Source organism: Lissotriton helveticus, chromosome 2_1, assembly GCF_964261635.1.
Source record: "Lissotriton helveticus chromosome 2_1, aLisHel1.1, whole genome shotgun sequence".
Classification (NCBI taxonomy): Eukaryota; Metazoa; Chordata; class Amphibia; order Caudata; family Salamandridae; genus Lissotriton; species Lissotriton helveticus.
This window is the reverse complement of record NC_136059.1, coordinates 1,904,904,471-1,904,976,559: the sequence shown is the minus strand read 5'-3', so window position 1 is coordinate 1,904,976,559 and position 72,089 is coordinate 1,904,904,471. Positions and strand designations below refer to the sequence as shown.

The following is a 72,089-nucleotide window of genomic DNA, read 5'->3' as shown; positions in this document are numbered from 1 at the left end:
GTTCTAACGATATTTCAGCTGCAGAACTTCCTTCTGGGTTCTATCCTGGAAACGCTGCAGGCTTTGTGGGTACTACTTACTACTCTGATACAAGCATGTGAATCTATGAAAGATGTAATACTGGAGAAGGAATTAGTTACTTACCTGTACACTATAGTTCTCCAGTATTATCTTTCATAGATTCACATGCGCCCGCCCGCCTCCCCGTTTCTCCGGCAGAACTTATTGTCTCGGTATTTATCCAGGTCTCTCACTTGGGGCCGGAAATCTGAGGCAGGAAGCTTCTGCTGGGGAGTGTGAGGGCAGGGCAGCAATGCTGATTGGCTGACTTTTGGACCAAACAATGAGGAGGTCTGGTTACCAAATACTACAGTCCCTATGGGCTTTTCTATGCAGTTTTTTCTTCTCTATGATGCTGCTTTTGTCATTCTGTTACCGTGAGACTCCCACCATGACGACGGGGAAGATACAAGCATGTGAATCTATGAAAGATAATACTGGAGAACTATAGTGTACAGGTAAGTAACTAATTCCTTGCGTGTCGTCTGCGTAGTTGATGACCGCAATGCCAAAGGACTTAATTAAACTGACCAGGGGACGGAGATACAGGTTGAATAAAATAGGGCTAATGGCCGACCCTTGTGGTACGCCCTGCCCCACCCGCCTGATGGCCGAGCGGTAGGGCGGACAGGCTACCACTTGGTGTCTGTTACCAAGGTAAGAGACCAACCAGTCAAGTGCCCGGCCGGATACCCCAATCTCCTCTAGTCTCCTGATCAGAATGGCATGGTTGACCGTGTTGAACGCGGCCGACAAGTCGAGCAGCACGAGAAAGGCTGCTCGACCAAGGTCGACACGCGAACGAAGGTCATCCAAAGCGGTCACCAATGCAGACTCAGTGCCGTGGGCTGGTCTGAAGCCAAACTGAGCCTCGTCCAAACAGATGTTAGTCTCTAAAAAGCTGGACAGATGTTTTGTCGCCAGTTTTTCCAAGATCTTGATTGGCAGAGGAAGCAAAGAAATAGGCCTGTAATTTGCTGAGCAGGTCGGGTCCAGTGTGTCCTTTTTCAGAAGAGGCGATACCACGGCCAGCTTCCAACAATCCGGGACTTGAGCCGTACTGAAAGATTGGCAGCAGATAGCGTGAAGAGGGGGGGAAAAGCTCTTCTTGAAACAATTTCCAGCATTTATATGGCAGCGGGTCAAGGGGGGATCCCGACGAGATCCCGTTCACCACGGTGCAAAAATCCTTAAAGGACGGGAGGGGAAAACTGTTCAGCCGAGCCTTCCTAGCATCCGACTCCAGCAGGATCTCAGAGGTGGTCCCTCCTGCCAGGTTAAACGTAGCATGAGGGGGCACCGAGGACAAAGGCCCTAAATTGCTCAGAATAAGGGTGATCTTGTCCTCAAAGGCCTTTGCCAGAGATTCACAGAGCAGTTGGGAGGCCGATATGTCTTTGGAGGCACATGCGGGCGGGATAAGTCCCTAACAATATATTTTTTTTAAAAGTTTTATTGAAAGAAACAGACATACGATAAACAATTAAACTTCACAAGGCAAGGAAGTAATAATACAGTGTCATGAGTTCGTGTGGGCGGAGCCCAAAGGTTAAACAAAGATAGTACAGTCGAATAAAACGGGGGTAGGGGCGGACAAGGAAACAAGCGACCTCAATACAATAGATGACGAGTGAATGCCAATTAGGGGGAAAGAGAAACGTCAATGGTCACATCATGTGGGGGAGTACATATATTACCACGGTAAGCATTCCACTGGGACCAAATTCTACCCCATTTCTTGGGCCGTCCCCGGGAAAGGTACACAGTCTTCTCCCGGAACATGCACCAGTCCATGTTGTCTTTCCACTTGGACAGGGTAGGTGATCTATGCGAGCCCCAGAGCTGGGCAATGTCCCTCTTCGCGACCATATTTCCAAGGGTTACCCATGTAATCTGAGCTGAGCTGTAGTCATTAGGCTCCCAGACATTCAGCAAACAGCGCCTGGCCTTGGGCAGCAGGGACACACCCGTGACACTTTTCATTACATCATGCACTCGAGACCAGAACCAGACCATCTCCGGGCATTCCCATAATATGTGGAAAAAAGAACCAGACATCCCACAGCCACGCTTACATAACCCGTCCAAAAAAAAAAACCATTCGAACCAGGCATGGCCCAGTAACATACACTCGGTGAAATATCTTTAGTTGGACGAACCGCAAACGAGCAGGAATGGCAACCTCCTTGGGAGAGGACAATGCAGATTGCCAGTCCTCATCGTCCAATTCCAGTCCGTCCGCACTCCACGCAGCCCGGAGGCGGACCAGCAAGTCAGCTCTAATATTAATGAGTTTCTTGTAAATGAGGGAGATCGTACTGTTGGGCACGTGACCATCCAAAATACGGTCCTCCAGAGGGGAAGACTCAGGAATATCGGCACCCGCTTCAAACACAGACAACAGAGCATGACGGATCTGGGCATACCTAAAGAATTCAGTATCACCAAGCTCATACTCCACACGCAGCACATCGAAGGTACCCTTTGACCATAAGTCGCCCACTCTGCTAATACCAATCATATCCCATTTATCAAAGCCTTTCGTTCTCCACAGATGGCCCAAGCATTCCGAATCATACAAAGGGGTGGCCTGAGTAAACCTGCCCCGCCAGCCCAAAGCCACATTTGCATCACGCCACACTCTCACAGCAATCTTGGTGGGACCGGTCAGTGCTCCGCGGAGACCACCAGAGTACAACGCTCTGCTAAAGGTCCCCCCTGGCAAAATAAACCTATCCATGGAGAATGCCGGGGCAGGGCCCGGTGCATGGGTCGCATGATTAATTGCACTTAACTGAGATGCCCAATAGTAATGCCTGATGTCCGGGAGGGCTATACCGCCATCGTACCATGGAAGAGTGAGCTTAGAAAGGGCGATACGGGCACGCCCACCCCAGACCAGTTGTCTCTGTAGGTTCTCCACTTCACGAAAATAGCCCGAAGCAATCAGGTCAAAAGAATTCTGGAGTGCATACAAAAAACGGGGCAGAGACATCATTTTGAAAAGCGCTGCTCTACCGAGGGGCGACAGCGGCAACCTACGCCAGCGAGCCACATCAAGCTTAAGCCGCTGAAGGGGGGGCAATAAATTAAGCTCATAACGCCTGGCGGGGTCCAAGTAAACATAGATCCCCAAGTACTTGAAACCAGTCTCCGTCACTTGAATTGGAAATCTACGCGGCAGTGGAGGGAGATCTCCAGCCAAAACGTAGACGCAGGATTTAGCCCAATTAATGACAAGACCGGAGTTCCTACCGAAGGAAGTAAGAACATCAAAAAGCACATTAACCCCTTCGACGCTCATGACGAGCTCAGCTCGTCATGGAATTCCCATTGATTTCAATGGAAATTCAATGGTCCTCCTAGCACACCCCTTAGCATCCAAGTGGTTAAGGGACTTTTTAGGGGAGGTGAGATATAGGAGGATGTCGTCCGCATATAGCGAGACTCGATCCTCAAAATTAGGGGACCATCGGATTCCCCGTATAGAAGGTTCCCAGCGGAGCCACTCCGCCAACGGTTCGAGAGCCAGAGCAAAAAGCAAAGGGGACAATGGACAACCCTGTCGGGTGCCCCGTCCAAGCGCAAAAACTCGAGACACTTGTCCATTAACAACCACCTGGGCCAGGGGATTCTCATAAAGAAGTTGCACCCAGGCTATGAAGCCTGGCCCAAACCCGAATTTCGAGAGGGCCGCCCAAAGGTAGGGCCACTCTATAGTATCGAAGGCCATGGTAGCGTCAAGAGAAGCCAAGATGGCCGGCTCAGTAAGCGTCTCAGCTCTCGCGAGAGCCCTGTGGAGTCTACGCAGATTCAAAGCTGTGTTGCGGTGTGGGATAAAACCGGATTGATCTGGATGGATCAGGTCCCCCATCACTGCTACTAAGCGATTAGCTAGCAATTTAGCCAAAATTTTGGGCTCGGCGTTGAGCAAAGAGATTGGTCTATACGAAGTACAGCGATCCCGAGGCTTGCCCTCCAGTCCCTAACAATCTTAAACAGGGCCTGAGATTTATTTGCCGCTGTCAATAAAGTTTCCTCCAGGAAGATGGCTTTGGCATGTTTAATCTGGATTTTATAGTTCTGTAGTGCCTGCTTAAAGAGAACCTTATCAGATTCAAGATACTGTCTCCTCCAGGTACGTTCTGCGCGCCTACACTGGAGTTTCACCTGAAGAAGCTCTTTAGTAAACCAAGGCATAGCCGGTCTAGCCCTATCTCTAATTTTCCGCAGCGGAATCAGTTCATCCAAAGATTTGGAAATGTTCTGACTGAGGATTACATAGCTCTCCTCCGCGGTGTTACCCAAGGAAAAACCATCAGCTAACAGGTTTGGCAGGCTCGACTGTTTGAGGAGCCGTGACCATTGCCTATCCAGCTTTGAAGCGGCTCCTGTCCTGCCGCTTTTCAAGGAATTAGCTGGTACTGACAGAGAAAAAAGGACAATTGAATGGTCAGTCCAGCATTGGGGGATGATGTCCCGTACCGACACCCGACTAACATCTGCCAGGATCAGATCAAGAACATGACCCTTTGAGTGAGTCGGGGAGAGTATCAACTGCTGAAGATGAATATTACAGCATGACTGAACCAGCTCTTTATAGGCTGAGTCCGTCGGCCCTCCTGGCCACAGATTGAGATCTCCCAGGACCAACAGCCGAGTGTGAGAGTTGGAGAGCTCGTAAATCAGATCTACCAACTCGGGTATAGCCAGTAAGGCATTGGCTGGGGGTCTGTAGCACAGTAGCCCAGAATAAAGTACACCTCCTTGTCCCTTTAAGGAGAAACCCATTGTTTCACATCCTTGTATTTCTCTTGTTTCTAGTTGGGAAATGTCCAAGCTTTCTCTGTAGATAAGGCCTATGCCCCCACCCCTGTTCTTAGCTCGGGGCTTGTGTCTGATTTTGTAGCCCGGAGGGCAGGCAAGACCCAGTTCTACCGTGCTATCTGGTCTAGTCCATGTCTCCGTCATGCAAAGCATATCTAAGTTATGCGACTCTATTAAGTAATCCAATTTCATCGTGATGTTTACTAAGGGATCTGACGTTAAGCAGCCTGCAGGACAGACTCTCTAGACGAGTAGCGGTGGTGTGAGACTGACAGCTCGGTATGGAAAGAGGGTCCATGCTTATGAGCTCGTCTCTCGAGTAGACAATAGGGGTTAACAGCTGAGAGGTAGCATTCCCGGCAGCCGGCGCGACCTGTGCGCGAACGGGCGCGAACGGGCTTACCTCCGGCGCGCCTACGTCGCTCCTGTTGCGCGCTTGGAGAGTGTCCATCCTTTATACCGTAGAACGTGGAAGGCCCGTGAGGGCAAGCCGCTGGCCCCTCCACCAAGATGGCGCCTAAACTGTGTCGCCTCCTGGAACCCCCACCCAATATGGCGGCGAAAATACAGTGCTGAGCAGCCCCAACCCACCCTGAGAGTCCCTCTGTCCCGCAAGTGCGGGTGAACCAACGATTATGATGCGGGCAAGCACTATCCGAGATGCCCAGTATTTCTAGTAAGGTGGTATAACCAAAGGCGTCTGCATCCAATATTCACGCAGCGCAGCGCGATATAGCGAGTGCCACAGCAAAGTTACACTAATGAATTAATTTTTTTAAAACATGCAAGTATAGATCAAAGGATAAAAGAATAAAACAGCGCGGTGTCATGGTCCTTGTTTTACTTAAGTTTATTGAAAGACTGTTTTCTTCTGCATAGGCCTCTAGGCAGTTCAGAAGATGTTGCAGGCCCACTGCCGTATAGCTGAGTAGAACAACGTTGTCCCCGAAAGTAAATTAGATATTGGGGAGCCCCCTAATCTGGGTGCGTGCGAATTGCAGTTATTGAGTGCCAGGGTTAGGTCTGCCATAAATAGGTTGAATAACATGGGGTCAGCACGCATCCCTGTTTAAGCCCTTTCGATGTTTTGATTTTTCTTGAGAGATGCGTCCCGGAGCCCGGTTTTACTTGTACCCAGGTGTCGGAGTGTAGGAGCATAATCATTGATAAGAGGTTGTTCGGGATGCCCCATCTAGCTAATTTAGACCATAGTTTGGGCCTCTCCACATTGTCAAATTTTTTTTTTTTTGTATGTTCTTATATAGCGCTCGAATCACCGGGGAGGCATCTCGGCGCTTGCCTTGGGAACCCGTCCTGGCTTTTCCCTGTGAGATATCCCCTACAGGGCATCCCCAAGGTGAAAGCCAGGCATCCCGCCGCGGGGGGGCCGTTGTGGAGATTAAGCAAGCTTAATGCCCAGAGTTGCAGAGTGAGAACCCATGATTAGGACAGGCACCGGAGCGCGAATTATCGAGTCCGTGGACATTTGAGCTCAAGAGCTCAAATGCTGCACTATAGTCAATACAGCAGACATGGAGCTGTGATTTCCTGATTTTTGCCATGTCCATTTGCAGTGACATTGCCATAATATTAGTTATTGTGCCGGAGCCTTTTCCGAAGCCTGTCTGGTTTGACGGGTTATTTTGTTGTTTTCTGACCAGGTTGACAGCTCCTCCTGCAATGTGCCTGCGAAGTATTTGGCTTCATTATCGATCAGGGCAACAAACCGATAATTGGCTGGTAAATTCTTGCTGTCTGTTTTATGGATAGGGACGATTATCAAGCCTTTCCATGAGTCTGGAATTATCCCCAGATGTCGTACTTCGAGAAATAGTGAATGGAGTATTTTTGCCCAGTCCTCTGGTTTTTCTTTATACACTGGTGGTGGGATACCGTTCGGCCCTGGCGCTCCCTCCTTTTTTCCCTTCTTAATCTGTTTTTTGATTAAGAGCTGTTCAGTTGCGGGAGAACATATGTCGCTGTGTAGTTTTCCTCCAGCAGGTTGAGATGTGCCAGTTGCCTTTGAGCAAACACCGGCTTCGGGGTTTACGGGAGAGCAGCTACCACTTTCCCTTCTCCAATCGGTGGTATCAACTGCATCCTTGGCTGTTTTGGTCTTCCCCGGCGTTAAATCAATGATTCTTTGGGTATTAAAGTGGGACTTTAGATAGCTAGCCCATGTTTCCTCTAGTATAAAGGAAGAGAGGCCCCATGTATTATCTTATTTACTGTTTTCAAGAATCTATCATTGGCATTCTGCTTGATGTTATGCAAGAGTTTAGCCCAGAGGTCCTGTTCGTTATTATTATTAATGTTCCATTTCAGCCTCTTTAGTTTGGTTCTCTGTTCCCGCACGTTAAAGATGAGTGAAATATTGCCTGGGTCGTGGCGTAGGGATCTTAAGCCGTTTATTGATTTTTTAAGTCCTTTTAGTTGTAATCTTTGCCTCGTAGATAGTGAATTCAGTTGTGACTGTACACAAGAGAACCTTGGTTTGATAACTGTTGCCTTTAGAGCTCTGAGAATGGTTGTAAAGCGTTCCCAGGAATTTATCTGGTTCTCGCCAGATGATTGACCCGATATAAGATTGATTGCTGTATCTGTCAAGGTCTTTATGGATTCTGTCGAAAACTTAATCCTCTTATAGTTGGTTGTGTAACTTGAGCCTAGTTGTAAAACGGGGACAATGCTGTGCGTAGCTGTACCTGCTAAGGTAACCTCCTGTGGTCGATGATCACTATCCCCTATATTGCCCATTTTGAAGCCTGTTACGCATTGCAACAGTGAACAGGAACTCAATTGCAAGCAAATCTGACGTATTCAGGTCGTTCAAGGTGGGAATTACCGAAGTAATTTTTGTATATTCCCACGATTCAACAGATCGTGACGGCCTTTCGTGATATACTCTGGTTTGAGAAATATATAGCTCTGGTGTGGCATCTGATCATGTGATGGTTGAGCTATGCCTTCCCAGTTCCTTGATTGATAGGCAGCAATATTTTGCTGTAAAGGCTGGTGAAGCACTTTATGATCTTGTTGCAAAGCTACACATAGATCATTGGGGTCATTTCTTGTTAAGGTTGTTGAAGTTGCAATTCCCGGAGGTGTCTGAGCTTGCCCAAGGAGAACAGACTGTGATAGTTGGTCGGGGGCTGTCCTCCTTTGGGATCCCTCCGGCAGGAGTGCCATTGCCCGGGATGTGCGGCTATTTCTCTCTGCTGATTAATTGTTTCCGGCTGGAGCAGATGTTATTCCCGGTTGGATCTGTTCGTGCCTAAGGAAAAGATGCTGGGTCAGCTGGTCGGGGGTTGACCTTACATGATTCCCCTCTGATACAGGTGCCGCTCTCTGGGCTATACCGGTCTTCTTCTCTCCCATTGCTTCACTGCCCACTGGGTAGATGGTAGTTTTTAGCCAAGTTGCCTGGCCGGTGCTCACATATGGAGACTCCTCGTCTTGGGGCATTAGTTCAAGATTCCTAGGCAAACCAGCGTGGCTATGTAGCTCGAATCTGGTGTTAAAAGTCTGATGGCCGAGGCCAGTTGTATTGGGTGTTTTTTCGTTTGCTGAGCTTGAGTTTATTTCTTCTGGCTTAGGAGGGTTTTCTTTTGATCCTGTTGGCTTGCCAACTGGGTGAAGGGATACTGCTGTGTGAGGGTGAAAACCTGTAAGGGACATTAATTCTTGCCTGTCCTCCTCTTTACAAGCTGCAATTAATTTTGGACACTGTTTGATGAAGATTGGGTAAGGCTGCGGTTGCTTTAGTGGCAGTGATTTCTGATTGCGACCTTTTCTTTTCATCTTGCGGCGTTGTTTTGCGTTCAATGTAGTTGCTCCCGTAGTTGCAGTTGCTACCTTTGGAAAGTCGCCGCTGCTATTCAGATTGGTTACCCTTTGCAGTGCACCAGTTGTGATTAGTTTGCTAGGTTGCTCAATTTTTGTTTCTGCTGTCGAGAATGCGCTGCTGTCATTAGTGGGGCAGTAGGTCCTGGCAATGCCGGATGTTTTTTCCTTCAGGTCATTGAGCATGGTAGAAAGCATTGCCAGGAGGGTTGATAGCTTAGCCACAGTTTCCTTGCACCCGCATTGGAGATATGATGCTGTTTGTGCCATTTTTATTAGTGAATTGAGATCGCCCAATTTTTCAACAATCCCTGAGGTAAACACTGCCAGTGTATTTAATAAAGTGAGCTGGATGTCCATCTTATCTGATTGATATTGTAGCGCCTCTACTGACAGTTGCATAGTTTTTAAGAGGGAGACCCAGACGCCTCCATCTTGCACATTTGGGTTCCCCCGCCCCTTAAAGCCCCCTTCCCTCGTCCCCCCCGGCGACTGAAGGTCTACTACTTGAATCTGTGGATGGTTCAGCTTCAGCTTATTCCCAAGCTCCCCTATGCAGATGATGCTGTCATTTTAGCAAAACCAGCAATCAGTCTGCCGAATTTCGTTGTGCGCCCTGCATCGCAAAATGCGATTCAGCGCGCGCTAAGAAATTCGTTTTATTTATTTAATTGTTTACTTACCTCCAATCATCCATATTCCGGTGTTTACTACCCCCCACCCCGCCCCTCCCTCGCCCCGCCTTTTCGCCATACGGAGTCCAAATAAAGACAGCGTATCTTGATAGGGCACAGATTAACCGCCGGCGAAAACTCCCTCAGTGAATTCCCCAGAGTAACTATGACGATGTTCTTCCTAGTCAAGAGATGCAATTCTAGCTACTTTTTTATATTAAATGCCCAAAACAGATTTTATCTAACTAGGCTCCATCTGGATACCATTCACTTTTTAGTCGCATACCCAGTGCAGGGTGGATACCTGGAAAACACCCCCATGCCCCTGTGATAATACCTTCAGACATTGCACTTTCTACTTTTCTGTGCTCTTTAAAAAACCATAAGTTCAACTTTTGTACTCCCTCTTTTGAGGTTGCGTAGTTTTAGCTTGCAGAAAGATGGTATTAAGTTTTGTTAATGGCCATTTTCAGTTCAAGTGTTTATGAGAAAGGTCACTGTTGCTTGTCTATAGGTTTCATGACGTCAGTCCCATTGATCGTGTCTGTTAATAGCCAAGGGGCGGTGACGGAAGAGAAGGGAAGGAGAATTACTGATGTAGAATAGCAAGCGAAGGACCCAGGCCGTTCGTGTGAATAACACTGATGAAACCGCAGGGCCTCTGTGCTTTTTCAAAGTGTATGGACCTGTGCGGTGAATATGTGGGGGTGAGGTTTAGTTTATCAGGAACCTCATGCAAATAGTCAAATAACAAGTCCCAACAATCAGCAATTGGGTACTTTCCGTGCCTTTGTAAAGCACAGAGGGGCATATTATCAAGCAGGGCGTTAAAATTATCGCAGTTTTAGCGGCAGAAAACTGCCGCTAAAGCAGCGATAATGGGCTTGATAAAATGGCCTTATGAATTCCAATAGAAACCCATGTTCTGGTGTATACAACCATGAGAGGTATGCAAGTAAATTGTGTGCAAGTCAATGATGTCCAAGTTTTTTAAGAAAAAAAATCAAGTAAAAGATGCATAACCTAGGTGATATACACAGGGGATATTTGTCAACCACGGGCCTGCAAAGGAAATGACTGCATTTGAGGGATATGCAGCTAAGCTGAACATAAATTAAATATATGCAAAGAACAGGTATTGATGAAATCAGAAAGAATGCGCAAGTGATAGATAAAGAAGAAGTGTATGCAGTTAAAGGTACAAACATGAGAGATGCCAAAATTAAACATAAATGAGAGGCATGAAATTGAAAAGTAGATACGTTAGCTGTGTAACTGAAAGGCAGTGGAGTTGAGAAATAAGCAAATCAGAGATGCACATAAGAAATGTATTCAAACTGTAGATTTACATCTGAAGGATAAACTTCAGCACAAATGAGAGCCTACCTACGAAAAACGATATAGAGCTTCGTAGGATGGGCCTGTCGCCAGCCCTCTATTGAGATTTAATACTGCTGGATATCTATTGCTTTGTAAAACTAGCAACAATGCATGTTTTTTTCTGAAGTTGCCTTCGTTTTCAGCAGTCTGTTCTGAAACAAGCATTTCATCTATAGGAATGCAAAAGGGTGGGGCCTGTAAAGTTTAATTAAAAAGACAAACATGGGGGTGTGGCTAGACAATCCCCAAGATGGCCGTACTCTCTTAGAGCTCCGATCGCAGCTTGAATAATATGTCCCACATATCCGGTACAGTTATCCAGTGAGCCCGCAAAGTGCATGGACTAGACTCCCCTTATGCCCAGGAGTTTCCCGATCCATCGGGAGGAAAAATCTGATAACCCCGACCGGAGTTATCGGCTCCGGCACAACTTGCTGAGAGAAGGCGGGTTTCATCCGGTGTGCTGCCCGGCGTTCAGCGACAACACTCCGGGGTTGCAGAGACAGACCCGCAGGCCCAGACGGTGAATTGAGCCCACCCCAGACCCAACACATTTCTTGACCCCCGGCCAGACTCCGGCTGCCTCCTACTGTTGGGTCCTGGTGGACTCCACGTGGCATACGATTGCTGCGTGGCACTGAGTGGGCTGTGGTGCGCGCGGCTCCTCTGGAGTGTTCTGCTGGTGGCCTGATCGCTATCTCCCGATGGTGAGTGGAGGGGTGCGAGACTTCCTTTACCCCCTCACCCGAGGGTAATATCCAGTGGTTGTGTGCGCACCTGGTGGAATCTGCTGGTGCTGCGGGCAGGGCTAGCGCCATATCGAGATGCCTCACCCCTCCCCCATAACGACGGGTGACCTAGGACAGCGCCTTCCCGCGGCACCTCGGAAGATGTGTGCATTGGATTTTTTGCTGATGGGCCCCCATACTGTCTTGTAGCGATTAAACGCCTCTGTGGGAAAGGGCATTGACTACATTAATACGAATTGCCTTGTATTGGCCCCACACCCTGGTGGCATCGTGCACTAGTGGTGTAGAGACTAATCACAGTGGCTGGCAGTTGTATTGATGAAATAGTGAGTCCTTGTGACCCTTGTTGCTGCGAACTAAATAAAGAACTTTGGGGTAAGGTGTGCGACATCTGTACTTTCTCCGGACTCCTGGTGGAGACGGACCTGACTGTCTTTGCCCCATTACTCCACACACCTGTCGTCTGCGCTGGTTTCTCAACATAATACGAGGGCTCCCAGCAGACCCATCAGTTAAAGCTGGTGAAGATCTCTCATACTAAGTCGGATGCCACGGGAGAAGGACACAACCACCCGGAAGCGAAGCAGCACAGTGATGAGGGGGCCCGACCTGGTGGACATTATTATGGAGGCAATCCAGGGAGTCCGAACAGCGCTGTAGCATAAGATCGATGCAGTCACATCTGAAGTCACCCTTATCTGTGCTGACCGCCGTAACATTGGAGACAGAGTTAAGACGACTGAGGACTCTGTTACCACACTTCAGGCCTCCACAAAGTTACTCGAAACGTTGGTAAAGTGACTATTGGATCAAACGTCGGACCTTGAGGTGAAATTGGAGGATTATGAAAGGCGTGCACGCAGATATAACCTGCGAATTTTGGGGGTACCCGCGAGGGAAGAGGGGTAAACCACTGATCTTTTTGTAGAGGACTTAATTCAAAAACACCTGCAGCCCCAGTCTCTCTCACAATTTTTCTCAGTAGAGTGTGCTCATAGGGTGCGTGGAGGCCCCCCGAAACCGGGCTTCCCTCCGCACCCCATCCTGGCGAGGATTTTCAATTTCCACGACAGGGAAATCATTCTACAGATGGGAAGGATGGCCCCACCGCTTAAATTTGAAAACTCCACCATTACTTTCTTCCCTGACTTTACCCATATGGTACAGCTAAAAAGGAGATCCTTTCTGGAAGTAAAACGCGCCCTCAGAAGTCAGAACCTGCAGTACGCAATGCTCTTTCCAGATCAATTGTGAGTGCAGGCGGAGGGGAAATCCTGTTTTTGTCAGACCCCAGAGGAGTCCTGTGACTGGCTGGAAGGCTTGTGCAATGTGGCTGGTGGAGGAGGCTCCCCCCCCCCAACCGGCAGCAACAAGACGTCCGTCCTGGGAAGGGTGATCGAGATGAAGACGATTGACATCTGAAGGACAGGGCTTTGTGGCTGTGATTTTTTTATTTCTTGAAAATGTGTTTATTGAGTTTATCAAATCAAGTGAAATACATATCTTCTCAACATAGGCATTAGTCATGCTATTTCACAAAAATGAAAATAGAGACGGAAACTGAAACGAACAACATATACCAGTCCAGGCATCTCTACACACACTCAACTTACATGCTTCATAAAAAGGCTATAGCTGTACAATATAATCATTAAGTAATCATGGGTATATTCTGGGCGTCACGCCTTGTCACACAGTACATTCTTGGAGCAGCGAAAAAGACTCAACCAATGGCATAAGAGACATGAACTATCTCACCTTTCCCTCTTTCGGGGGCGCTACTACTCCCACAGAGCCAACTAATTTACATCAGGAAGGAAACAGCTTCCCGCATAGCACGGGCACTATAAGGTATACGAATTTCAAGTGACACCTGTGATTGTGTTATCTGCGGGGGAGCCCGCTGTGGCGTGCGACCATTGCAGAAATGTTTTTCGTCCTTGGAGTCAATGGCATGAGTTCTCAATAAACTCCCAGTTGAGTATGCCCATAAGTGACGTCGGCCAGCCATGCGCTGAATTTGGGTACCCTGCTCCTACCCCATCGAATAGCAATTTGTCTGCGGGCATATAATAACAGGATGGCATGTAATTTACGTTTTTGGGGCACAGTGTCCCACACCAGGCCGAGGAGGCCCAATTCTGGCTGTAACTTGATCTCTCTTTCTGGGGTTAAGCCACATCGCCCACCACTCTGTGTTGACTACCACTGCTGGTTGGTTCCATAAGAGCGGGGGTGACTATACTGTGTACTGTATTGTTTGAGATCTGTATCCCCTTTTTTTTTCCTGTTACATTTTGCAGGTTCCTGCACTATGCCTTTTGCTCCTGGGGTTCGGTTGAACCGGGCCTATCACCTGTGGCCGAGTGGGCTTCTGGTTAGCTGGTACTCACAATTCTCAAGATAGGGCTCACATAATAGTTCTCATTGGGAAATGTACTCATGCTCTTGGGTAGTTGGGCTTGGTAGCCTTCTCCCTTATTTAGTATGTTCGTGTTGGGTTCACAGGCACTCTGCAAAATTGGGGGGTGGGCAGTTTTAAGTCCATGTTGCAGGGAGGCAGGGTGGGGGTGGGTTCCAGGGTGTTTCAACAGGGTTTGTTTTTTATATCCTTATATGTGCGTTCAGTGCAGTAAAATGGTTGGTACTTTCCTTAACGCATTCAGGGTCGCCAGCAGTACAAATGTCAGTTTCCTATTGTCCACATGTGCATTGTCTCAAGTGCTAGCATACATCGGGGGTTGTGTGATAGGCCGTCATTATCTTGTCGTTGTTACCCCTCAAGAGGAGGGGCTCCTGGCCCCCAGTGTGAATGGGTGCTGATTGTGTTGAAGCTCCATCGTTGAGCCCCCTTAAATTAATTTCTTGGAATGTGAACGGTTTGGGTGATCGTATCAAGTGGGGTATAGTACTGCAATTTTTGAAGAGCCACACCCCATATCTTGTATTATTCCAAGAAACACACATCCAGGGAGTTTCAAACTGTGCTCTTAACAGATGGGCTATGAGTTAGTGGCGCATGCCGGGTACGCTAGAGGGTCCAGAGGTGTGGTTATCTTGCTACGTAACTTCCTCCCTTTCCAAATACAAAAAGTCACACAGGATCCACTGAGGAGATTTGTAACAGCTTCGGGGCAATGGGAGGGTCGGTCCCTTAATGTGACCTCCCTATAGTGCCCCCGAGACTTCATTCTCCTAAATTACAAGACTTGTGCCCACACCTATTAAGTTTGCCAGAGGGAGACGTAATGATTGGGGGCGACTGTAACACAGATTTAAATGGTGAGCTTGACCTTATGCCTCCTAAACGGGGGGAACCAGCTGGTATACTCGTGGCAGACTTTCTGGGGGCGCTAGGCCTTCTAGATGTTTGGATGACTGTAACCCCACGCACGGACACTACACATTTCACTCACGGGTACATGGAAGTCTCTCCCGCATACATTACCTTTTTGAAAAGGCATCACAGATGCCCATGTTTGTGGATATCTCCTTTCTTCCCAAGGGCATCTCAGATCATTCTCTGATTTTGGTGCATTATGTGGGGGGCTCCGATCTCGTCACACCATGAGATTTAATCCCTGGTATCTTCGAGTGCCGTAAATATGAGACAAACAATTGGAAGCCACCAATAATTACTTTGATGACCGCGACAGATCATTTGACTCAAACGTAACACTCTGGGAGTGGTGTAAGACTGTAATCCGGGGTTGCGAGGTCGCGGCGATAGCCGGCCATAAAATAGAAAAAATGTAACCAGTTGGAGGAGGTGGAGAGGGAGATTGTCCATCTCGACAGTGGCCTGATAATCTTGGGCACATCGGATACCGCGCACAGACTGGCTATTAAACAAAAAGAGTATAGGGATATTGCAGGGGAGGCGGCGAGGGCCCAATACCGGGCTACGCAACACCGGGTCTATGGCTAAAACGTGGGTTGCTCAACTCATAGATCATCAGGGTACAGTAATATATGACAGAGCTGGGATTGCGGAAGCATTCACTGGTTACTTCGAGCAGGTTTATACCACCACACATTCCCCCACTCAGATGGAGGTGGCGGAACTGTTGGCCACTCTGCACTTGCCTGTCTTGGAACCTTAGGATGTCATGGATCTTGATGCTGCCTTGACGAGTGAAGAGATGTCGAAAGTGATTGGCTCCTTGCAGTACGGTAAAGCTATGGGCCCTAGTGGCCTTCCCATTGACCTTTACAAATTTAATGCTCCCACAATTGCCCCATTTATGTGCGAATGTATGAGGAGAGTGTGATGAAAGGTGTGTTACCAGAGACATAGCATCTTGCAACTATCGAGGTAATACATATAAAGGGTAAACCCCCTGAGCAGTGTAGCTCTTATAGACCCATCTCCCCTCTGGACCCGGAGGTCAAAATTCTAGCTAAACTCCTGGCTCGGCGTCTCTCGACCCACCTTCACAAGCTGGGATCAATCCGGCTTTAGGCCAGCTCGAAACACTGTGCTGAATCTCCGTTGCTTGTTCGGAGGTCTGGGGCGGGCCTCCACTATATAGGAGGACTCCGTAATCATGTCGCTTGACACCAAAATGGCTTTTGATATGATCAAATTACCCTTTTTGTTTTCCTCGCTCGAACAATATGGTTTCGGCCCTCGTTTTTTTCCTGGATACGTCTTTTGCACTCACAGCTCCTAGCTCGTGTCGCAGTAAATGGCGGCTGGAAAAAGGCACATGACAGGGTTGCCCCCTGTCGCCACTGCTTTTCGCTTTGGCCCTCGGACCACTGGCTATTTGGATTAGGGGGGATCCCCTTATTAGGGGTCTCAATTGGTCAGTAGACTGGAAAGATACGATCTCCCTTCACACTGATGATATCTTGCTTTATCTAGCAAAACCCCCCCTTCTCCATCCACAGGGTACTACATATTTTTACTCTTTTCCAAAAGTTTTCCGGTATACTATCAACTGGGATAAATCCTTGATCTATGTATTGAGTGGAGGCCCTCCGCTGCGCCCCATTGGCTGGGAAGCAAAGATAGTTATGGATGGTTTCCAGTATTTAGGTATATATCTTGCCCGATCCCTCCATCTTTTATGACCAGAACCTTTTGCCTCGCCTTCGCCGACTTGAGGCGGATGTGCAACATTGGAAAACACTGCCTCTTACGCTGCTAGGTAAAGCTGCTCTTTATAAAATGATGGCACTGTCGCGCTTTCTATATGTCCTACAAAATACCCCACACTTGGTTCCACCTCACTATTTCCAATGTATTGACTCTGAGGTTCGTGCCCTGCTTTGGAACTGCGGTGCTCCCCGTATTGCTCTAACCAAGCTTACAAAAAGCTGGTATGATGGCTCCATTAAATCTTACTATTGGGCCTCCCAACTTGTGGTGCTGAATCACTGGACGCATCAACCTATTGCAGATCCATCTACAGGATGGATAGGCATGATATGCTTCCAGGCACCTATCTTAGGGCACTATATGGTGGTGCGAAACACGTGCCCGGATTCACTCCAACCTCCACCACGGTTACTCTATGGAATAGGGCAACAGCCGCTCTTGGATGGAAAGATAAGATCACACAGGTTACTCTGCTTCTTGACTCTTGCCGACAGGGAATGTTGTCTAAGGAACCCTGTTTTGATAAGTGGGACTTAATAGGCTTATCTAAGGTCGGAGACATGTGGAAGGCAGAAGGGGTGGCTACATTTACTGACTTGCAAAGAAATTATTAGCTGCAGGGAGGGAAGACATTTCGTTATCTTCAAGCCTGCAATGCTCTCTGCAGAGCGATCCCTAAAGGGGCGGACTTTCAGGTCTCCGCACCCCTGGAGGCCAGACTCTTGGACGACTATCTCCAGGAATAGGCTATCTCATTAACCTACCATAAATTCCTGACTAATGTACCAGACACCCAGGAGAAACTTTGTTAAAAATGGATGACAGACATAGGATATATAGACGCCGCCGAATGGCGGGAGGACCTCGTCTCTCCTCGCGAGGTGGCAATCCGCGCCTGCTTCAAACGCATTCAACTTAAACTACTCCATCGTGTATACTATGCTAGTTCGTCTCTGGTCAAGATGGGAATAATGGACTCCCCGACTTGCCCTCCAGGGTGCAGACATGTTGGTACCTACTTACATCAGTGGTGGGAATGTCTGGTCCTTCTGGGGTAATGGGATAAGGTTATATCAGACATGTCCCGGATAAGCAGGGTATCTATTGATGTCTCCCCTCAGCTTTGTCTTTTAAACTGGGAGGCCACTGACTTATCCCGAGCAAGGAGGTTGTGGGTTTCTTTGGGATGTATGGTTGCAAAACGAAATATAGCAAAAACTTGGAAGGGGTGAGCTCCACTAGGGCACGCTGAATGGGAGTCCGATATGGACTGGTGTATGCAGGCAGAGAGAGTAATTTACGAAAGTAGGGGTTGCCCGCATAAATGGACAAGAATTTGGTGCCTATGAAATGAAAGTAGGGGCTTGCTTTGCAACCCCTTCCCTGGTTCCCCCTCAGCGATGTTGGATAACTTAGATATTTGATGGGTAGATACTGAGGGAACAACAAAATATGTAATTGTACCAGTGATCTAATGATATTCTATACCTTGATTGTACTGCTTCATCATTGCCCCCTGGAAAGTTTGATTATTGCATCGTCCTGCACTTGCCTTATTTGTTTGTTTGTTTGTTTTTCATTAATTAAAAAGATGTTTAAAGAAAAAAGAAGACAAACATGGGAGCTGCGTCAGCAGCAGGGAGTTAGGGGATGGGGGCTGTAAACACAACCAAGATGCCTTTTGTTGCGGACTGTTTACAGATCAGAAGATAACAGCTTGCTAATGTTCCAAAAAGATAACTGAGGCAGGAATCCTTTGAAAATACAAATTAAAACATATCCACACAGAAAAACAAATTAATTGTCTTCCTTGACTGCCCCTCGCGGCTCAGCCATGCAAGACCTTTGGTGGCAGCCAGCAAATTGCTTCTTTGAGACAACAGGAAGAGCCGGTGTCTGCATGGGTCATGTCCTAGGACTGGGGAACTCTGAGCAGTAAGGATAACTTCTCACAGAGATCCCATTTCTGATATATACCTAGAAGAGAGAGGTTTCATTCAGCACCTATTCTCAGCATTATCAAGAGAGGGAAGCATCGAGGGACTGACGCTTCCTCCCGTGGGCATAACGCGCGTGGCAGTGGATAAATTAAAGTGTAGGTTTGGAGCGCTCTTCATACACAAAACACGTTCACTGGTGAAGTACCTTTTTCAGTGACATAGATGAAATGAAAGTGTGGAAGTGGAGGGCTCCTTATACACAAAACATGTTTATTGGAGAAGTACACTTTTAAGTGACATTGATTCACCAAACCAAGTCTCAGAGTATTTAAAAATATACTAAAATGGGGAGACACTTGCTGTTTGCTGGCCGGAGGCAGGAGAGCCCTCTGCGTGTTGTTCTGCCCTCAAAGACTGCTCCCTCTTTCCTGGAGACCTCGCGGTACCCGCTGCGCGGGTCCCGATTCGCCCGTGTGCCTGGGCGGCTGCTTTGCTTTCCGGAGGAATCACTTTCTGGATTGGAGGCGGACAACAGGGCTGCGAGCGCCAGGTGAGGTACAGGGACTCCATTGCCCAGGAGTCCCTGCGCTGTCATCACCTGCACCTGGTCGCTCTCCCTGTTTGTCCCGCCCCTGAGCGCCGAGTCAAAGGTGCCTGCGGATCACCGTCCTGTGGGAGACACTTGCTGTTTGCTGGCCGGAGGCAGGAGAGCCCTCTGCGTGTTGTTCTGCCCTCAAAGACGGCTCCCTCTTTCCTGGAGACCTCGCGGTACCCGCTGCGCGGGTCCCGCTTCGCCCGTGTGCCTGGGCGGCTGCTTCGCTTTCCGGTGGAATCACTCTCTGGATTGGAGGCGGACAACAGGGCTGCGAGCTCCAGGTGAGGTACAGGGACTCCATTGCCCAGGAGTCCCTGCGCTGTCATCACCTGCACCTGGTCGCTCTCCCTGTTTGTCCCGCCCCTGAGCGCCGAGTCAAAGGTGCCTGCGGATCACCGTCCTGTGGGAGACACTTGCTGTTTGCTGGCCGGAGGCGGGAGAGCCCTCTACGTGTTGTTCTGCCCTCAAAGACTGCTCCCTCTTTCCTGGAGACCTCGCGGTACCCGCTGCGCGGGTCCCGCTTCGCCCGTGTGCCTGGGCGGCTGCTTTGCTTTCCAGTGGAATCACTCTCTGGATTGGAGGCGGACAACAGGGCTGCGAGCGCCAGGTGAGGTACAGGGACTCCATTGCCCAGGAGTCCCTGCGCTGTCATCACCTGCACCTGGTCGCTCTCCCTGTTTGTCCCGCCCCTGAGCGCCGAGTCAAATGTGCCTGCGGATCACCGTCCTGTGGGAGACACTTGCTGTTTGCTGGCCGGAGGCGGGAGAGCCCTCTGCGTGTTGTTCTGCCCTCAAAGACTGCTCCCTCTTTCCTGGAGACCTCGCGGTACCCGCTGCGCGGGTCCCGCTTCGCCCGTGTGCCTGGGCGGCTGCTTTGCTTTCCGGTGGAATCACTCTCTGGATTGGAGGCGGACAACAGGGCTGCGAGCGCCAGGTGAGGTACAGGGACTCCATTGCCCAGGAGTCCCTGCGCTGTCATCACCTGCATCTGGTCGCTCTCCCTGTTTGTCCCACCCCTGAGCGCCGAGTCAAAGGTGCCTGCGGATCACCGTCCTGTGGGAGACACTTGCTGTTTGCTGGCCGGAGGCGGGAGAGCCCTCTGCGTGTTGTTCTGCCCTCAAAGACTGCTCCCTCTTTCCTGGAGACCTCGCGGTACCCGCTGCGCCGGTCCCGCTTCGCCCGTGTGCCTGGGCGGCTGCTTTGCTTTCCGGTGGAATCACTCTCTGGATTGGAGGCGGACAACAGGGCTGCGAGCGCCAGGTGAGGTACAGGGACTCCATTGCCCAGGAGTCCCTGCGCTGTCATCACCTGCACCTGGTCGCTCTCCCTGTTTGTCCCGCCCCTGAGCGCCGAGTCAAAGGTGCCTGCGAATCACCGTCCTGTGGGAGACACTTGCTGTTTGCTGGCCGGAGGCGGGAGAGCCCTCTACGTGTTGTTCTGCCCTCAAAGACTGCTCCCTCTTTCCTGGAGACCTCGCGGTACCCGCTTCGCGGGTCCCGCTTCGCCCGTGTGCCTGGGCGGCTGCTTTGCTTTCCGGTGGAATCACTCTCTGGATTGGAGGCGGACAACAGGGCTGCGAGCGCCAGGTGAGGTACAGGGACTCCATTGCCCAGGAGTCCCTGCGCTGTCATCACCTGCACCTGGTCGCTCTCCCTGTTTGTCCCGCCCCTGAGCGCCGAGTCAAATGTGCCTGCGGATCACCGTCCTGTGGGAGACACTTGCTGTTTGCTGGCCGGAGGCGGGAGAGCCCTCTGCGTGTTGTTCTGCCCTCAAAGACTGCTCCCTCTTTCCTGGAGACCTCGCGGTACCCGCTGCGCGGGTCCCGCTTCGCCCGTGTGCCTGGGCGGCTGCTTTGCTTTCCGGTGGAATCACTCTCTGGATTGGAGGCGGACAACAGGGCTGCGAGCGCCAGGTGAGGTACAGGGACTCCATTGCCCAGGAGTCCCTGCGCTGTCATCACCTGCACCTGGTCGCTCTCCCTGTTTGTCCCACCCCTGAGCGCCGAGTCAAAGGTGCCTGCGGATCACCGTCCTGTGGGAGACACTTGCTGTTTGCTGGCCGGAGGCGGGAGAGCCCTCTGCATGTTGTTCTGCCCTCAAAGACTGCTCCCTCTTTCCTGGAGACCTCGCGGTACCCGCTGCGCGGGTCCCGCTTCGCCCGTGTGCCTGGGCGGCTGCTTTGCTTTCCGGTGGAATCACTCTCTGGATTGGAGGCGGACAACAGGGCTGCGAGCGCCAGGTGAGGTACAGGGACTCCATTGCCCAGGAGTCCCTGTGTAGTCATCACCTGCACCTGGTCGCTCTCCCTGTTTGTCCCGCCCCTGAGCGCCGAGTCAAAGGTGCCTGCGGATCACCGTCCTGTGGGAGACACTTGCTATTTGCTGGCCGGAGGCGGGAGAGCCCTCTGCGTGTTGTTCTGCCCTCAAAGACTGCTCCCTCTTTCCTGGAGACCTCGCGGTACCCGCTGCGCGGGTCCCGCTTCGCCCGTGTGCCTGGGCGGCTGCTTTGCTTTCCGGTGGAATCACTCTCTGGATTGGAGGCGGACAACAGGGCTGCGAGCGCCAGGTGAGGTACAGGGACTCCATTGCCCAGGAGTCCCTGCGCTGTCATCACCTGCACCTGGTCGCTCTCCCTGTTTGTCCCGCCCCTGAGCACCTCCTCCCCATAATAGGAGTGGTAGGAGCCGCTGCGCGGGAGCGCGCCCGGGAGAAGCCCGGGACAAGGGCGGGACCGTCTAAGGCCGTCATAGGCCGGAGTAGGCCGGGCTGGGCCTACCCTCTTGATTTGGTTATTAGAACCCTGGTCCAATTTGCTGTCATAGCCCCTCACTGACTACTATTAAACAACTGTTGATATGCCGTCCCCGGTAAGGGAGGGTACCCCTGTGAAGCAGGGAGGAGCAAAAAATAGGACCGTAGAGAATTATTTCCCCCGGGCTGTGGGGGAGGGGGACAAGGAGAGTACCTTAACTCGGCTAAGGGCAGAGCGGAGACGCTCTATAGATAATTTGAAAAACAGACCCCTTGGAGAATATCCAACCACGCCTAGTGAGGAGTCGACCTTAACAGATGATGTCCCATTCCTGTTGAGGGATGGTACGATCTCACCATCTGTTCCACCCACGAGTCTAACTCCAGCCACCAGCCCAAGCCCTAGTAGGGTGACTATTGATCTAGTCTCTCAACCACCCCCAGCTTTGGAAGCTAGGAAAGCTAAATCTAAGCCAGCCAACGTACAAGGAGCACAAGTAGTACATGGCCCCCCCCCAAACAAACGTAGGAGAAAGTCGAAGGGTGCCCAGGGCAAAAATAAACCCAAAATCTCTCATTCTGATTTTGGGAAGTCATTAAACCCTTAATACCGACTGTGAGGATAGTGGATGAATTACACCCCAAACTTACTGTACAGGAAGGCTTGGCCCCTGCTCTGATAAATGACCCAGGAAACAATATTGCTAATGTCCCCCTTTCGGTTGCCCCACTTGGCAACCTGGAATTCCTGCTTAGGTCATTATTATTACCAATTAGTGAGAGTATTAAAAAGGTCGAGATCAGACTTACCATCCTGGAGGCTACATTAAGTAGCATTAAAATCTCGGCTGGCCATCAAGGAAGATCACCGGAGCTCATTCCCACTCCACTGGCCCCCCACCAACCCCCAAGTAGTGCAATGAGCCCAGCCCCCCTACAGGTCGCGAATGCTGCGGCCCCTCCACAACCCTCGAGGACTAATCACGCATTAACTAAGCCCTTTAACTCTAATAGGCCCATTCCCCCTGTAGACCCTGTCCCCCTGGCACAGCCCGTAGACAATACTACACTGCCTCCCCTAATGCAGCTTCCACCTAGATCACGTAGACCGAATTTACCCCCGGAGTCAAATGATTTTACTGTAGTTATGGCGGGCGTCCCTCCACTTGAAGTAGGTGAACCTGAGGACTTTTGTTCCCTAAAAAGCAGGGTAATCAAGTGGCTTAACACAAACAGACCCCTCCCGGTACACCTAAATAACGAAATTATAATGGTCAGAAGGGTGCCATGGGTGGGGAGAACATATAAATCTATAATAGGGGATTGCATATTGGTGAGCTTCAGGGATGCCGGTACTGTCTCTCACATATGCCAAGGAAAGAATAGATCTAGGGACTCTACCATTCAAACCCTCCATGTGTCTTTCTTCTCTCCCCCTATCCCCGCTTCTGTGCAGCCGTTACAAACCTATGACAACTGGGAGAGGGTTGGTCGGAGGGGGAGACATCACGAATTTAACCCCAGGCCACTGTTTGGCCGCCCAGTGCCATCCTTTCATTCTTTTAACCGGTTTAACTGTCTGAATGGCCTCGAGGGGGTGGATTGACAAACGGATAATGTTCCCCGGGGAGACGGAGAAAAAGTAGCTCTGGCAGTGGAGATGGAGGAGCATAGTCCCCTGGCACAACAAATCCCATCGAGTTGTGTCGGGAAGTCTGTGCTAGATGGACCTAGGGCTGTAGATATTGAATATACAGGAGGGGGACATGGGCTGGACTCGCATGAGTTAGAGTGGGAGCCACAAACGAGGCCTCATGGGGGACTAGAACAGAGTGGCGAGGCACTGAGACTGATCTCTTGGAATATAGCAGGTCTGGCAGGCAAATTTAATAACAAAGAGTGGCTGGATTACATTAGAAAATTCCACGTAATCTGCGTGCAGGAGACATGGGCCCCGGTGAATAATTATCACTTACAGGGGTACAAGTGTTTCTTTGTACCCGCGCAAAAATCCAGATCAGGGAGAGCCATGGGTGGACTATCTATTTATATAGATCTAGACCTGCCGGGTAGCTGGTCTTCCCCAGATTGGAACTCCCACGGGATCCAGGCAGTTCGGTTCCTCGGGAAGGGGCTAAGATTTACTGTTTTTAACTTCTATAATAACGAGATAGCGGGAAACCACACCACATTAGCAGCTGAGCTGGATTATAGGTTGGGTCAGGAATTAACAGTCCAAAAAAAGGGGCAATCACACGCGCTGCTAGTCATGGGGGATTTCAACTGCCATCTCTGTCCGGCACTGGTCCGAACAAACACAGACTGGTCCCAATGTCCCATGGAGAAGGGGCCGCATTTTTCCCATACGCCGACAGGGTCAGCTTTTAGTACGCTCCGGCTCAAGCATGATCTTGAGCATACTATTAACATTATAGGCACACAGAAGGATGGCACACTCCCACCTACATTTAAGGGTAGGGGATGTACCACCATCATAGACTATATCTTGGCCTCAAGATCCCTGCTAAATAAGATAATTAGTGTAGGGATAGAATGGAGCAGTTTTAGCGACCATAACCCACTTGTTTTGGAACTAATGTATAGGGCGGGCGCTAGAACTAGAGATCACCGCACAATTACGGAGAGGGTAACTGATCAAGGCAGGAGACTAAAATGGTCCAAAATAGATGGTGAAAAGTTTTACAAAGCCCTGGTAGTCAAGGGCAAATCTGCCATCAATGACTGTCTAGACACAGAAGTCCACGGTTTAAGGTTACTGGAAGCATTCGGTGAGATTGCTAACCTGATCGATGGCCTACTTAAAACCAGTGCGCCCACAAGGAACCACGATAACCCTCGGTGGTTTGATAAAGACTGCTCCAAAGCACTGAGGGAGCTGAAAAGCTGCCTTAAATCTAAACCAAGGGAGCTTCAAAAAATCAAGGTGTGTAGGGAAAAATACAAAAAAGAGACCAAGAGGAGGAAACTTGCCTTGCAGGCAGAAGCATGGGCAGAATTAAGAGAAGTAGGGGAAAGAAAGGATCTAGTGGGCTTCTGGAGAATTATTAACAAACCGACCTTCCAGGAAAACGATACCCCTGAGATAGGGTCCAACATCCTCCCAGAACAGTGGGTTACTCATTATAGGGGTCTATATAACCATGAGCAGGGTACCCCCGTGTAGAGTTATCTGTAATCCCAACTCAGGCTTCATTGGTTGTATTTACCATTAAGGAGATTACTGCTGGGATAGAAGGTCTGACTAAAAACAAAGCCCTGGGCCCCGATGGAATTCCTCCCGACCTGTTTTTGAGCAACATAGAACTATGGGCCCCTTTAATGACCAGGGTCATAAATACTGCAATCACTTGTGGTCTCCCACCGTCCTGGTCCAAAGCGATCATTGTGCCGAATTTCAAGAAGGGCAACAGGGACGACCCTAAGTGCTATCGCCCCATCTCCCTGATTGATGTATCGGCAAAACTTTTGGGCAGGGCGATCCTCAACAGACTAACTGAGTGGACCGATGAAAATAACATCTTCTCGGACACCCAATACGGATTCAGGACAGGGAGGTCCACTAGCGATCAATGCCTGAACTTGTATATGCTGACTGCCAAATATACCCTGGCCAGTGATGAATCGATCTACATGGGATTTATGGATTTGGCAGCAGCATTTGACCACGTCAATAGGGAGAAACTGTGGGACATGATGTCAAGCATGGGGATTGAGAGCGGTTTAATTGATATCCTAAGGGAACTGCATAGTGACACCACGGCTAAGGTTCGATTTAACAGGGAGGGGGGATTGACCGACTCTTTTCCCTGTATGAGTGGAGTCCGACAAGGCTGCTTTCTCGCCCCTTTTTTGTTCTCCCTTTACATTAACAATTTGGAGCAGTTTCTGTTGGGTCTTAAGGCAGACTCTCCAAGGGTGGGGCCGCGTCATATTCCTGTTCTGCTTTACGCAGATGACGCGGTCCTGATTGCACGCACACCTAGGAGCTTACAAATCCTGATTGATGGATTTGTTAAATTCATGGGTGCCCTAGATCTCTCTGTTAATCTGGGTAAATCGTATGTGCTCCTGGCTGGCAAAAAAACTTCCTCTAAATTTACCTACACAATAGGCAGTCACACAGTAGAAGAGGTTAAAACATTTTCCTATCTTGGTGTAACCTTTGATGGCGCCTTACAGTTTAATTCCCTGGTGGAGGAGCGCTGTAGTAAAATGATTGCCTCTAACGGGGCAATAGCTAGCTACGGCAGGAGACTAGGCAGATGGAGCCCGGAACAGGTGATGAATTTGTACAGCTCCGTATCATGCTCCAAAGTAATTTACGGGGCAGAAGTCTGGGGCTTTGCGAACATCACAAGAATCCAACGGGAAGAAAACAAATATTTGAAATCCATCTTGAGGGTACCCCCAAGTACTGCTGGAATTGTAGCACATAGGGAACTAGGGAGGCCATACCTAGATGACCTGGTAAAACTTAGGCCAATTGTGGCCTGGTTAAAAATCTGGGCTAATCCTGATGCGTCTCTTAGCAGAGAAATCCTATTGGACTGTTTAGAGAGGGATAAATGTGTGCGCATTCCCTGGCTCAATTTTGTTAAGACTACCCTGGAGGAACTAGGCTTTGGGAATCTCTTCACTAACCCTGCAATAATTGTAGCCCAGCATAAGATGCAAGTAAGGAAAACCTTTCTAGAGTGGAATAGCCAACGTAGAGCTGAGGCTGAAGGGATTAAACAGACAGTGAGGGCCCACAACTTGGTGAAGAGCGTGGAGGGTATGGAGCCTTATCTATACCTTATGCATAATGCACAGGATAGATTCCTGATGTGCCGTTTCAGACTGAATTTACTCCCATTTATGTTGGCATCACCAGCAGGATTTACACCTTCAATTGAGCAGAAGGGACCCTGCGGCTGCGACAACAGGTCTCCGCAGGACTCCCTTCATTTTGTTTTACTCTGTCCTTTTTTTACAATGCCCAGGCGTAGATTTCTTGTAAATATTTTAAAAAAAGCTAAACAGGAACATGCCAGGGAGGCACTAGTCTTTTTACAAAAAGCTTCGGACCCCTTAACCCTGTGTTGTATAATGAACTTTATTAAGGTAGCGGTCCGCTTAAGGCTAACCAGGGGAGACGAATGAAATGTCTTTGATTCTATATTTTTAAAATTGTTATATTTTTTTCTGTCGGTGTTTCATGTTCACACTAATATTTTGTATAAGGATCTTGGAAATGTTTAATGACTTTTTATTCATGTGTATATATGTGTGTGCTTTTATGGTGTTTTTTAATCACCGAATAAAGATTCTTTGAATTGAATTGAATTACTAAAATGTAATAATAAACATAGGCAGCACAAATCATGCTGTAGCACCAGACTTCCTTCAATGACTGCTCCATCTCAACATAAACAAAGAAGGAGAGGGGTGGGAAGGTTTAAGGGGGTAGACAGAGCCTACAAAGACATGCACTCTTAAGGATTGCCTGATTAGAGAGAAAGAAAATGTACCAGTAGAAGCTGTGGCCAGTGGAGGGACACTGACTGTAGAGTCCGGAACTGTACTTGGTTCAAGCTCCACGTACGACTGGACTTCAGCAAGCAGGGAAAAGAAATGGGAAGCAGCAGGGAGCTCTGACCAATCATAAGCAAGAAGATGATAGCGACAAGGGAGCCATCCAATGGTAAGTATGGAGCAGGCTGTAGGCCTGTTTTAAAGCTTTTACTATTTACAAAAGCTTTCGCTGACAGCACTTGCGCGCTGTACAGGTGAAACCTAAAAATGCAGCATGAATGTCATTTTGGAAGAAAATTTATATAATTGACAGCTCTTTTTTCTGATTTTGAAGGGTGCAGTTAGGAAGGTTGCAAACGTGAACATTTCATGTGATCACGCTGAAGACATTATGTACTTTATTTTCTTATTACAGGTGCAGTCTGACTCTGAAGTCAGAAAGAACCTGCAATAAAAAAGGGAAGATCCTGGCAGGTACTACTTAGTTACTGCTAGTGACTACTGATGTCACCATGCTTGCCAATCCATTGCTGCTATTAGGTTTCAGCATCACCTCTTCCTCATTCTGCAAACTTATTGGTGGGATGGAGAGAGCTCTATCAGGAACAGGCTACAAGTTGAATGTGAGCCTGGTCCAGTTGAGGAGAGATGTGCGGTTGCTAGGGATACAACCCTCTCAGCCTGTTTACCTAGGGGCTTATTTACAACAATTTGAGGCAGGGCAGCTCTCCACATCAATTTGCTGCGCTGCCTTGTGTCAGAAGAAAAGGGCAGGAATACGCCATATATCTGAGATAAGGCGCATTCCTGTTGTCTTACACTGTGCTGGTGCACAAATGGCTACTTAGTGGCTGCATTGAAATCAGGTTGTTTTTGTACAGGAAGGGACATTCCTTCACAAAAAGCACTGTTACGCCACCCCTGGCGAGGCATAGGCTTTTGACACATTCCCAGGTTTACAGTATGTTGTAAATCGGGGAATGTGTCAAATGCCATGGGTGCTACGTGGGACAACTCACTGTAATGCCCATGACAAGCCACCCTATTGCAGTGTGAGGTAACGCAGTAACTTGCGTTACGTTTCCTCCCACTATATCTACCAGGACATGAAAAATCACTCAACGTGGCTTTTCATGGCCTCGTTGATATGGCTCTGCAGTGTGCGTGTCCGGGCGTCATTAAAAGTGACATTCTGGCGGCGCATGGTCGTTGTAAGTGAGCCCGATAATGTCTGGAATTGGCGCTCACAGTTGTGTATGATTTTGTTACAAACAGCGGTACCCAAACTATACATGTAAAAGATTACTGCAAGTCACCTCTGAGATTCATTCTTGCCCCTACATGGCCAATTAACTCCTCTGTGATTTGCAATATACTCATAATGTATAGCTGAGGAACATATATATGTGTGTCTGTATGTGTATATGTAATACTGAGAAGAAATTACTGTGTCTGACACAAGAATCTATTGTGATGCTTCTTTTATTTATAGTTTCACAAAATTCGAGCATATTGAAATAAAACTACCCTATGGGGGAACTAGGATTCAACCAAAGTTTGTTGTAATCACCTTACTAGAATGTATGCGGTCTCCAGGGACAGAAGTAGGTAACAAACCGAGAGACATGCTTTAGGACTCCTAAATGCCTTCTGTGAATACAGGAAGTCTTAAAGTTAGGATTTTTCTCAGTTTAGGAGTAGTAAAGTTAGGACTCCTAACTTTAGGACTCCTAAATGAATTCTGTGAATACCGAAATGAGTAAGTGCCTTCTGTGAATACCAAAATGAGTGAGTGCCTTCTGTGAATACCAAAATGGTATAAGTTGAGAATGTTGTCTTAAGTTCTGTGAATCGGGCCCAGAGTCCATAACTAAGTGCTGCTACGTAGTTCGCAAAGTTGCAGCACATATCAATCCATAGAGAATTGAGAGCAACCTCAATGATGAAGCATGCCACCTAGGGGAAACCCTGTTGGGTGATGGGTCTCTAGAAAAAGAGTCTTTTTTCTAGTAAGGTGATTACAACGAACGTTCGTTGAATCTTAGTTTCCAAATAGGTTCGTTTTTTTATATACTCGTATGAATTTTGTGAAACTATATACAGCAATGAGGGTAAACCTAGCCTTAACCTCTACCTCCCCGATATTTTGGTTCTTTTATTCATTCACATAATTGATTCTCAAAGAGCCAATATGTGTTTCACGCAATTTGCCCTTCTTCAGGCCTTTTGTGTAAGTAATTTCCACTCATGCATTATTGCCCCGTGAATATTTATTTCTTGGGTTGACTTGCTGAAATTGTATTTCCTATTGTGGAAATCTCTATCAAAATGGTTACTTGTTTCAATTCTTTAAAAATGAAATATTTTTTGCCTTTTTCCATTGCACAGTTTTTCTGCAGCTATATATGTATCCGCCTATATTTACTTTTTTAGTGACTGTATTTCTAGATAAGTGAACAATATTGTCCTCAAAGGTCAGGTTGCCTTCTTTCACATCTTAGGTGCCTCATGATAAGGGAATCGCTTCTCTTCGTTCGACCTCCACTCACGAGATTCTGCTGTGAGACACAGTTATTTCTTCTCAGTAATATTATTTTTTGTATTGTACTTACTAACACTAGTGGGGTACCAGTGTACTGAGAGTAAAGCACCGGGCATTATTCCTGTGACTCATAGTAGAGAGAGAGAGCGAGAAAGACAGAGAGAGAAAGAGAGAGGGATATGATAATATGATATATAATGATAATTTGTGTTATTACTAGGGCATTACTTTCTTTGCAACTAAGTGATGGTGCAAATAATGGTTGTTAGTTACGCTACTTAATTCTACAACATTTTATATTCATAAGGATGAAAGCTCAAACTAGCACTGTTGGAATCTCAGCTGTAACTTGCAAGCTACACACAGACATAAATGTATTAAGAACGTACCTGGCAGAGATCTTTGACCACCTTATTACACATTTATAACCAGGCGCAGAACATGTTGTGCTCAAAATACTTATCAGCCGGTCTTTCTCTTTCTCCAATGTATGCAAGTGCTTGTGCATTTTGTTTTGTAGACACCATAGACAAGTCATTTAAAATGTAAATATTTATTTAGATTATTGTGGGCTTAGCACTGGCAATAAATATTTATTGTATTACAGGCCTCCACTTCTCAGAAGTGATGGATTCAAAATTCCAAAGAAAAAATGTTATTGGTATACACAGAAATAACGAACCATATATAAATACTTCAGTTGCTATCAAACAAGCATTTCATAAAATGTTTACACCATAAGTTAAAAACAATTTAACTTTCGGGTGTGGGGTGTACAAACAATAAATAAATATAAATTATAAAAAAATACAAGTCACGTCTGTATTCATGTGTATACATTAGCAAGAGTAATACTGGATAATGAACAAATATATATTATTTAAATAATCCACAAAACGTTATGCAGCATAGTGTTTAGCTTTAAAGAGTGCCGTCGCATTTCACATAGTTTTTGTCACTGTGTTTGAACTGTGTTTTACATGGAAGTAGAAAATGTCAACTAGGTTGAAGATAAGGAAGATCCATAGTAACTCAATGTGTCTACAACACTTTAAAACCATACCTCCCTATATGGCTACACTCTAAGAACATGTAAGGGCCTGGTATTCTTGAGGGTAGCATTGTCCCGCTACACAATCAAAGAGGTCAGTCCTCCAATCTGGGAGCTTCATACAGGCACGCCAGTCTTTATAGTCACGCCAGGCTTTATAGTTTGTATTATCTGTAACATAAATGGAAAAGAAACATCAACCATATGATAGATACATCATGTCGAAGTTTATTTAGATTCTACATATACTATGAATCATGTTTAAAGTCTGAAAAAATATACGGCTTCTCCCCGCTGCATATTGAGGAAGATTTTCAATTGGATTTGCAAGAGCGAATCGCAAAGAATTGTTTTTTGCTAACAGTTTTTACAGCCAAGAATTGTTGGACTTTTAAAGATAGTGGGGCATATTTATGACTCCCTTTCCATTGCATGTACACCATGCAACGTGGTACATCCTCAACACAAACCTTAACCCCTTCCACGCTGATGACGAGCTGGGCTCGTCATGAGGTAGCCTCCTGCTACGCTGATGACGAGCCCAGCTCGTCACGTAACATGCGCTTTCGCATATCTCAGCGTACGAGCGGAATTCCGCCCGCACGCATGCGGTTAAGTGAGATTTATGAAGACACGCCAGGCCACTTTGCGTGGCCCTGAGTGTCTCAATAAATCGGCAGTAAAGCAACGCAGCGCAAATCGGTGCCTTGCTTTACTCTGCGAAGGCATTCCATGGGCGTTGTATGGGTGTTCCCACACAACTCTCATGAATTTTTAGTGTATCCCAGATTTACCAGAATTGGTAAACCTGAGAATGAGCCCAAAAGATACGCCTTTCCAGCAGAAGCGTAACAAGGAAAAATATCTTTCTTTCTCCTTGTCACTTTCTCTTTCTCTTTCTATGTGCGCTGCATTCTGCATCACACATCGAAAGAGGAATATGCCTCTCAGGATTGTTTTTGTGCCGTAAGGTGCTCCTTCCTGCAAAAAAACAATCCTGCATGCAACGGAGGCACCCTTACACCATGGCGCAAGGGTGCCTGTGTTGGCGCTCGGCTGCCAAAAGGGCGCCGGTGCAGGGAAAAAGGCGGGAATGCATCATACTGACTTAAATACAGCGCATTCCTGCCCTTTCTCTGTCACGCTGTGATGCGCAGCAAGGTGACTTGCCGCATGGCGTGACAATTTCATAAATCTATCCCTCCATTCATTTGTATCACAAAATGATTCGCTTCCGCAGTAAATGAAATTTGTAACAAACCAAAATGGTTCCCTTTTGTAATAAATGGAATCACTTTTGTGGCTCACAGTTTGCTGCGGGGGAATTTTTGGTAAAACTTTTCCAAAGCGATTTTCAGCAAATTACATCGCGAAACCCAAAATCATAATTGAAATATTTACCCTGTTTATCAAGGACCCCATGCTGTTGAGAAAATTCTTTGGTGTTTCCTTTCGGTAAAATTCACATGGTTTGCATTCCTGGGAGAAAAAGATGTCACATATTGGTTTACTTGTAATTATTCATGTTGTGCTGCCAGTAGTTAAGGCAATCATTCATTTTTTAAAACAAGTTTATTTATTAGTTTATGCCGTCATATACAAGCATATCAGTTTACGAGGATGTACATCGTTCAAATAATCTGCAGAATGAACCAAAGTGCAACCGGGCAGGAGTCTAAAGGAAGAATTCGTAACAAATATAAACTTTGCAGTCTACCTACTGGAAATTAGTGGGCTTTCATACTGGTAGACAGATGTCTCTTCCTGTGCCATACAGGCATCCTTAAGTTCTCTCTTTTTCTCGCTCTGTCTCCTTCCATCTCTCTCTTTCTGTCTGTGATATGATATGATATCCATTTGTTTATTTATGCAATTTTCTATAGCGCGAACTTTACCCGAAGGTGTCAGAGCGCTTTACATAAGCACCAGTTGAGAAACATAAGGACTTAGGATTACATGCGTTATAAAAAGGATACACACGAAAAAAAAAAAAAAAAACATTTGTAGAGTACAGCGAATCACACCTGAAGGTGTATGTTGGCGCTACGTCCCCTATTCCCCTATTCCTTCCCTCTCTCCCCTAATCTTCTCTCCCCTTGCGTATTTTTTACCTCATGTTAATGCTATGCTTTTGTAATCATGTAATTCCTGTAACTACCCTCCAGTAACTGAAGTAACTTTGTCGCCATGTTCCGAAACAATGTTTCTTCCTCATGTAAAGCTCTCTGATACCTCCAGGTCTAGCCAGCGCTATATAAAACTCAATAAATAAATAAAATAAACGTCTTCAAGAACCATCGTTATGGATCTAGAATAGCCAGGTTTTCAACAGCTTCTTAAACTGACTGACATCTGAATAGCCGTGCAGATGGACAGGAAGTTGGCTCCATACCCTTGGAGTGGTGTCAGAGAAGGATCTACCTCCATATCTGGAGAGCCGAATCCGAGGGCTCACTGTGTCACTGGATCTCAGTGTGCGTGTCGGACAGTAATGGAGTAGTTTATTTTTCAAGTGTGAAGGGGATTTTTCTAAAAGGGCTTTGTGGGTAACATAGCAAATCTCTCCCTTTCTCAGTCTATTTCTCTTTCAAGTGCCCACTTCCCCCAACCTTCTATTTCACAAACTTACTCTGCTTGGTGTTGGGAAACAAGTGGGTGTATGGCAACTCATCCTTGACATGTAAATGATTTTTGTCTGTTGAAAGCAAGTCATCACAACAAAGAAAGCTGGGTACCATAGGTCCTATTTATAAATAGCCTACTAATAGAAGTTGAAAATATAGTATGCTAGTTTACTTAGAAGTTAAGAGTAATACATTTTTCGGTATTCATAAACATCCCCACGAAAGCTACAAATGTAATAATTTCCTAAGAGTACTCCTCCTGTCCAATATTAATTAATACAGATTCCCCAAAGGGTGGGATAACTACACAATTCAGACAAGTGGAAATGTGCTTCTTGATGTTTAACCTTTTATTTGTTGTCACATGGAAAATATTTCTCCCTTTGGAGAAATTCCTTTACTCATCCACAGAATATGGTGGTATCCCACCCTCTTTCCACACCAGAGACAGTCACTGCAGTTATTTTTGGAGTAGCATTACAAGTGTTAGGCATTATAAATGTTTGCGAATTACACCACAAGCAGAAAAGTACGTTAGCACAGATCTTTTCTATTATTTCTTATTTAGAAAACAAGATTCAGATAGCACAGTCAGTAATGAAGTTGAAGTTGGAAAGGATTTATATAGCGCTCTACTACCAAACGGTTTCTTGGCGCTGAAGACAGAAACTAAAAATTGAAGAACTGAGGAAGAAGGGAGTAGGAATTAAAAAGTGTAAGCAGAAGAAAAGAGATGGGTTTCCAAAGCAGCCTGAAAATCCAGGTAAGAAGAAATAGATCTAAGTGTCAGGGGAAAGGAGTTCCAAAAAAGGGGGGCAAGTGTCGAAAATGTGGAGCCACCCGATTTCTTCTTACGAAATCGGGGGACTGAAAGAAGAAACTGTGTAAGACTGCAAATGTCTAGCCGGGACATATGCAGTGATCTTTGATCTAATAAAGGCAGGAGCGGTGCCAGCTAATGACATGTAGGTCAGGCAACCCAACTTGAAGAGTGAGCGCTCCATTATAGGGTGCCAATGGAGAGTTTTGAGTAAAGGGGTGGTGTGACTAGATTTGGGGAGCCTAAAAATGAGGCGTGCTGCCTGGTTTTGTCAAGTCAAGTCAAAGGCTTTATTTCGATAAAAATTATCATAAAAGCTTCATAGTAAAAAATATACACAAATTCATTTAGAAAAAGTACGACAAATTAATTACATTGGAATTTAAAAACCTTGTTTTTTCATCAAAAGAAGCATTACATAAAAAGATTTAGGTTAAAAAAAGGATTAAACTTTTTCTTTTAGCCTTTTGCTCCTAATGCGCAAGGCCCACGATAAAATTTTTGACAAAGTGCAAACATAAAGTGAACGTGAGTTTGACTTTAAAATACGAAGTGCCTCAACATGGTGTCTAGTCCCCAGCATACGACACAAATTCTTAAGCCATTTACTTCTTGGTTTGGTATATTCTTGACACTCAAAAAAAAAGTGTGCCACTGTCTCCTGTCTGTGTGGACATGCAGGGCAGAGATCTGTGGTCAGAGTTGGTTTTTTCCACCGACAAGTAAAGGAATGCAGAGGTAGTGTTCCAGTTCTAAATTTAAAATATAAGGACCTATCAAATGGTTTCTCAATAATGTCTAAATAGAGTTCCCGAATTGGTAAGTCCTTGAAACACAGAAAGTCCTCTGTCAATCTGCCCAATGTGGGATCAGTGCTCCTCTTATTCAGAATCCAACTCCAATACAAGTTCTTAAGTACTGCCTTTGGCGGAGATGATTTGTCGGTCCAGGCTTCACTTATACCCAGGTTGCACAAAAGGGATTTCATGTCCTTTAACCATTTAATTTTATGCCATCCAGGCAGAGACATTATTTCAGAGAGCCTTTTCGCATAGGACGCGAGCTCCGGAACTCGCCACAACCGGGCCCATAGAAGTAAAGGTCTGAACCTTGCCAGATCTTCTATAGGTCGACAGCCAAGGTCAAGCATTAATGGAGTTGTGGGAGTACCTTGTGGGAGTGACATGATTGCCCTACAAAACTTCCTTTCAGAGCTTGCCAGTTCGTTGATTTTGCATGAACCCCATAATTCTGCCCCATACAAAGCAGAGCTAACTCCCTTTGCTACATATATGTCAATAACTGGAGCTATGGGTCTTATAGCGCAAGAGCGTTGTTCCTTCAGAAGGGCCCCGGTTACCCTCTTCTGGGCTAACAACATTTTGTCTAAGTGAGGGGCCCACTGCATGTTGTGTGACAAGCGGATTCCCAAGTAATCAAATACGTCTACCCTCCCCAAAGGTACGCCGTTCAACTTAGGAGGGCGTACAGGTTTTTTGGGCGGATTCATTACAAGATATTTTGTTTTGTCGGTATTGATTACAAGGCCCCGCTCCACGCATAAGGTCTGGAAGTTGTTAAGGAGTTTTTGGAGACCCATTGGGGATTTAGACAGGAGGAGTGTATCATCAGCAAAGAGAAGAGTAGGGATACGCATCCCCGCCAGGGATGGTTCATCTGAAGGGTCTTTAAGCAGGTGCTCAACCACTCCATTGATGTACAAAGAAAAAAGAGTGGGAGCCAGAACACATCCCTGGCGAACTCCTCTCTCTACTGGAATACTGGTAGTTTTTTCTCCCCCTGAACCCCATCTAATCTGGGCAAAACTATTATCATGGAGCCTTACAAGTAGTGATAGAATGTAATTTGGTATCCCCATATCACTAAGGACTCTCCAGAGGGTCTCCCTGGGTACAAGGTCAAAGGCAGTCTTTAAATCGATGAATGCGAGATAAAGACTGCCTTTGCCTATGACCACCACCTTCCAGTACACTAGCATCAGTCTGAAGGCTTGTTCTATTGTGCCAGTGCCTGTTCTAAACCCTGCCTGGAAGTCAGAAAGAACATTATTTTCATTAATCCATTCCAATATTCTGGTTAATAGTACCTTACCAACTACCTTTTGACTTATATCTAACAGACTAATAGGCCTGTAATTGGACGGGTCATCCCTGGCGCCTTTTTTAAAAATTGGGACGACCTCCGCCCCTTTCCAGGATGTAGGGACTGGGGCGCCCCTACAGATGGCAATCAGTAAACTGTGGATACATTTCCCCCATGTCGTAATATCAGAGCGCAGCAGATCCCCAGAAATGCCATCAGAGCCAGGTGCCTTTTGGGGCTTGATGGTACTGATGGCATATTCAACCTCTTTTATAGAGAAATATAGATCTATTGGGTCTACTTCCCAATCCTTTTGAGTCCTAATTGGAACCACTTCTCGTACCTGATCTTTCTTAGATGTGTCTAAGGTATTATGATTAGATTGGCGAGTGTATAGCCTAGAGAAATGGTTAACCCACTCTTGGCTGGTGATGTTGCATGTTATGAGGTCACTATCTGGTCTGTTTCTTATTCTAATGATATCCCAAAAGCACCTTGAATCTTTCCTTGCACTAGCCTCTTTCAAGGTGCGCCAGAAGTCCTCATCCCACTCCTTTTTAGCTATTTCCAGTGTACGTCTGTACCTTTTCCTAGCTTCTTGTATCTGGGATTGTATTTTACCTTTAACACTTTCAATTAGGAGGGATTTTGCAAGTCGGCATGTAGGATTGTTGCAGGGTTTCTGTACTCACACAGAACTGTGCACAGAGGAGTGGAACCTCGGCAAATTAGGATGTCCCAAAACTTACCTTAGCAACCAACTCACCCCTTACCGAGCTAGCTACAGTGTCTCATTGGACATATCATACACCCAATGTTTAGACAAACCAGAACATGAACTTACAGTACCTCAGGGTACGTGGGACTCATGAACACTCTTTCGTTATATTATCATTACAAACCAGAACATGGAGTAAAGAAGACACATGTGCATTTGAAATGTTTATTTACTAATGCCGTCTTCTCAGGCGCAGTATCTTTGATAATACAAGTATACTTATTATCAGTAGCAAAATTATCAGCATAGTTACTAAGACATAAAAAGCGAATGGTGACAGCATGTTAACATGCTGTAATGAATAAGAGTTAACAACACTTATATCTCACCCTCCCTAACACATATATTATATTATTATCTAAGAAGGTCTCTTTGGGTTGTTTTTGGGCGGGCCCATACCTTAGTGTCCTAGCATGAAGGAATCACATCAGCATACACCAGCTCTCTCTGCATGTGCACCGCATCAAGTGTGTTAACAATTCTCGTGCAAAGCAATATCAATCCCGCCTCAAGCCCAAGTTGGCAAAGGCTGCACTTGTGTTATGACTATGAAGGCGTGGAGATCAGACCTCATAACAATTCCATATCGTGTTGCTCCTGAAACTTCAGCACTCTCCGTGCAGACATGTTTTATTAAACAAAGCAGATATCAGAGCAATAACATATTATTCTCACATTCACCACGGCAAACTACTAGGTTGAAAGCTAAGTCAACAAATGAGGGTCGTGTGCAGAAGTTGCAAGAAAGGAAGAATGGCGTTTAAATCTCAAACGTACCTATGCTAACTTAACACGATATAGGGATATATAGGAGTTATACAACACCCCCCCATGATCCGAGAACGGACTAAATAAGGTAACAGAAGTGCCATCACATGAGAGCAGAATCCATTTATAAACGAGCATGAATAAAAATTCAATAATAAAAACTAATGCTAAAAAATAGCCCACAAATATAATGTGGCTCAAGCCAATAGGCAAGCAAAAATAAAATGTCTTGACCAAAAGTCAATAAAATCAAGGAAATGCTATCAATCAGCATGCCAATTTGAGGCAGTGTCTATGATAAGACTGTATATGAAAAGTAAGCTGCAACAGCCTCCAGGAGGAAGTCACTGTCCTCATCCGAAAACAGTTCAGCCATCCAATTTAAAAGATGAAAGGAACATACGTGATCTTCCAGCACCGGATCCTCTATAACCATCAGAGGACAGCTCGGTGGGTTTTCAAGAAAACTTCGTTCCAAGAAACTTTGCGCTGCCGACAACACATCCCAGGGACCCATTAGTCCATGTGCCACCGCCAAGGCCATAATCCTTTCGTCAGAACAAACCAACTCGTGAGCAATGATAGGACTCATCAGTTGATCAAAATCGACGTCAGCAGACATTGGTCCGCAGAGACACAAATCAATGGCCCAAAGGAAATCACAGGTCAGGCAGCGAAATACAGGCTGGACACAGGTGAAATAGGAGAACCGAAAAGATAATCCAAAAGCCGTGCTTAGAGTCGCCAACGGCAGTGTGCCATAATAATCAAGCATGCGGTTGCGAAACCGCGTCAGTAGTAGCTGTGCGTGGACTTGCACAGGAAGGGCATCCATATTTAAAAAGGCAGAAAACCACCAATGCGCCAGCCGCTAAAGCAAGTAAAAACGGGAACCCTCCAAATAAGGATGAAAAAATAGAATGGAAGAAAGCAGGGATGACTCCAAAAATCTTCTCAAAGGAAGTCACGAGACCACCGCTAACAACTTTAAAAAAATGTGCCAGGCCCGTTGTGGAGGATGCGTTAAAGATAGAACGGACCATGGCTCCGAAATGCAAGGGCAAATCAGTGTTTAAAAGAGCCTGAACCTCCGTGCGGGTGTTAGCAATGTGAAGCACGAAAGTTTCACGGGCCGAGCTCAAGGCCACCTCTTTCTGGGACAATAGAGCTCTTATTCTAGCCATGCCGCTGAATTCTGCTCCCAAGGTCGGTATCTGTGGCCAAATGGAAGACTCCCTATGTTCACGTGTGGGAGGATAAAGAACATTTCTGCAGCAAATAACTCGCTCACTAACTGTTACTATGAAAGCTATACCTTTAATTAAACCACAACAGTTTTCATTATTGAGCATTAAATAACTACCATTCTCTAACAATTTAAACGTGGGGATGATAGCAGGAACTGGCGTGCCCTGTAAAACGCAAGCCATATTCGGGCGGTCCTTGTTACATGAACCGTGCAACTGTATGTGTCTGCACATTAAAGAATGATCTGGAGTCTCAGTACACTCATCCCCTGTTAGATAAACCTCTTGGTCATCCTTGAAACATCTGTATGTGTATGGGAGTGACCAGACCTCATGAAGAAAACCGCTACCTAAGGGTTCAAAACGACCTATTGGCACATATTTCATACAATTTGAAAACTTATATAAAGCAAAAGGCAGTGTTATTAAACCGTGGATAAGCCACGTAGCCGCAGTGGATTCTGCCACAGAAAAAGGTAAAGATTCCAACCTTTCAATATGTAGCATAGAAAAGGAAGCATCACGCATTGAAAGCAAGCGTTGTTTGTCTGTCAAATTAAACGGTGCAAATAAAGAAGAAACGTTCATGTATCCCCAGGGAACTTTACCCATTTTCAGAGTCTGAAGTGTCCATGCAAACTGCATGATCGAACGTAATTGATTTTGACCATGGTATAATACAGATACTTCATCATGTACAATATCAACAACAGACGACACAATATTATCTAATGTGTAAATTCTAGAGGAAAGCACGTTAATGCTATTGTCAACCACTGCAAGCACTTTCTCAAGATTTGCCTGATCAATAGCCCTAAGGCGTGAAGCAGCCTCCACCTGTGAGAGTTTCCAAATTTCATTGTAAACACCATATAACCACCTTTTCGACCTGCCACTAGCTGGGCCCTTAATGAAATCATTCAAATCCACGTCTGCATTCAGTTTGGAAAGGTGATACTTAACCGCAGGTAAAGTTGAATGTTTCAGCCAAGCTTGACACAACTTGCCAACAGAGTAAGAGGTGACAGTATGACTCAAATCAAAACGGGGATCAGATCTAACAGTCTTAAAACCGTCAGTTATATTTAAAAATCTTTTTTGGCAAGAATCAGCACTACGGTGCCAAAGCAGCCAACCCTTGGGATTCATACTGGAAATGTTAAAGGAGGAATTCAGAAGCAGAGCCTGTATTTCTCTAATGGACAATTTAGTAAAATTACTCCAATTCTCATATTCCTCCAACTCCGGGAAAGACGGGGTGTTCAACCTTTTAGATGTAGCCAATCCAAAGCATGTGGTCTGGGAAATGGTTTCATTTAAAAACCACATATGATTTGGGATGAGACATGCACGGTGCAAAGCCTCAGTGCCTTGTACCTGCCAGGCCCTTGAGCCCCAAACAGATTTAAGGTCTATGGTATCCTTCCATAACTCATACCCTCCAGTAACTAATTGATCCAGGAAGGCCTTTGAATATAACAATTTTGTATTTGTAAGACGAACCTTGGACAGTTGCTGTTTGTGAAATTTAAAATAAAAGGACTCGGGATTGGACTGATTAAAGTCAGTGAAATAAGTATACTTTTTAAGAAACGTTTCTGAACTCCCTTGTGTTGGTGCTGGGCAATGTTCCCACTGAGTAAAATTAACCGCATCCCTTCGGGAAGATGTCTTGTGTAAGAAGTGATTGCCATAATGTTGGTAACAGAACAATTCACCATAATTAGCAGATTCTAAATATAAATCCTCAGCATCAAAAGCAGCATAATATTTCAAATCAGAAAACAAACTTTCCACAGCATTAACATCCCAATCATCAGAACGAATGTTTTGTTTCACCACATCCCCCATATTAACTCTCAGTACATTAGGGACATTAACGACTTCCGTTGGACCATGTATCTGAAAACGAACTGCATCCCACGCGATTCCATCCAGAACAGGCCACGCTGTGATGTTAACCAAAGTCAAGTCTCTTTTTAATCTGTGTGTAGAATGTGAAGAGGAAAGTGGGGCCAAAGTTCCATTCAAATGAGTAATGCAAGTTCTCTCCTCGACATAGTGTCCATTCATAATCCGAAAAAAATAAAACACAAAACCAATTGACATAAAAAGGTAAACTGAAAAAAGGACCAGCCAAATGTATATCCAAGGAGGTATCAAAAAATGTTTTTTAAACAGGCTAGCATATAATGCAATTTTAGAGGGTTTTTTCGAGGCAAGGGAAGCAGAGTCAAATGAAAATCTGGATTCCGTGGCTAAACGAGCTTGCAGGTCAGGCATGGACAAATCAGTGGGGTATGTATAGTCTGTCTCATCAAGGTTAGTTCCTGGTAAATTATTCAATAATGGAGTGGAAACAGCAGGTAATTCGATGGCCACCTCAGGTTCATTATTAGAAGCAGTGGGCATAATTGAATTTCTCACAATGGAAGGACAGGAAACAGCCGGTGTCATGCTAAGAAGAATCGGCCACTCTGTGTATCTTGACATTGTCAATAGAAATAAACCTGTTTTCCTTACGACCTGGAAGTGGTGGTAAAATGACTGTTCTTGTGCCCTTCACTCCAAGCACTGGGACCGGAGCTCGATAGGAGGGACCAAACTCTTTCTTGTTGTCGATCTTCTCTCGAACCAGTTCTCCAACTTGGGGTAGCCAGCCAACTACCGGGATCTGCAACGCATCATCCGATGTGGAGGGCAAATGTTCCTTTGCAAGAGTGTCTCTTGTCTTTTGTAGATTCTGTAAAACATTGCAATGTTCATCTGCGTCAAAGGAAGTGGCGCGAACCACCGAGTCTAGACCGTCAAGGTCAGGGACGAACATCTTGATGCCAAAGAGCATTTCGTATGGGGTCCGCCCACCCAGAGACCTTCTAGGGAGATTATTAAGAGCACGCTGCACGCCATAGAGGTGAGCCAGCCAGTTTCTGCCAGTGCCTATAACTCGGGCTGTCAAAGATTGCTTTAAATCACGGTTCATTCGTTCAACTACACTATTACCCTCAGGTCTGTAGGGTGACGAAAACTTGACTTGGACCCCCATCGAAGTCATGGCATCCTTATACGCCTTAGAGGCGAAAGCCGGACCCTGATCCGAATGGAAGGTACCACAGGCAAAAATCCCTATAAAGATACGCAAATCTCTGATGACAGTCCGGGAATCAGCGCTGCGATGTGGCCATAACCACACAAAGCGTGTGCATGAGTCAACTGCTACTAAGATGTATTTATACGCAGTATCAGATGAAAATGGACCGCAGTGATCTAAATAAACACAGCCTAGTGGTTTATTAGAAATGTACAACTGAGTCTGAGGCGGACGCGTAGCAGTTGAAGGTTTAATCTGCTGGCATATGTCACAAAGAAGGACATAATCACGCGTCTGTTTGTACAGTCCCCGCCACCAGAAACGTTGTTGTAGTTGCGTTACAGTGGCTGAGACGCCCGCATGCGCAGACGCCACACCTTCATGAGCCGCTGTAATCAAGTCTGTTCTGCGATCCGAGTTGGGAATCAGCCGTTCCCCAACATCAGGAATTGTCACAAAAGGAACCTTTTCGGGACTTAAGTGGTATTTATACTTCGAAGGGAATCCCGAAGGATGTTTACTTCCCTTCTCAGAGGCAGCAATCGCTGCCAAGATGTCGCTATCAATCTTGGTTTTAGACCTAGTAACTGCTGCAACTAAGTATGTAGATACTGCTGATTTCGCTGCTTCATCAGCAAGCGAGTTGCCAAAAGCGTGAACTCCCACGCGCTGATGACCGAGAGTATGAATCACATAAACGAGTGGCAACATAGCCTTAAGCTCTGCCACTCGAACCCAGATCATTTTATGTTTTATTGTGCTACCCTTGGAATCATGAAAATCATTTTGAATCCAAAAGAACAAGTTTTCATTGTAAGACTGGACACAGTAATAAGAATCACTTACAATTAGAGTAGTAACACTTGGATCTGCGTACTCCAAAGCTAGTAAGAGAGCACGAAGCTCTGCCAATTGTGCGGTGCAATCGCCCAGGGGCAACGTGTGTATCTCCCTGGAAATGAACTCATCATTCAACATAGCACCGACCACAATGGCGCATGCGGAAACGTAGGCATGTTTAGAGCCATGCGCAACCTGCGCCGACCCATCAGTGTAAATGATGCAATGGAAGTCCTCCAAAGGCCGCATCGCCAGAGGAGCAGGGTGAACGAATTCATACTGCAAGAACTCCTGCGACCGTAAGGAAGCGTCAAAAATAAACATGACATCCGAGGATGACAATGACGCAGCCCACTGAATCCACCGAGGGTGCAAAGCTTTCGAATTTGGTACACTGGCTTTCGTGACTGCCTCCAAATGAGGACAGGGTGTTACCACTAGCATGCGTTTCCCCTGTGACAGAGCTCGTTCCTTTAGAATAGCCATCTGTACAGCAGTTAAAACCTTTTCTATGGTGGGAAACCGCATCTCAGCCGAGGTGTACAAGTGTGACTTGTAAGCAATAGGTACTGTGTCACCTTCATTAAAAGTGAGGTAAGTGAAACCCACCGTCCCAGGAATTATTCTTATTACCAGGTTGGTGTGGTTATCACGAGTCAGTAAATATTTAGAAGCGAGCAGATCAGCCTGCAAGGATTGCAAAATGGCTGAATGCTCAGGCAGCCAGCATGATTTTGAGAAAGTTGGTTGGATCAAAGCATACAAAGGCTTGATACGCTGGGCATATTCCGGAATGTAAGTTCTGCCGAAATTCAAAAAGCCCAGTAAAGACTGTAATTTTTTCAGTGTTGTTGGAGCGCGTAATTGTGCGCACTTCTCCAAGAAGTGAGGAGCCAAACCTCTACCTTCATTGTTGAGCTCATAGCCCAAAAACAACACTGTGTGTTCAGCAATGTGCGATTTTGCAAAGTTGAATTTGTAACCCATGTCTGCGAAGTTGCAAACAAGAGAATTTACACGACACAGATGCTCCCAAATATCGTCGTCTGTGAGATATATGTCATCCACATACGAAAAAGCATCAGGGTCGAGTGCCTCTAGAATAGAGACAATTCGAGCGGTAAATACACCAGGACTATTCTTGTAGCCCATTGGAAGACGCCGGAATTGCTTTTGGACTCCAGCGCTTGTAAAACTGGTCCATTGGGAGCTAAAGCTGTCCAATCTGTGGGCATAAAAACCATTGGATATGTCAAGCGTTGTCTTGAAACGCTTACGCACGAGACTATCCACTAGGGCAGAGCCGTGGGTATTCTGTACTGCACAGTTACGGCAATGCGAGTTCAAATGCCGGTAATCCAAAACCAAACGATATGATCCGTCAGGTTTATTCACAGTAAAAAGGGGATTATTCATCGGTGACACACACGTTTCAATAACTCCCTGATATTCCAATTGTTCAAGGATTTCCGCGACGGAAGATTTTGCTTCACGCCGAATGGGATATTGAGGTTGAGGCTGCGGCTGAGACCGCAACGGAATTTCGTGGCAAGGCGACAATTTATCCCAACCACATTGGTTACGGTACAGAGCCGGCGCGAGAGCCCGAGCCCACTCTTCTGCAAAATGCTGCGCATGCTCTTTCGAGACAGTGTTCGCGAAACTGGGTAGGATTACCTCCTCCCCTCGCGGCGCCGCGAGCACAAAAGGTGGGGGCCAGTCAGCCTCCGAAAGTAAAATATCATATGTAGAAGACAGATTCTCCCAAAATACACCTTTAACGGTACGCTGTATGTCACCTTCAATTAACAGGACAATTTCATATAGTCTTTCAGGGGGAGCAAGTCTCGTATCCGCTGTTTCTATCACAACGTAGACATCAGTCGCTGTCACCCTCAGTAGTGGACGCAGCGCCTCTCTGACTATTGTTATCTCCGCCGCGCTGTCCAGCAAGGTCAGAGCCCACGTCAGATTCCGAAGCCGCGTTCTCACTATCTGTGGCATATCGATGCGCTGTTAAGGCTGCGACTTTCTTTTTCGCAAATTGCGGACGCCTAGGCGTAGAATCCTCCTGCTTCACTGCGCCGTCCGTCTGGCGGGACTGACCACGTCCTTGTTGGCCACCACGTCCACGTCCACCCCCTCCTCCTCCACCGGTTTTCGGGGCCGATGTGTCCTGAAAGGAACGAGGAGAGCGTTGATCAGAATCCTGAAAACGATCAGGTGATTTAATCATCGCGCGGTCGCGCAAATCATAAACTTTTTCGGGTGGCGCAGGAGCTTGTATTGCAGGAAAAGAACCCTGAGTCTGCATTGTCTGCTTCCCCTGTGTCTGTTTTTTAGGCCAATTTTGTTTCTTGGACTTTGGCTGGGCATCTGTCACTGCAGATTGACCCTGTGGTTGTTTTTTCTCCTTCACTGGAAAATATTTCAGACCTCTACTTGTGCGGCCAATCGTTTTATAAGCGGCCACCACAATCTTTGCTAACTGGCGGGGTTTGTCGGCATCGGGCAGAGCAGCCAAAGCATTCGACACCTGAAAGTTAACTGCATCTCCTTTAACATTGGAGAGAATGAGATCACTTACAATCTGAAAAGAACCACACAGGCGCATACCCAATTCAACCGCTGCCTCTGGACCGTGATCATTCTGAACACGTCGAACGATTTCAGGCAGGGCAGTCATAGACGGGGTGCCGAAGCACCTTGTATAAACTGCCGCAAATGTTTTTCCCCAGCTGTCACAGTCAGCAAGTTCAGGAGTAATATCCTTCGGGAGAGTAATCGTCAACATTCTATGTTTATCAGCAGGAGTGGAATTCGGAAAAACCGCTTCCAGTTGATCAAACTTCTCTGCTAGCCAGAATGGGAAGTCATCGTTGTCAACAGGACGCGCACCAAAAACCGAATTTACCATAACAGGATTGAGACGCATTCCGCCTCGTTCCATGGGAGCGGCCGCACCCCCCTGGGGACCACCAGGAAGATGTCGACCGATGTATTGCACTAAAGCACGAATCACGGAAATGGAAACTACATGCAGCCTGCGAATTTCTGCCAGGGTACAAGCCCCGTGATTCGGGTGCGGGGTAAAGCCACCCAGCGCAGGCCAATTAGTACCTGGAATTGAGAGTGGACCTAACCTCGCACGGGACAAAGAGTGGGGGAGGGCGCCATCAAACCAAACTCGATGCTGCCAATGATCAATAGGTATTTCCAATGCCCTGTACGGCGTATATTCAGCCGGGACATCCGAGGCGGTGTAGGAGTGGTACAAACCAGAATTAGCGTCCACAGCCGGAAACGTAACCCAAGAGTAAAACAACTCGTAAGGAAACGCCGGATCTGCACTTACCACGAAAATCACAGCCATCCCATCTACTGGGACTTGGTACGTCTGAAGATGATTGCGTACCGCTACGCGACTATGCTGCGCAATAGCCACCGCTGCCGCCATTACAGAATTGGAAACAAGAAAACACAAAGAATACTTTGTAGCACAACTGGGTAGTAATTCAAAGAAACCGTTTAGGTAAGAATCAAGCTTGAATAAAGACCTATTTCAAAAAATAGGTAGGTTTCACCGACACCCCGTTTTCCGGAAACGGACGTGAAGGGGTTAAGGCATGAACGATAAACTACTCGAGTGTCATGATATAAGACCACCGAAACCGTTGGGCGCCATGTTGCAGGGTTTCTGTACTCACACAGAACTGTGCACAGAGGAGTGGAACCTCGGCAAATTAGGATGTCCCAAAACTTACCTTAGCAACCAACTCACCCCTTACCGAGCTAGCTACAGTGTCTCATTGGACATATCATACACCCAATGTTTAGACAAACCAGAACATGAACTTACAGTACCTCAGGGTACGTGGGACTCATGAACACTCTTTCGTTATATTATCATTACAAACCAGAACATGGAGTAAAGAAGACACATGTGCATTTGAAATGTTTATTTACTAATGCCGTCTTCTCAGGCGCAGTATCTTTGATAATACAAGTATACTTATTATCAGTAGCAAAATTATCAGCATAGTTACTAAGACATAAAAAGCGAATGGTGACAGCATGTTAACATGCTGTAATGAATAAGAGTTAACAACACTTATATCTCACCCTCCCTAACACATATATTATATTATTATCTAAGAAGGTCTCTTTGGGTTGTTTTTGGGCGGGCCCATACCTTAGTGTCCTAGCATGAAGGAATCACATCAGCATACACCAGCTCTCTCTGCATGTGCACCGCATCAAGTGTGTTAACAATTCTCGTGCAAAGCAATATCAATCCCGCCTCAAGCCCAAGTTGGCAAAGGCTGCACTTGTGTTATGACTATGAAGGCGTGGAGATCAGACCTCATAACAATTCCATATCGTGTTGCTCCTGAAACTTCAGCACTCTCCGTGCAGACATGTTTTATTAAACAAAGCAGATATCAGAGCAATAACATATTATTCTCACATTCACCACGGCAAACTACTAGGTTGAAAGCTAAGTCAACAAATGAGGGTCGTGTGCAGAAGTTGCAAGAAAGGAAGAATGGCGTTTAAATCTCAAACGTACCTATGCTAACTTAACACGATATAGAGATATATAGGAGTTATACAACAGGATTATACCAATCATGCTTACCCATAGGCTTCCGGGATGCCATATTTCCTTTCACACACCCCTTTTTCAAGAATATTTCACCTATAGACCTAAGAGTGTCTTTAAAGATTGCTGTCACCCCATCTATTGCCAAGAGTGCGTTAGTGGTGTCTAGTTCCGATTGTGAGGACACAAGTAGTTCTCTTATATTTTTAAGCTTAGTCTCATCAGTGGCAATATGGTTCCATTTTAAACGTTTCCCACAGGCAGATACAGAGGTTTTGTGGGCATCGTTAGGAGGTTTCTCAGTTGATTTGTTAGACCAGGGATTTGATACAGAAAGAGAAAGCGGATTATGATCGCTTTCCACAGTAGAGAGGACTACCATGTCCTTGACTCGATCCCTTAGCATTACATCTAGCAATATGTAATCGATCCTGGAAGTATGGTTGACTCTGTTATATGTGGCAGCACCCAAGGGGTCAGATGGTGTTCGGCCGTTCACAGCTCTTAGGCCAAACTCTACTGTCAGGGCGTTTAGTTGGATCGCACTGTGCGACCATTTCTTGATCGGGGGAATATTAAGGAGCGGAATGTCCCTTCTAGTATCATCCTCCCACAAATCCAAAATATCATCAGAGGAGAGTGGCTCATAAGTACAGTTGAAGTCACCCGCAACTATAATTTTTGCACCTTCAGTTTTTTCTCTTAATTCCGCTTCGAGTGCGGTTACGATGGGGGACATAGACCCATATTTGGTGCCTCTAACATAGATATTATACAGATCCAATGTGAACCCCCTGCGAGGACCATTTAAAGAGAGTCCTAAGATGTCCGGGTTATTAATCTGCTTGATTTTTATGTGGCAATTGAGAGAGATATTAATCCAGGTAAGCAAGCCACCTGAAGGGCGTCCCTTCCCATTTATATGTCTCTCTGCAGGCACAAAATATGTTACGTAACCAACTCTATGAAGTGGTTCTAAGCTCCAGGTCTCCTGGAACAGGCAGATCTTATGTGCCTCCACTAGAGAGTTCCATTCAGGTGATGCTAGTTTGCGGTGTATACCCGCTAAATTCCAACTAAGAATAGTTAAGGGACCCTTTTGGTCATAAACATTACTCTTTCCAGGATCCGAAGCTTTATTTAAAGGCATAGTCACAGATAAGGGTGTTAACACAACGTGACCAGCCATTTGTGGAGGAATAGGACTGGAACTAGAATTCATAGTTTCCACTGGGATATTCCCTTCCTCATTTAGACGCATGTCTAGTGGTAGAGTATTTGTTTCCTCAATATCAAGTCAATCCACCTGATCTAATACGCAAAACCTGTTCCAGTGTGAATATTGTGATAGGAATGGGTCAAAATTAGGGGTATCCTGCCAGGTTTTGTATAAGCTGCAGCCGGCGACATTCATAGGCTGGAATGCCCACATATAGGGCATTGCCATAGTCTAGTCGGGAAAGAATCATTGCCGAGATCACAAGTTTGAGGGCATCAGCTGAAAAGTAACGTGAGACTTTCCGGATAATTCCGAGGGAAAGGAAGCAAGAGGAAACTACTGCGCTTATCTGGGGGCGTAGCGAAAGGTCCTGGCTGACCTTGATGCCGAGGGTTCTGACAGAAGTGGAGGGAGACGGGGGGAACCAAGGATCGGGGGCCAGAAAACAGGGGACCAAGGGTTGGAGGGACCACCGATAAGAACCAACTCCGTTTTATCGGGGTTCAATTTAAGATGATTAAGGTTCATCCAATCATATATGAAAGTAAGAGTGGAATGGACCTTAAGAACTGAGTCAGACGAGGGGAAGAGTTTAAAAATAAGTTGGAGGTCATCGGCGTAATTAAACGCTGTGACCTCCATATCCTGTAAAGCAACAATCAGAGGGTATATGTAAAAGTTAAACAAAAGAGGGGAACAGGACGAACCTTGCGGTACCCCACAGATGACAGGGCGGGTAGGTGCAAAAAAGTCCTCCAGCCTAACAGCCTGAGTTCGGCCTGTTAAAAAGGAGGTGAGCCAGGACAAGGCTGTCCCCCGTAGGCCGGCACCCCTGACACGGTCGAGTAAGATGGAATGATCGACCGTGTCAAAGGCCGCTGATAGATCAAGTAAGACTAAGGCCTGGGAGGAGTTGGTGTCAGCCCCACGTCTGAGCTCATCGATCACTGAGAGGACCACCGTTTCCGTCGAGTGTACCGGACGGAAGCCAGCCTGGTGGTCAGCCAGAAGGTGATGAGCTTCAACATAGGTAGAGAGCGAGGAGGTGATGTGACTTTCTAAGATCTTGCTCAGAAGAGGAAGGAGGGAGATAGGACGAAAGTTGGAAGAAACAGTAGGGTTGGCACCAGGTTTCTTTATGATGGGGATGACCGTGGCTGATTTAAAAGCATCAGGTACAATTCCTGAAGTGATAGAAGTGTTAAGCAAAGTGATAGGAGGTACTGGGCAGCAAGAGAAAAGCTCCCTCAAGACATGTGCAGGGCAGAAGTCAGCGGGAGAGCCCGTCTTAACTTTGCCCAGGAGGATGCGGAACGCTTCTTCAGAAATCAGCGGAAATTGGTCAAGAAAGGAAGGGGACGGAGGGGGTGGAGGATAAACAAGCAGGGGGGGGTGCTGAAGGAATATTTTGTTTTATGATAATGATTTTCTCAATGAAATAATCATTGAGAGTGTTACAGAGGGATTGGGAAGGGATGGGTCTGGACACCACTCTATTAGAATCGGCCACCTCATGTACTATTGAAAAAATCTCTTTGGATTTCTTTTGATTTGCTGCCTGTTTGATTTTCAGAGAGAAATACTCTAGCTTGGCGGTGAGTATCGCTTTTTTGTAGGCCCGTAAGAGGATCAAATAGGACATCTTAAGGTCAGGGCAGTATCTACGGCGCCAGTGGCGCTTAGCCTGTCGCAATGCCAACTTCTGGTTTTTCAGGGCATTGGTAAACCACCTATTTGCGTCGTGAGGGTGACGCGTTCTGATTAGTCTAAGTGGGGCAACAGGGTTACAGGCCTCTGAAAGCCTGTTATCCAGAGCTTCTACCTGCCTATTAGGGGGTAGGTCTGTCAGGGTAGGGGCAGAGGAAACTAAGGAATGACCTAGGCCAGCCAGGTCGACCCTGTTCCAGTTGCGGGCGTAAATATTTTTGGGACGAAGAGGGATGTTGGTCTCCCTCAAAGGGGCCGAGAATGTGATCAAGGAGTGATCAGACCAAGCGCAGGGTGATACAATGGGTGTGGAAATTAACAAATTGGCTGACCAGACCTGGTCGAGGGTATGCCCGTGAGTATGGGTAGGGACAGTTATATGTGGCGTGAAATTAAGGGAATGAAGGGTATCGGAAAAATCCTTGGACATGGTGTTCTCATGAGGATCACCTGGCCAAAAATTGAAGTCACCTAACAGGAGAGCGGCAGAGTTGTTGACTATCAGGGTGGCCAGTAGATCCTGTATAGCTGGGATGAAGTGTGGCATAAGTTGAGGGGGACGGTAGAAAAACACAATAGTGAGAGGGGAGACTAGATTCGTGGAGCGAGCCACTAAAAAATCAGTAGAAATAATGGGGTGGTGGGGGAGAATTTGAAATTGAAGGTTTGAGCGTACCATCATTGCTACTCCGCCGCCGGTCTTGCCTTCCGGACGGTCGGCGCGAAGGATGTAATAAGCATCAGGAAGGTAGGTGAGGATATCAGGCATAGGGGCAGCCGTATACCAAGTTTCAGTGAGACATAAAATCTCAGGTTTAAGAGTATCAAGGAGGTCAAAGAGTTCCAGTTGATGCTTGACCGTGGACCGGGTATTGAGAAGGGCGACTGAGTCTGTGGAAGGAAGGTCGGTCATAGGTTTAGGGCAACCATAAGGAAAGGCTGTACCAGGCAGTTCCTTGTGGGGGCTAGAGTAACAGTGTGCAGGGTCAGGGTAATCTTTACGGGCGATTTTAAAAGAAGCAATACGGGTTTGAGTTGAAGGGCTAATAGGCCAGTCGTCACGGTATGCTAAAAGTTGGTTTGGTAGGTAGGAGATGGGACCAGCAGGGGGTAGGGCCCTGGGGCCCGGCCTGGCGCGGACAGGCGCAGACGGGCTTGCCTTTGGCGCGCCGCCGGCGCGCCCGCTGCGCCCGTCCGCTGCGCGGCCGGGAGAGACACATGATTAAATGGGGAAAAGGAAGGGTCGTGGCCTAGCGTAAAGGGGGCGTGGCCTGAGCAGGGGGGCTTCCCCAGAATGGCGTCAATCCTTAGAGCGACCCGTGGCAGCGTCCAAATCAGCTGCGCGGGGAGATGTGCTAGGCGAGAATGTGGCAAAGTGCAAGGATCAGGTAAATTTAAAAAAACACAAGATATACAGTTTTAAAATTACTCGTTGCTCCCGGCTTCCGCCTCAGGAGTTCGTAGCAATCTGTCTGGCCGCGCGTTGGTTTGGGCGCGCTTTAAAGGGCAGGGGGCGTGGCCTAGCGTAAAGGGGGCGTGGCCTGAGCAGGGGGGGCTTCCCCAGAATGGCGTCAATCCTTAGAGCGACCCACGGCAGCGTCCAAATCGGCTGCGCGGGGAGATGTGGTAGGCGAGAATGTGGCAAAGTGCAAGGATCAGGTACATTTTAAAAAACACAAGATATACAGTTTTAAAATCACTCGTTGCTCCTGGCTTCCGCCTCAGGAGTTTGTAGCAGTCTGTAAAGCATTAAGGAATGCTGCTATGGTGATAATAAGTACCTGAGGTACCATCCAAGAGGTGATATGAGATGACAGCGAGATCAAATGGCAAAATATTACTTGAGCTAAGGGCAGTGAAGCTGAGGTACAGCAGAATGATTGGGGGAATTGGCACACAAGTTAGTATGGCAGCATACATTTTCTGATTTCACTTTACTAGAATACAAGGAATCGTCATTTAGAAGGTCATGAGATAAGTGTTTGAGATGACAAAGGTTTACAGAATACTCTCTTGTAAGACCGGATAGCTATCACCAGCTTAATGTAGGAAGTCTAAGATCACATATAGCTTGGAAAGGCAAGGAGGAGTGCTACAGCTGAATTGTATGGTCCCCAGAAAGAAGAGGTTTGGTAAATAATTGAACAAGCAGTGCTTGGCTGCTTCTGTGCATCCACCCATGAATTCTGATGCAAACCCATATTTACATAGGCCCAGATTTACAAAGATTTTGTGTCTCGGTTTTATCACTTTTCTGATGCAGCCATGTTCCAAAATACTTTTTTGTATTTCCAAAGCCATACAAATGTTGATTTGCGTGGCCTTGTAAGAATAGGTAATACATCACAGCAGATTGTGCTACCTACCTTGTGTTACTTTGTGTCGGGTAGGCTTTCCATGGTTGGTTGATGGGCATTCTGTGCATTCACCCATGTATTTTGACACAAACCCATATTTACAAGGAGTTGTAGACATGGGTTTACGCCAAAGTGGTTCATCTGCCTGAGGCTTGCACAAAGAGGAGACATATCTTTATTTCTCCTTGTTATTTCTTCTTTGATGTGTACTTCATTGTGCAGTACACTCGCAAAGAAGAAAAAGCCTCCAAGGATAGTTCTTGTGCAGAAAGGTGCCGCTTCCTGCACATAAAGTATTCAGACCGTAACGCAGACGCACTTGCACTATGGTGTAAGGGTGCCTGCCTTGACGCTATTTAGCCCAAAGTGCCAGAATGCTTATCACATTCCAGGGCAGCTTCCCATGGGGGTGTGGGACCGTCAAGAGTGAGAGAGGAGAATTACATTGGCAGTGGAAAGTTGGAAAGGCAAGGGAGGAACATCAAGCAGATTGGTTTTGACTCTGTGCTTCCAGATAGCTATCTTCTCTCTTCATATGACTGCTAACCTTGATGGGCAGTAGTATCTTGCTATGGAGTGGAAGAGGCCCCACCTCATCTTCATTCACTCACTGTATGACTACTTCTCCCTCCAAGCTTAAGACAGCCAATGAATAGAAGAGTTGGGGGTCTGATGAGGGCTTTGCTTTGTCCAAAGCGACAGCGTAGACTTGCTAGGCCATTTTTAGGTAACCATGCTGAACTTCCCCTTGCATAAATATACACACTACAAAAGTATAGGAGGAAAGCAGGCTTTGTGCTTATAAAAGCCAGTAACTGTTCGAGGTAGAGGGTAAAGTGTGGGGCTCAATCACTCCTTACCCCCTTGGCCTTAGTGGCCCACCAACCCTGGTTTTGTCAGATGTAGGACATCGTACTCGCAAATAGGAATCACAACAGAGAGCGTATGACAAACATACAGTGCCATACAATATCATTGACCTTTGGGATACTTTAGAAAATGATAAGATATACCTTTTTCAGCTCTGGAAATTTTTCGCTACGTCTCAGTTTCAGCAGGCTAACTGCCTTTTTGAAGAGAGAAGATTTTGATCCAGTCACTGGTGATCCAGTCACTTGTGACCCAGTCACTTCCTTTAACAATGAGCTTTGATTCTGGAAGCATTCAAGTGCAGACTGCAAACAATTAACCTGGGAAAAAAATCACAAGTGCTTATTTGTTAGCCATTGCCTAATATCAACTAAAAAGCAGTATTGCCACATTTTCATTTTCAAACACATTTTTCACATATTTGTTTGCATTAGGTAATGAAGTATGATGTTCAGAACAGAGGACTCCCCCTCTCCCTTGCGGATGACTATTCTTCTATGCGGAACATTTAGGTAATAGGTCACATCTTGGCTATCACAACATATACTGCGATGTATTTTGTTATCCTTTCATTTGACTACACCACAGATCACAATATAAAAACATTTCACAGATAAAATGTGGTGAATAAAGATGTTCTAATTAACCACACACCCAAAGACCTCCGAGAGTAAGTAGTTCCTTCCATCATTTTTATATGTTGGTGTAGTTACATGCAAGTACCAAAAAGACAACCCATTGAATCTTTCAAAAAATAGCTCTCTCAACAAGAAGTAGTTCGATCTATTACCTATCGCTATTTTGTCGAAAGAGTTCACTGTGTAATGTTATAAATATTTATAGAGCACATGTACGCCGGAGTTTCATTGCATTATTGAAGTTGCTCATTGCTGTAAACAGAACTGATCCATCTTGCTATAGAACATTTTGCCTTCACAGAACATAGTGTGATGAATTCAAACCACAGAGACATAACACATTATATCACTAGTAGTAACATCTCCAATTTTCAGTCAGTAGGCGAGCTTAGCAAACCAGTGCCTCTGCCTGGCACCTGCTTTAGCCTACACCCAACATGATACATTTTGAAAAGACGAGATCCATGTGGATGGGATTATTACTGAATCCTATTTTTGTTGGCCATAACACACTGCATACTTTATGCTTGTTAACCAGCAGTAAAATGCTTTTGCTCCCCACTTTTAGCATAATAAATATGGTATGAACCTAATTCGCATATTTCACTTACCCAAAAAGGTCCTAGTATATGATGCAGAGAACACCCGGGGCCTGTAACTTAAATGTCACTAGTGTGTTGTGTTGCAGGACCCTTTGTGCCACCCACGGTAGTGACTCTTTTTAATAGTTAATCCAAATCCAATTTATTGGTTGAACTGTTTTCTGTTTAATCACTGGAGGCTAATCTGGATTTTGCTCTCCTATTTCTGCCAGTAGTAATTGGCATTTGAATAGTTGTGAAGTTGCTCCCAGGACAGGGACATATGTCCTTGGGTGTTGGGAGGTGTTGTTGTGTCCTTTCAAGATGGCCTGTGGGCTGGGCCCAGGGACCTGATTAAGAGGCCTGCCATGTCACAATCAGATGTAGCGAACACCCAGGCCCTAACCCTACTTTTGTCCCCCCCTCCAAGCGAGAACAGCCCCATCACATTGAGCCTCTTGTTGACATCAAAGTGTCAGATCCTGCTGGAATGTCAAGACCTGCTTGACAGGTCTGCTTGGGTTTTACTTATCTTACTTGGGATGCACTTCACAGGGCGAGAGCAGAATACCAAATAATTCTTGTATATCCACTGTCTAGTTGCTGAAGAACTTTTCTTTGTTCTACCAGATGTCCGTCTCTGGGTTTCTTGGGGGTACAAGAAGTGTATTTTGGTGTGAGATATGGGTGAACTCTAGGATTACCATAGTATCTCCCCTCACCCCCCACACACAACCCTCAGAACCCAAGTTTAGCTGGCCAAAGACTTCAGCCATCTTTAAAATGACTAAAATGGGCAGGTACCTTTAGCCCATTGGTTATGGGTGTGCCCAGGGATCATTCCCACCCACTAGCTCATGTCCGCCATAATTGTGGCATCTCTAGGCATCCTCTTCAGAGCACTCCTGGGCCTGAGGTAGGTCAAAAGAGAACTGAACCTGGTGTTTGCAATCTGAAAAGATCCCCAGAAGAATGAACTTCCTCTCTGTCTTGTATCCAGGGCAAAGGAGTGTACTTCAAGAGTTACAAAGGCGACCTCCTGTTCAAGCTTCAGGGATAAAACAAGCTGCAGTAGTCCTTATTTCCAGCTGACTGCTGATCAGTTTCAACTGGACCTGGGATGGACTGTGCCTGACAGCCAGCGAGTCTCTCAGTGTCTCCCCTAGGGCCTTTGGGGCACTTTAGCTTGAACTCCTGTGGTGAATTTGGATTTAAAGGGCTAAAGTCAGAAGGTAAAATCGTTTACCAGGATGAACATGGTTAGTGAATCTGACCTGCACTTGCATCGGCTCAGCATCAAATTGTGGCTAGTTCCTGCTGTACAGCTATCACTGATCATCATTGGCACTTTGTGCTTCTTTGAGCTATTTGTATTTGCTATTTTTACTTAAAACTTTAAACATTTATATCTCTGGTTCCCCTTATTGGATTTTGTCATTTTGTGTATATAATTTTACTGTATTTTTCTCACTCAGTTTGGGATTTTTATCATTTTGCATTTTAACTTTGTTTTGCACCTCAGACCTGTGGCCACTGCCCACAGCTGCTACATGTCTCCCACTTCTCTAATGCAGCACTGTCACGACTGAGGCCACCAGTTGCCAGAAGACACATCTTTGAGCTGCTTTGTATCACACAGCAAAGCAACATCTGGCAAAGAACCACTCTTCATCAGGAAGAGAATCAACAAATACATACAACAAAGTAACCTGCACTCAAGAATGGATCCCCGCCTAACCGTTCCTATATACAAGAAAAAAAAACATTGGTGGAACATCTTTCTCTGTACAAGCAGTCAAACTATGGAATTCACGACCCACACGTGTAAGACCCACTGACAACTATCTCAGCTTCCTTAGATTTCTCTAGGGCTGGCTTTTCCACTCATGACAACAATACTCACTACACAACAGTATACTTAGGCATGGCCAACTATGCTTCTCATGTTAAGCAGGGTGTTAAAATTATCGCGGTTTTAGCGGCAGAACACTGCAGCTAAAGTGGCGATAATGGGCTTGTTAATATGCCCTGGAGAATTCCAATCGAAGCCCATGTTCACACCAGAACATGGGTTTCTGTTGGAATTCACAAGGCCGTATTATCAAGCTCATTATCGCAGCTTTAGCGGCAGTTTTCTGCCGCTAAAATGGCAATAATTTTTAATGCCCTGTTTGATAATATGCCCCCAAGTTGTTATTACGCATGTGTCAGTGCACATTGAACTATACCTCCTGATATAAGCAGATAGATTCATATAAGGAGAACAATATAAATTACACCACAAGGTACAATACTTTACCACAAGATAAATGTGCACATTAGACTAGGTAAGTATTACTGCTTCTGTGCACATATGGGTATTTATATAGAAAGGTTTTCTCCAGCCAATAGAACCTTACCAACTGTTGCATGCATATGTGTATGTATAAATTAATTTCAGGTTTTTTTTTATATAAAAAGAAATCCTCCTTCCAACCTTTTCCCCATCCCTCTTCTCTCTGACTCATTCCAAACCTTTCTGACTACTATGATCTCCCAAACCTTTTTCTCAAACTTTCTCCTTTTTTAGCCATGTCACCCAACTAACAGGCACATATGGCTACTACTTATAAAAAGAACGTACTACTACTCCTTTCAAATCCTTTTCCATCATTCTATCCCTGCTCTAAACTCTACTAAAACACAGGAAATCAAGAGCACAAACTAAACACAACTAATGAACACAGAAAAGACAACAGAATTGTACTTATTTACTTATCTATCTTGGTTTCCTGAGTAGCGTGCTACTCACCGCAAAGCACTTCATTGCCTCATTAGGGATAGTAAGCACTACATAAATACAATTTACAAATACAATGTACAATTACATGTGTGTGTCTTCCACTGTTACTGTCCATGCTGTAGGTTTTGGGGTGAGGAAAGCTTGCATCCTGCAGTCTGCACTATAGCACTGCAGGTATTGTGCCTGTTCGCTTTTTCCGTTTCTGAATCTTACTCCGTCACTGTCCATGCTTGTTACTGATCTGTGAGTTGTTGAAACTGACACTGCTGTTGACATGCATGCTCTATGTGTAAGGGGAAGTCTCCCTGACTCCTGCCATTTCTGAGATGTCTTTGACTGCTGTTGCCAATACCATAATTGTTCTGTGTCAGTGAAGCTTCCACTTCTGATGCCTACACTATACCTGTTCTGTTTGTGTGAGTGAAGCTATAAATGTAGGTGACCTTGCAGTTCCTATTTTGAATGTGAAGTAAGCTTGTACCTCTGATGCTCATGCATTTTCAGTGTGTCGTAGACATAAGGGTGCACTGATGATGCCCATGCAGTTTCTGTTGTATGTGTGCGTGAAGGAAAACTGCACTTCTGATTTGTCCTTCTGCCCATTTTCCACCTGTTCTCTGGGAAAATCTTTTTATTAAGCAAAAGCCAAAAGAATTGGCATTGACGGTGGTTGTTTGGCATATCTGCACCTGTACAGGAGGCAACCCGACCACACGGAATTCAGTCTTGGTTACTGCTTTAAAGGGGAACTCCGGGGCAAATTAACTGTGAGTGGGAGCACAAGTGGCCCAAGCTTGCTGTGCCGCAGAGACTCAACTGCAGGGGTCAAGAATGAGGCTAAATAAGACAGAAGAGAGTAAAAGGCTGCTTCCTTTCACATGGGTATAACTCAATGGGGTAACCCAGTGTCCCTCAGAACCTGGGTGAATATATAACAAGCCACAATGGCCCGACAGAGCCGTTGTAGCTTGTTATCCTTTCAAATGGAGTTTCCACATGGTTGCTCCCTGCCAGTAATGGAACTGACAAGCTCAAAGCGTTGACATGGAACGCAGTGGAACGCAATAACCTGTGGCTAAGACTAGATTTCCATCCACCAGATTTTGGTTATTAAAATAGGAACACAGTCCTTCTCATTAAAATGCAAACACCTTCCTTTTGCTGACGACAGCTGCTGCAAGAAAATAATAAAAGTAATAAAAGGTTCCTGGGAACAAGTCATTGGCACGTTTAAAGTAAAATAACAAATTAATGTTGTCCAACTTCCTTCTACAATGTCCATTCCGCTGGTGTGGGCTCATGAATTTATGTCAGCAGTTCTTAAACCTTTGACTTTTGTGGCCCCTACTTAATCATTGTTGGAAGCTGGAAACCTCCAGTGAATCAATATTGGAATCCGAGGGACCTCCCTGAATCATTACTAATACCTGGGGATCTTGATTTAAGCAATTTCGATGATTTGAACCTCAAAACAATACACAAAAATACAGAGACAAGCGTTTAATTCACAAACAAATACGAAAAATGTAATTTTAATTTCAATGGGATGGTTGGGGCTTTTCTGAACTCAACTGAGGCCACCCGCCATCTATACTATAATCTGTTTGATGCATTTGCACTGGTCCCATTAATCAATCTGAGGACACCAACTTAATTTTAGCCGCCAATTTCAAATTCCTTCTCATTTAAGGAACATATAAAAAAATTGTTTTTACATTTTGCTTTTTTATTTATATACCATTTATTATTCTTAATACTATTTCATTGTATAAGCTGTTGTGAACCCCCTGAGTAGGTGTTGCAGACCCCCAGGGGTCCACGAACTACAGATTAAGAACAACTGACTTGAGTTGTTGCTTGTGTGCGGAGAAGACAGGTGGTGGATCAGCATTGTAACTGAGTAGTTTGATCTGCCAGTGTGCCCATCTTCATAGGACCACTGTGGCACTGGTGCATCAACTTAAGGGATAACCATGCTGCTCTCTGTACAGTATATCTGTGTGGGGATGCTGGCAGACATGTTGATGGTGATGAATGGCCAACTACTTAGTTCTGATTGGAGGTTTGCTGTCGCTGGGCAATTTTGTCGCCAACTGGCACCAACGTATATATTGTAGACAGACGATATCAGCATCAACCTTAAATGGAGGATTACATTTAATTATCCAAACTATGACTGTAATATCTCTTGGTGATATCATTTAATTAATTCTGTGTGTTATTTATCCTTAAATGTTGTAAATGTAAATAATGATACTAAAGGTGGTTATGGTCTTCTAAGAGTTGCATGTGGTGAGTCTTAATTATGGAAATTTTAAATTGGGCTAAGTACCCTGTAGTGAGTCTTTTTTCAAGTACTTGATGAAGGAGTTCCAATTCCCCCCATTACAACTTAACGCAAGGCACTGTACAATGAGCTTGTTCAATTTAAACCAAATGTGCATTATGGCTCTCGCTTTCATGGATGCAGGTCCCTATAACTTAATGCAGGAACTAGCTGTATAAAATTGCTATGTTTCTGCTGAATCTGACTGTTGCAACACAAAAAGATGATGGACGGAATGCTGAACATTGTCAAACATTCACCCCAGTCACAGATCTGGGTTAAATCCATTGTTTTGTTGCTTATCATGCCACCCCACTTTGTACCTAGCCATATGCAAATCAGTCTTGACCCTGCTCAAAAGGGAGCTGTCGAGCCTGAACTGCCAGACCAGGTCCTCCCTGGACCGGAAAACACCATCCTGGGACCGGTTACGGGGTATCACCCCTCATCAGCCAGGCTAGCTTGAATCCAGTGGCATAGTGAACATGGAACACAAATCTGGTCATGCCCTTCCCACTTGGGATGAACAAATGCATAAAGAACAAATTAATGGACAGAGTGCTGAGCAATCTCAAACACTCACTGAGTTAATGAGATCCATATTACGGACCCATGGGGTACTGTGAATGTGTACACTGTGCAGTTGACCCCATTATGTAATAGATGAAGTAAATAATATATCTTCTCACAATTTGGGATACATGGAATAATGACATCACCATGCACCTCCCGTTAGACTTACAAGCATGGCAGACCTGCTGCTATTGCCAGTGCTTGTTTGGATTGTGAACCCAGAGTGCATTAGACTGCAAATCTAACCATGCCAACCGGTTACAGAGGAAGGGATCATTACAACTGTATATGCCTCTGTCCCTCTGTTAGTACATCATGTCAGGAGATGCCAAAGTGTGCTCCACTTTTTTTCATATCACAAGTGTTTGGAAAAAACCACCAGATTCATAAAGATCTACTATGGAAGGGTTTACAATACTCACAAAAGCAAAAGCATTTTTGCACATCCTGATGGCCAAAACTGGATTGGCCATATGGGATGCAGGAAAAATCTCTAGTCGATTATGGTGCAGAGAGCTGCTTTCAAGAATGTATCGGCCGTGGAATGCTCACTGCTCAGCTCATCCAGCTCTGAAAGCACACAACGTACTATGAACCATTTGAGACCATTAAAAATATAATCCTGGTGGTTGAGCACTTCCAAGTTGTGCTGCCTATACTCAGAGGACTATGGGGCTGGAATTTCTATTCCGGACCTGCCAATGACACTAAAGTCCCCTGTTTTATCACCATTTCACATGCACTGTAAGACTTAATTGGTTGTGGTATCTTGAGGGATGTCTACTACTTGGGTTCTTTAAATTAACAGTGCTCCGTTCACATTTGCTCTGGGCAGAAACAAATGCATGCCCCAATAATGGTATTTTGGATAGTGGGATGGTACACTGTCCCAATGTTCATTTTGGTCTGATGTTTCATTAGCACTGTGTTTAAGAGCAGAGGCAGCTGGCTTTTTGCTGGGAGTGGCAGTAGATGACCCCTGGAAAGATAAGGCAGTCTAGTATCATACTAAACCACATCAGTTTATGAGCCCACAGGGTCTGCATACTCCTTCTGCCCCAACCGCGCTATGAAGATCAGACTTTCTAAACCTCCACCTCCTTACATGATGTTATATGGTGCTGCACTCCCCCCGTCTTGGACTGAACCAAGGCACTATTTCTATTATAGACAATACTCCCATGGCAGTGGGCAGGGATCTCATTTGCAAGTGATAAAGCCCCATATAAAAGATCTTGTGAGAACAGAAAGTGAGCTGAGACACCTACAGCATTACCACTTTTTTTTTGCCAAAGAAGACCTTACAACATGCTTGAGTTATGCTCCAAACTATGTGCTGCCTCTAAAAACCTGCCCCAAAAATGTTTTTGTAACACTTCTGTTTCATATAAAAATTGAATTGAAAGTGATGACAATGGAGATGGCCAAGCACTGCTTGTATTTCATAGTGAGACAGAGTTTAGAGAACTTTGTACATATTTTCTGAGTACACTTTTATCGAGATGATTTCAACACGAATTTATGGAAAGTTGAAGCGACAATCTAAGAACTTCTTTGGATCCTTTGTCATCTTAACAGCCTGAGCTATGATTCTCAAAGTCCTTTTCTTGCCAACATAATGGCAATGAAAGCACTGAACTGCACAGAGAGTAGTCTTCAGGGGCTTCTCTTTCCCGGATCTTCAAAGACAGATTAATTGAAGCAGATGGCAACAGCCTCATCATGTTGATTCTGATAGGTGTTTCAGCAAACTTTATTTCTGTAGACTGGGTGGTCTTTTGAATTGTCCTTTTCTTTGTGCGTGGTATTGAAGGAGGCTCTTAGATGAGTTGGACGATTCAGCCTTTTTCCTAGACCCGTATAGGTCTCCTCATGCTTCCCTGTGACCATTCCTATTTCATATTTACTTTTCCACTCTTTAAACTGTTTTTGGGACTGTGCCCATTCATTTCAATTCTTACATAGGGAAATATGTATCTAGATCAGATGATCATAGGTCTAATAATTCAAAAGACATGTATGCCATTGAGTCACAAACAGGACTTTGAGGTTAAAAAGGCAGTGGAAGCAAAACCAATGTCTTATTGCACCCTACACCTATCATTAATTATTCTGGTGAAGTCTCTGGGCCCGATTCACAGAACTTACTTAAGACAAAATCCTAAACTTACTACGTTTGGTATTTTCAGAAGGCATTTAGTAGTAGTAAAGTTAGGATTTTGTCTTAAGTCTGTCTTAAGTCAGTCTTAAGTCTGTCTTAAGTTTGTCTTAAGTCTGTCTTAAGTGAAGGGGTTAAGACTTAAGTCTGTCTTAAGCCTTAACCCCTTCACTGCGGGGCTTTTGATCTCGCTGTGCTGGGGGGCGGGGGGCGCGCAGAGTGCCCTGGTGCTCATGACGAGCTCAGCACGTCATGAGCCATGGTGCTCCGCTGCTCATGACGAGCTGAGCTCGTCATGACCGTGCCCGTTTAATGGAACGCTCAGCACAGCAGGAGAATTAGCCCAGCATGTGAGCGTTCCATTTAACAGGCGCGGTCATGTCGAGCTCAGCTCGTCATGAGCACCGGAGCGCCGTGGCTCATGACGAGCTGAACTCAAGGTGTTAAATGCCTTCTGTGAATACCAAAAGTAGTAAGTTTAGGATTTTGTCTCAAGTTAGTTCTGTGAATCGGGCCCTCTGTCATTCTTGTCACTGTACAGTGTGGAGTCTTAATTGACCCAGACAATTTTATTTTCCCAAATAGATGTACTGGTTAAACACAACACCTTGATCTAGGTGAGCTTTGCTGAATTCTCCCTTCCCTACAGCCCAGCAGGAGTACATAATACAAATGACATTTGAAATAGACTTGAGATACCCATTTAAAAAAGGTACTAAAAGAATATACGATCTAGATTTGTATGATTATTGGTATGGGTTCATATAGGGATTGTATATTTATAAGTTATTTTGCCCCCTCCTGTTCATTTTTCTTCACTGTGTTTGGGACTTTTTTTCAGATTTTTGACTGCATTACAATTTCTAAATTTCAATAAATTATTTTAAAAAATTGATATTAAAGAGAGGTAAATCTCCTTGAAAGACTCAACTAAACACAGACTTCTTCCAAATACATTGCCTCTACATCAGTTGGTGTACCAAAATGTCTAAAGCTGACAACATGGGGAGCACAACCTTCTTTTATTGTGGAATCTCAAGTATAAACCTAACCTGCTTCTGTCAATGAAACTGGACAAACTGATACATCCCAAGACAATATCCCTGTGCTCAACAATCCCATCAAAGCGTGTTCTACCATAACCTGGTCCCTAAATTGTTAAAGCTGGTACTATATCCTTTGAGTAGCCATATGTAGGTGCATGTTGTTGTACTTTCGGCAAAATATTACCTCACTCTACTGAAAGGCAAAACAGAGCTCCTGATGATATTCTGCTGAGTGAAAATGGAACAATCCAACATTCATATATCATCAATCGTCTCCCTGGAAATTTATCTTTGGACATTGGTGGTTCATTGTGGTTATGTACAGTTGCATATTTATGCCCTATATGCGGAAATCTAAATGCCACTGTATAAGTACTGTCATAATTGTGTGACTATTTTACATACTTGATGATAACTACAAAGCAAGACCTATCTCACCCTTGCAAATGGAGGTGATGAGAAAAAATATTAGCACAGGTAAAGTTAAGATAAAGTTAAATCAACATAAAGATTTATGTTTACTGCAGATGTTCTTACAGTGTAATGCCCTTCCAGTATTAATTCAAGTAATTAGCTCTCCACAAATCCGCACAAGGTAATGAGGTTTTTCTCAGTGTATAATTGCCGCGATCATGCAGGGGACCATCAAATACTTTACTCATGGTCTATTAAATATGGAGGCCTAATTCAAAACAATTAGAGTAGTAATGCTGCAGATCTTCTCCTGCAGTTTTCCTGTTACATTTAGGAAAGATTTCCAACTTTGATGTGATACTTCTGGAAATGTATGACAGTTATGGATTTACTCACTTCGATGTAAAAAAGTAACGCAAACCTGATGCAAAACCTTTGTAAATCTGTGCTATGGGGTGTTGCATACTTTAATTGTACTTCCTCTCAGGTATATTATGTGAACGTGGGAGGTTTAAAAAAAAGAATACAAAAGAACATAACGACTTGTGCCTTAAAACACCTGTTACCATAACTCGTCCAACTTACTGGAAAATGCAGCGGAACAGCTTTATTTTCCAGCTGAAACTAAAAACATTTACCTCATTTCTTTCATTTCTGATGTTTTAGAAACCAATATGTGTCATGAGCTTCCAGCATTCGGCTGAGGTCATAACTTACCGTGAGAACGGAAAAAGCAGAAATGAATTACATTAAAAAATGTCTCATTAGCAAAAAGTGCTACTCTCAGGAGGCTTTCTCACCTTTCTTTGTCTAGAGACAATGGCTATGAACAGTGTTAACCTTAGGATTTTTGGATCTATCTTGGGTCCTCCCATCAGAACAACTTTAAAGTTTTTTTTTACACAATATCTACTATTTCAAGCCTGCATGATGCCAAACATTATTGAATTACATCTACATTTTGAGAAATGGGATCACTGAAAAACACCTGAAATATGTCTTGCCTGGTGTTCCAATAATCTTTATGATGACACGGGGTAGAAAGAGAAAGAGTGAGAGTTGAGGTAGGTAGTGAGCGGGGGGGGGGTGATTGAAGAAAAGAAGTATACAGAGGTAAGATGTTGAGAGAAATAGAGAGAATATCACTTTCAGATGAGGGCACTTGGAAGCTTGGCCCTGGGCAATTGCCATGCCTTAAAACATTTCTGGCGAAGAATTCAGAGATATATCCTGAATATAGAAAGTCAGGTTCGATGTAAAGAATAACATTATTAGCCAGTCAAGACTTTTAACTATCAGGCACGACATTGTGGGCGTCATTCACTGGCTGCATGGAGAGAAAGTAGTAAAATGGCCACTGTTTGGAACCTTCTATATTCGAAGCATAATTCTGCCTTTTATGGAATTCTCAAATAATTCTTGGAGTACTTCTGAAACACTGCAACAGGCTTAATTTTCCAGGAGTACTAAACAGCATAGATCTTAAACATTGTGAATGTCTAACCAGTCAGAAAAGTCTGCGTACGGAAATGTAAAGTAAATGTACAATAGCCTGTTTTTTGGTTCTCCACAAAAAACTTTTAGTAATTTGTAATACATATTAAATATAACATTTTTACTTTAGGAAGGATTTTGTAATAATCTTTAAAAAACGAATTTTTATGTCATGTATTTAAATTAATTCAATATTAATTTCTAAATTAGGTTATAAATGCTGTAGCTTTTTTATTTTGTTTCTATATTTAAAATAAACATAACATTAATATACATTCATAGTTAACGTAAAATATTTTTACTATTTTTTGAATAAAGGTAATACACATTTTACAATTTCCCTATACTTTACGATAGGGAAATGTCCACTATAATGGCAGAGATCTCTGCCTATGTAGTAAAAGTTTACAAGTAGTAACTCTACACTCATAAATTTGGCTCCATCCCCAGGTTCAGGAGGTGGAGACCTGCAAGTCTACACTTTGAACTATATTTAGACTTGGAAATGGTGAATAGCCAAAAGTAGTAAATTTAAAACAAACAGTAAGACTCAATTTACACCTAGATTTACTCACATACAAATTTACATTTGTGAATAGTCCCCACGTAGTGTACACATTAATAGATAGGGACCATAAATCTCATAGGTGAGTGTAGTGATATCTTCTTTGTTGGATTCAGTCACTTATTCATAGACGTGTACAGACATTAAAATGTAACTTTTTAGAATCTTTTGTCACTCCTGCCTCTGCAGCCTACAACATCATTATTTCAAAAAGACAAAATGCTATGCAGGGATGGGAATGTCACCAAATATTGGCTTTGTAAGTATAAATTTACTGTTCATAACGCATTATTTACATACCCTGAGATATATATATATATATATATATATATATATATATATATATATATATATATATATATATATATATACATACACACACACACACCCACACACATACATACACATACGCATATGTCAAGGTACATACATGTGAATTAAGTATAGAACATATATGCACACCTATATTTAACTATATTTACTTATACATGCTGATCTTCACAATATTTGTGTAGTTGATATTCTAGCTGCAATATACCCTACATTCTGGTAGTATACCACATGCACTGTTGCACTGCGCATAAAAGTGAATTTAGAGCTGTGTGGGCCTTCTGAGGGGTAACAATTAGTCAAGTCAGAGGAAGTTCTAAGGTAGTAAAAACCCAAAGTGACAGACCGCTAAGTTTGTGTCATGCGCAAACATGTGAGCAGGTCGTGGTATTTTTCCCATCACAGCATATACAAATCACCAAAAACATTTACGAAAAATAAAATAAACTCTCATCGGTGCTCGTAGAAGCGATTTGACGGTCGTGGTCAATGTGAACATGACTACAGCCTTGTGTTGAAAGTGTAGTGTTTCTGGGCAACCCTGGAGGACTCCAGGATGCAGAAGAACCACTACCTTCCTGCTCTGTCTGGGCTCAGATAGCCGACGACACAATGAGGAGGGGACGCCGTTCACAGGCTTGGCTCAGTTGAAGCTCATTGAAACATCTCTCGTCCTGTGGTGAGAGCACCTTAGTGACTGCATGCAGGCATCATGGTTTGTGTTCTTTACTTTCACAAAACTTAAGTGAAAAGTAGACATTGTTGAGAAACCACTCCCTTGCAGTAGCTGTTGTTACTCACCCTGATGCTCACTCAGCTTATTAAGGTACTAAGAATTGTAGGAAGAGGCAGACACAACTGCAAGCAAAGTTGTCCCACAAATAGGTATGTTTTTCTTTGCATTCTGGTAAGCTATGCTCCTTACCAATGAAAAGACAGTCCATATAGTTTTTAGGTGCCAGATAAACATCATCTGTTAAGATATCTAGATCCAGATTGGTGTGGCCTCTTGCTTTTTCTTGTACCAGTCTGACACTGAACTAGTATTATATTGCTTTTGTTGATTTGAACTCGTATAGCACACAATCTGCAGTTAGTATTAGTTAGTAATAATACTTGAAGTGCAATTTGTCTATAACATGTCCCATGCTGCAAGCAAGTGCAGTAAATTGTATGCTGACCGCGGACATCTGGGCTCAGATGACAGGATATTGCTCCGGTCTCAATGCAATTTTGCATCAATATTTTTGTATTGCATGGGACTGTACTGGTCCAATCCAGTGACAATATTTGCTCCGTCTGATCACTCCTGTCTCTTGCTGTAATGTTTTTGCAATTATCAGTGGGTACAGTTTTGCATATAGGACTGTAGGCCTTCGACGATCATAGATTTCAATGGAGAGCTCCAGGGATTTTGGGAAAGTTCCTAAAAGTTGGAAATCTACTCCTTACGTAGGAATAACAAAGTGGGAGCAAATTTCCAACTTTTCAGAGTCGCCCGCTTTGAATTGTATTTTTAGATATTTCTGCAGAACTTTGCATTCACTTCTCCCACACAGAATGTAAACTGGTTCAGATTGTGGTTGGTTCTGCAGGTGTGTTCATCAACAACCATATTGCGTGAGGTGATATGCGACCAAGATTAACCTCCTCATCATTATTGTAAAACATGGGTGATGGGTTCCTTTGAACTCCCACTGTTTTTCTTACTTTTTTAAACATAATTTAGCATGCCACAGATTTGGAAGCATGCTAGTGTTTACCACAATTATATCTTTTCAAATAAGCAATAACAATTATTAAATTAGACATTTTCAACCAAGATATCATGAAGCAAAAATTTGAAGTTGCTTTGTCGCAGAATTGCTATACCATTCAATTTACGAACTACACTTCTCTAACGCTTGGTTTATCTTCCTCCTCAAATACTGATGGTGGTGCCTGGGGAAGAGACCACGCCACAGTTGGTAGTCTAAAGAGAATACCGATGACTAATTCAATGCTCTGCTTGTCCTCCATCTGCAGGACTGTACTTAGAACGAACATGCCTTGTGCTCTGGGTCAGAGGATCCCAGCCAGTAAAATCTCACTAGATAACACACTTCTTTCAGAGTTGGGACAAGCATGGCTGCCATGCTTCCCACACCCCTGTGCAACTGGGCTTCAAGGCTGTCATTTCAATGTCTACTGCCACAATCATCATGAAATTAAAGTTCTTAGATGGTATTTTAACATCCCTAATATAGCTGGAACAACCACATAAATTACGTCCTTACCTTGACTGCGTCTGGAGAGTAGAGCCCTGTGGGGTTCTGTAATAAAACACAATCTGATCAGTACTCTGATATTTTTTATGAATCATAAATCAATGATGCTTTGAATGATATTACAGTCTCTTCCCCACTCAATATCTTGCAGTATGTAATGGCTTCATGGTATCGCCCTATTCCTCACTTTGGAGAAAGGCTCCAGCTGGGACTTTTCCCTGAGAATCATTAGATCAACCCACTCATTATGATATTCTTATTAATTATTTTACATTCTTTTGTTATTCCTTCTTTAGTTCTCCTGTGATGTTGTTTTTATTCTCGTTTTATATTTATTCATACATTTATTGTATCCCCTATTCTACTTTGCTGACATCCTTATGCAATTTCTGTATATTATATTCTTGTCTGCTCTGCTGCTCGACAGGCCTAGTATGTGCTATATAAAACCTTAAAATAAATAAATAAACAATAACATTAATTAAACTACTTACTGCGTCATCAACAAATTTCTGGAGCAATCCGGCTGTTTTAAGAAGTTCCGCGTATCTGTCCAATCGCTGGGTATCACTATCGGCCAGCATCAACCGGCAGGAGACCAGGCACACACCGACCACAAGTGACAACTTCATGCTTGCAGTATTGGGTTGCCCTTGCTAGCCAAGAAGCTGATTATTTTCAATGAATAGGCCACTGGAGCTTAACATACCTTTTATGCATCCTTGCCGGAGAGGTAAATCCCACCCATCAAGCCTGGAAATCTTTGTAAAATGGACCGATGAGTAATTGATCTTTTTCTTTTCCGCTGGCATGGTGCACGTGCACCTGCATTCGCGTAGTAGACGGGGACAGTTGAAGCCTGCAAAGTTCTGCCCCATTCAGGCAGGAAGGAGAAAAAAAAAGAGAAATGCCGAATTCTTAGTTTCGTTCTGAGTGGAGAAATGACAGAGAACAATCTACGTTGCAGCATTTGGTAAACAAAGATGCCGTGCGTATCTATCTGCCCTTGGGCTTGTGATGGCTCATACAGCAGTGAGTAAACTTCCTGTTGGTATTTACAAGAGGTTTGTTGTACTCCACGTTGTAAAACTCTACCGCGTCTTGTGTGATGACTCGGCAGGTGACACAGATGGAGGCTGTCTTCCAACGAGTCATAGCCTCAGTGGATTCTCGCAAGGTTAAATTAAGGGCATCAGTCTGAGGCCCCTGTCATCTTCCCTGGTAAGTCCACCCCTGTCCCAGTGATACCCATACCAGGGGAACTGACAACTCTGAAGGGCAGAGTTACCAGGGAGTACACAAGTGGGAGGGACCCTCAGGGTCCCCCTGGAGATGAAGATTTTACTAGGGGAATCGGTAATTCTGGTCATGATTACCTCATGAATTCCTTATTTATTATTTTTCCCTGGTATTTCACCCAAAGTCTGAAGCCTCCACCTGTTGTTTTATTACAGATGTAATCTCTGGGTGCAGATACACTGAGTTACTGTGGAGCTTCTAGTCCGATCTGACCGTAACTCTTGATACCGGCAGAATCTGGACTAAAGGGGAACACGTAATGAGACTTTGTGTCCGAATTGAAGAATACTTTTTTGTATATTAACAAAAGTTTGATGAGACTACGAGCTAAAGAGCTCAGACACAGCGGGCTCCTTTCATAAAGTATATTTCAGTTGGGACATGTGGTTCTGTACTAGGTGTTATTCCCACAGACCTTGCGCCTGCAGAGCACCTGTTGTATGTGTCCTGCGTGTGTCTAGCAATGCTGCTGTCCACGCTATACATATATTGTATGTTGGTGAAGCTTGGCAAACAAATTTGGACAGAGAACCCAAACGATGGGCATCATTGAAGGAAGTGAGCAACACGTGAAAGGGGAAGCACACATTCAAGGGGAGGCCGTCCTAAAGGTCACCCCATAGTGACAGTTATCACCGTTGTGGTCTCTGTGGGCAGCCGCGAGTTAATTCCTGAGATAGTAAGTTACCAAAAGAGACTAAACGCTCAGCTGAGCATAAGTGAGGGTTGGCAGATGATATTAAAAGACATCATTCGAAGTGAGTTCAATGAACACATGAAACGAGGTGGTCTTAGGATCACTGGGCCTTATTTATGAAGACCTTGCAACACTTTTGCACCGCAGGTGCGTCATTTTCCGGGGTACAGCGGTGGCGTAAACAATGCACCACATTGCGTCATATTTACAAAGTGACAAATCTAGGCAGATGCATCACTTTTTAAAGCCCCCGCCACATTATACCTGCATCAGGTATAATGTATGCAGGGTAGACGTTCCCCACAAGAAAGTATCGTAGAAGTGTTGCAGTGAAATCAATGAGATTTCAGTGTAACATTTCTAGGACGCCAATGCGTCAAAACCTTACACCTGCCCCATGACAGGCGTAAGGGTGAGGCAGTGCAATAGAGACAGGCCTACACTATGCATTGCTGAGTTGTGTCATACTTGCGACACAACTCCAGCAATGCATGACTTTTGCGCCAACAGATACGTCAGGATATGGGGCGGTAATTAGCCTATTCTATGGCATCCAAATTACCAGGTTTATCAGGATGTTGCTGGCACTGTCTAATGCACCACCGGTTGGTGGTCCGGTAAGTGGAGGGGTAGAATGGGGTTGAGCTGTTTTTTGCATTCTGAATCCTTTTGGGGAGCTCACAACACGATAATGTTGTTCAAAGTAACAAAATATGAAATCAGGAGCACTTAAAATATCCTTTAGACTGACAATTTGAGTCAGGCTACATAATATTGAGGCACATTAGTAAATTTTTCATTTACAAAAGGGATGATAACAGAATTAAATTTGTGCCAATGATTG

General features: G+C 45.1%; 1 protein-coding gene across 1 annotated transcript; it reads right to left on the bottom strand.

Annotated features, from left to right (window-relative positions):
- Positions 1-30,634: 30,634 nt before the first annotated feature.
- On the bottom strand, positions 30,635-56,633 carry LOC144820339 (uncharacterized). Its single transcript, XM_078677907.1, has 4 exons — positions 56,541-56,633; positions 54,219-54,395; positions 32,450-32,527; positions 30,635-31,219 (listed from the first exon to the last, which is right to left on the bottom strand). Exons 1-4 carry the CDS (start codon positions 56,631-56,633, stop codon positions 31,166-31,168), a joined length of 402 nt encoding a protein of 133 aa, XP_078534033.1. The 3' UTR covers positions 30,635-31,165.
- Between the last annotated feature and the right edge of the window lie 15,456 nt (positions 56,634-72,089).

Excerpts from the sequence above, each read along its gene's own strand:
- LOC144820339 (XM_078677907.1), bottom strand. The coding sequence starts at position 56,633 with ATGATCAGTGATAGCTGTACAGCAGGAACTAGCCACAATTTGATGCTG. Across the intron at positions 54,396-56,540 it reads CACTAACCATGTTCATCCTG|GTTAATTGTTTGCAGTCTGC; the intron begins GTAAACGATTTT and ends TTTTTTTCCCAG. Across the intron at positions 31,220-32,449 it reads TGGGGTCCTTGATAAACAGG|ATAATACAAACTATAAAGCC; the intron begins GTAAATATTTCA and ends TTTATGTTACAG.